Source organism: Amborella trichopoda, chromosome 8 (genome assembly GCF_054954075.1).
Source record: "Amborella trichopoda isolate Santa Cruz 75 chromosome 8, AtrichopodaSantaCruz75HAP2 v2.0, whole genome shotgun sequence".
NCBI lineage: Eukaryota > Viridiplantae > Streptophyta > Magnoliopsida > Amborellales > Amborellaceae > Amborella > Amborella trichopoda.
The window spans coordinates 28,551,404-28,623,492 of record NC_142343.1 but is presented as its reverse complement, the minus strand read 5'-3'; the positions used below and the strand labels follow the sequence as shown (position 1 = coordinate 28,623,492).

Below are 72,089 nucleotides of genomic sequence, written 5' to 3'. Positions count from 1 at the left end.
CAATTTTAAAGAGGGAACTATCTTAAATTTTTAGAGAGAGTAACTATCTCAAAGTTTTCAGACAGAAAAGTTCTCTCAAATTTTCAAATTTTTAGAGAGACATATACTATCTTAAAATTTTAAGTTTCAGAGAGAGAAAGTACTTTAATTTTTGTAAAGGAGAAACTATCGAATTTTGAGTTCTAGAGAGAGTAACTATATTTAAATTTTGAGAGAGAGAGAGAGACTATTTCAAATTTAAATTCATATACGCGGGGTATTTTTTATCCTAACTACTTCCTCATAGTGGAGTGGATGCCAAAATAAATATTATTGGGGTTCCTGTAGTTTAAAAACGGAAAAAGTTTATATATAGCCAAGGCTCTAAACAATCAAATTAGAGCCCACCTCAAAATTTTCACTAGAAGAGGTTGTTTGGATGCCAAATATCCTCAAATTGATCATCTCAACATCAAGATGCATGGACAGGTGAAAAAAATAGATTTCAAGTTTTGGAAATGGTCCATCTTGTGACGCATTTTCGAACCGTTAATTTTCAATATTTTTATAGATCTGCTCGATATACACTACTTTTTAAACTTCAAATTTTATAATTAGTGATGAAAATATATTTTAAGGCTATCACAAAAAAATTTAGTATTAAAATTACATTTCTCTACACTATTTGAAGGTGTGCTTTACTTTGATTGTTTAGAGCCTCAACTCCATACAAACTGCACCCCTTAAAAAAGGGAAAAGTTTATATAGAGCGGAGGCTCTAACCAATCAAATTTGAGCCTATCTCAAAAATTTCATTAGAAGAGGTTGTTTTGATGTCCAAATATCTTCAAATTGATCATCTTGATATAAAGGTGCATGGACATGAGAAAAAAATGGATTGCAAGTTTTGAAAATAGTGTATTTTGTAATGCATTTTTGGACCGTCAATTTTCAATATTTTCAAGATAACATAAATATGCCGAACTACACTAGTTTAAAAGCTTTTAACTTCATAAATAGATATAAAAATATATTTTAAAGCTATCACAAAGATTTTCAATATAGAAACCATACTTCTTGATGCTATTTGGAGGTAGGGTCTAATTTGATTGTTTAGAGCCTAAGCTCTATACAAACCGCACCCTTAAAAACTATTTGAGAGGAGCATGCCTAGAAAGAATATTCTAGAGAGGTATGTGTAACTTTTACTTCTCGTAATTCTTTTCCTTTAGATTATTTGCATTTGTAAATATGCTTCCTACGAATATTTTCCTGTCGAACTATTTCATGTTAAACAAGTGATCCTTAAGAGTGTATATCTGGTTTACACAATATTTGAGTCCTATGGTGCAATTTCTTTTTTTATTAATTTTTTTTATTAATGATAATCTATAAGGAGTGGAATATCTCTTGGGAGAATCTCTCTTCTTTTTTTTGATAAATTATTAAAGAATAGAGCCCCTACCCGTTTTTAGAAATAGTTAATAGTTTTTATTGCGGAAATAGAACCTAGACTGGTAGCGGAAGTTTAAATGGTGCTACCACCACGACCTCAACCCCATTCCTGAGTCCTATGGTTCCTTGCTATTCTTTTTCTTCCATATTACAAATTCATTTACGACAACTGGTCAAGAAAATAGTCCCATCAACTATATTTTGGTAGGTTCTTGCCTCTTAAGCACCTCTTAAGTCAAAGCTTCCAAGTTTTGTCAATGAGAACCTCTAGTGTTATAGCACTCGTAATCAATTGCAGTATTTCTTCACTCCCTTTGGAAAAATCACCCAACTTCAAATTGAAACTTAATAAACTCCATGATGAATCGCCTAGCTCAATAGCCCGTCCAGGAGACCAAACTGTTGTGTTGATGTTGGATTTTGGCGGACATATGAGAGGAGAGGTTTAGAGAAGGAAAAAGTTTAAATAAGGCTGCAACATTAAAATGTAGAATTAAGGTGCGCCTTAAAAATCCACTATAAGAGGTGGTGTTTTTTGGGTAGATCAGTGGAGAATACAGGCCTCTACCCGTTTCTAAAAATAATTAGCGGTTTTTGAATGCGTAAGTGGGAATGGAAACGTAGACCGGTAGCTGAGGCTCAAGTGATACTACCTTTGCGACCTCAACTCCAATCCCATAAGAAGTTGTTTTAATGTTGGAAAAATCCTAATTGATCATCTCGACATCAAGATGTATGAAAAAAAATGATTTTGGATTCTAAAATAGTGTGTCTTGCAACACATTATTTGGACTGTCCATTTTCAGGATTTTCATGTGTTTATAGATCTACTTGATTTGAATGTTTTTGGAGTTTAAAATTTTATAATTAGAAATGGAAATAGATTTCGAGCCATCCTAAGAATTTTTTACAGCAAAAGTATATTTATAATAAAATTTAGACATGCGCCTTAATTTGATTGTTTAAGGTTCCAACCTCATGCAAACCACACCCTTTAGAAAAATACCAGAAACTATTGATACACGCATGAACAGATTAGATCCATTTAACCTGAACCCATCTTGGATCAAGTCTTGATCTGAGTCTATCTCATAGCATATAGGGTCTAGTCCCAAGTATAAATGCGTAACTATGTATATATTATATATTAGAAAATAGCATCATTATCATCATTAGAACATTTTTTCAATTATTTGGGGTCGACTAAATGGATCATAGTCTACCATTCTACTCTATCAAGGGCCATAACTTTATTGAAGCTATAAGTCTCAATATATTTTTCTCACTACTTCCAACCATGTTCTTTTGAGCCTACCATTTAACAGTTTCTAGCCTTCCACTTACCAGTTTTTAGTCTTCCACTTGCACTAACTTGTACCTCCTAATATAATATATTATAAAAAGGTGGGGTTTGTGTAGAGCTTAGGATCTACTAAACAATCAATATAGAGCCTACCTTCAAATAGTGTTGAGAAATGTGGTTTCAATATTGGAAATCTTTGTGATAGCCTTAAAACATATTTTCATCTTTATTTATAAAGTTTAAACCTTCAAAAATAGTTTAGATCGATAGATCTATGAAAACTTAAAAACCTTGAAAATTGACAGTTTACAAAATACACTATTTTCAAAACTTGAAATCTATGTTTTTTATCATGTCCATGCATATTGATGTCGAGATAATCAATTTGAAGATATTTGGGCATCAAAACAATATCTTCTAGTGAAATTTTTAAGGTAAGCTCTATTTGATTGTTTAGAGTCTTGGCCCTATATAAACTATATATATTATAAAATATATGTAATAAAATTTTATAATTTTTATCAAAACCCAAACCCGATTAACCTTTTTCTTGATCGGCTTGGATTTGGTTGAGCCGAACCCCCATACCACGTTGGCCCCTATTTATCTCTCTCTCTCTCTCTCTCTCTCTCTCTAAATCATTTCATCTTGCTTTCACATGGCATGCCTTTCATCTCCCTCAAATCTCCCCCTAATAATAATTTAGGACGGGCAATGGGTCAAGCAGCCCGGCCCGGTCGGCCCATCCCTGAAAGAGTAGGGCCTGGGCTACAAATTGTGGCATGAGGGTGAGACTCAGGCCAGTGCCAACCTGGTTCAGCTCGGCTCAGCCTGATCCCATTTTTTTTTTTTTTTTTTCTCTTTTGGTTTATCTTTATTTGCTTTTAGCCAGATCAAGCCCAACTTGGGATCGAGCATGTGCCAACCTATGGGGTCAAGGGCTGGCCCGGCCCAAACCTGGCCTATTGCTACCCTTACCCCCTGTCACCTATCCCCGTTCTCATGTGTCACCCCTTTCACCTCCCTCACGTCTAAGCCCTTTCACCTACAAAGAAGCCCAATGTTTTCACTAAACTTTATCTTAATGTCTCAAAAGACGCCTAAATATTATCTAATCTTATTTCACAATCTTGGAGATACACTCTAAAAATTAATTAAAAAAAGAGAGATCTTAATATTCTTGGTGCATGTCGTTACGTCAACTAAGGCATGGTTCATCTTTAGTTGAAAGAAAACACGAACATGAGGCAAGACAGGTCCCACTCTGTCTCTTATTGGGTTAAGTGCCAAATTATTACTTGGGCAACCTGTAAAGGGTCACATAACTTCCTTTAACTTGTATTAAATGTAATGGTTGATATTTCCCATTGAGACCACCCGATCAGGAAACAAAAGGATCAAGATCGTTGGATTGGTCCCACAGTGCGCCTTTTTGTCTTGGTTTTTTAAGTGTTAATTTGGTTTGGTCCCACAGTACCCCTCCCAGCTCACAAGTGTAAGGAGTGCCGGAGATGGAGAAAATTAGTAGAAAGCTCAACTCATGAGTCATTTGGATGAGAGAAAAATAAGAAAGGAAAATAACAAAGGGACCATTTATCTTTCAGTATACGGAGATCACAATTATTTATTTTTGTCCGTTATGAGCATGTTCTTGATTACATTCATACTTTAAAAAAAAATTAAATTTAAATTTCATGACACATCTCAAGTCATCCAATTTGATATGTGAAGGCTAGGAATGATTGTGAACTCCTTGTAACAACGATAATTAATCTCACAATATTCAATGACAAATAAACACTAATAGGAATAACACAGGTAAAAAGGGGAATAACATAGGTAAGGCTTCACTTCAATCTCCTTTTTTTTGTGTGATGAAATTAATAACTCTCTTTGCTCGTTCAACGAGGCGTTTATTATGTTCTTGCACTTACTCCCTGAAGCAAAGAGCTACTTGAGAAGAGTTTTTAGATCTGAATTATTGGGATCCACTTAAAAACCGCATGACATGATTATTTTTATAAAAGACAGATTTGAAATTTTAAACACTTAGATCTGACCGTCCAAAAACTAAATAGTCTCTTTTCAATCTTATGGCGTATCCTTCTCAAGCGCATGTAGAATAGGTTTTTCTTTTTCTTCGGTTTCTAGGTTTGAATCCCAAAAGTTTGGGGCTTAAAAAGTGTCCATGTATTGGATTTACAAACCTCTCTGAAAGCCATAAAAGAAAGAGAGAGCAAGGGAACATAAGCTCAAGTATGCATGTGAAATGTGAGGTGAGGTGGAGAAAGTTAAAGAAGCACATAAAAATGCCACATTTTTTAAAATAAATAGTCTCATGAGTAATTTATGTACGGAGTTTATTTTTTTTTAAAATATGAAATACTCCGTTTGGATATCACAAAGGAGGTCGATTTGTGTTTTTTTATTTTGTTTAAAATTATCCTTCGGTCAGAAGATCTTTGGATCGAATTTTAATTTTTTTCTAAGTTCTTTTATTGGTTTTACTTTTAATTTTAATTTTAGTTTTTCTATTAACAAAAAAACTAAAAAAATAAAATTTGGTTTGACGATGGAATTCTTGAACGGAAAGATAATTTTGAAAAAAATAAAAAAATATAGATTAACCCATCTCTTTTGTAATTTTTACCAATAAACGAAACATTTAATATTTTAAGACAAAATTTAAAATCCGTACGTAAATAACTTCATTGTATACATTTCCTTTTGAAAAATTAGATTGTGAGGGAGCACGTTGGGATTTCCTTGGTCTCCTAAACGCGTGTGAGACAGAGACGGACGCACACATGTCAAGCACATGGTAGAGAAAAAAGGAAGGTCAATACTGATACATGTGCCCTTATTTCATCTTTGCAAAAAAGGAGTTTGAGGTGAGTTGTGATCTCAGAAAGAGAGTCGATGAGAGAGAAAGCATTTCCTAGAGAGGGAAAGAGGAGGGCAATAGAGGGGTAAGAAGAGAGAAATATAGCAACTTTTTTTCAAAAAAAAAATAACATATTTAGAGAGGGGATAAGGTTATATCGAGCCGAAGCTCTAAACAATCAAATTAGAGCTTACCTCAAGAATTTAATTAGAAGAGGTCGTTTTCATGGTCAAATATCTTTAAATTGATCATCGACATCAAGATGCATGGACATGAAAAAAAAAAATGGATTTCAAGTTTTGGAAATATGCCATTTTGTAACATATTTTTGGACCGTTAATTTTCAAGATTTTCAAGTTTTCGTATATATGTCGATCTACACTGTTTTTTAAAGCTTTGAACTTTATAAATAAAGATAAAAATATATTTTAAGGTTATGACAAAGATTTTCAGTATTAAAACTAAATACTATTTGTAGAGAGAGAAAGAGGGGCAGAGGTGGCGCACGCATAGCAAGAGAGAGAGAGAGAGCAGTACGTGCATGATGGCTTGTGGCGCCCAACTCACGAGACCACTTACAAACCTGAAAAAGAATAGTTAAATGGGGGTGCCAACTAAGGAGCATCATATCTGCTGCCGGTCAAAGGTTAAAACACAGGTTCAGAACCTCCAGTTGGCCACGATACCCTCCACTTCATCTCCCTAAATTACACTTGTTCACCATCTCTCTCTCTCTAAAATAGTTTTTATAACCCGGGCTAATTGGGTGCTTCTCCTTCAACTAAAATGCAAGATAACCATAAAAGATCGAACCATAATCTCTCACACAATCAAAGTCACAGCCCGCACATTTTTGGGAGCACACTGTACATTTACTCCCTCACGTAGAATTTACGAAAACTTTATCCAACGAGTCTCTTCTAAGAACTCGAAATGGGCAGCACGCCGACAACAACTCAACCTCAAGATGCTTTTTTTTATTTTGGGTAATAAAACATAAAGATTTTGATATAGAATGAGACCATTTACCTTTGATACAATATGGTCATATTAATCTTGAACATTGGCTGTAAAATTGGGTGGCTGCAATTATTCCATTGACTAAACTCAAACTTCAAAAGAATTTTTCTCAAACTTTGTGATGGTTATAAAAAAATGTGATCATCTTGTATCAAAGATAAATAGTCTCATTATATATATATATATATATATATATATATATATATATTTGAAATATTTTTTTCAAATTTTGTCTGTTAGGTTCTAGACCCAAACTCGATGACCTGAACAAGGTGGGTAGCATTGGACCATAGTTTTGTTCAGATTGGGTATGAGTTCAGATCGACCCAAACCCTACCCGACTCATTGCCTCCCCTAATTTTCTCTTAACTTTTTAAAGGAAAATTACAAATAAATGTTTTCTTATTTTTTATATTTTAAAATAATCTACTATATTTCATATTTTAAAATCAAATCCCAGGAACATAAAGTATATTTCAATTTTATATCTTTTTTTACATGCAAGATTAATTTGGTCGGCCCATATTTTTAAGTAGTACATATTTATAAAAATATTTTAAAAATAATTTGCAATAATTAAAATTATATAACTGTGTCTATACTATTTAAGTTGAGTTTGGTAATTTCATGTGTTTTAAATTAGGGTGTGGTTTGTATAGTGCCTAGGCTCTAAACAATCAAATTAGAGCCTAGCTTCTAATAGTGTTGAGAAATATGGTTTTAATAGTGAAAACCTTTTTTATGGTATTAAAATATATTTTCATTTTTATTTATAAAGTTTAAAGCTTCAAAAATAGTGTAGATCGATAGATCTATGAAATTTTAAAAATCTTGAAAATTGGCAGTCCAAAAATACGTTACAAAAATACATTATTTTCAAAACTTGAAATCCATTTTTTTCTGATGTCCATGTATCTTGATGTCGAGATGATCAATTTGAAAATATTTAGGTATCAAAACAAACTCCTCTAATGAAATTTTTGAGGTAGGCTCTAATTTGATTGTTAAAAGCCTCAGCTTTATATAAGCTTTTCCCTTTAAATTATCTTTTAAGTATTATTTTGATGTATATGATAGTGAGAAGTATAAACGTATAAAATTTGAACTTAATCTAATATATATAAAAGAGATAAATCAATAATATATTTTATCTACTAAAATATGAGATTTGATTATAAAATATATAAAATTATTTTTACACATAAATTCACTTTTTGGAGGTTAGAATCAAACAACACCAAGATTAGTGGTCCATGAAGATTCGATGGCCTGATGGTCGGTCCGGTAACTCCACAAACCTTAAAAGACTAGGGGAGGAGAATATGGCTCCCCTTGACTTCTATAAAAACTCTTAACATGCCATGTGCTACGACCGTACCATCTTGCGACCTATCCGTAAATAAAATAACGGCTTTGATCTAATGGCTGGGATTACGGTGTAAGTAAAAGATTGGTTAGGATTCTCTTAAATATTAGCTTAGGCTACTTGGACTTATTGATTATGCATAAAGAGCTAACCCAAAAAAGGGTTCGAACTCTAGGTTGATTGAACGCACCAACCTTTGAAACGATTAATATTAGGGATGGCAATGGCTTGAGCCTGGGTGGGGCCACGCTTGGCCCTAGCCTGATCCCTAGGGTTGGCCCTAGCCTGGCCTTCGATACTATATAATATACAATAGATAGGATATGTATGGTATGTCTTTCCAACGATTTTGTCCTTTGATTAAGGTGATTATATTATTAAGGGAAAAGTTTTTATATAGAGGGTCTAGGCTCTAAACAATCAAATTAGAGCCTACTTCAAAAATTTTATTAGAAGAGGTTGTTTTGATGCTCTAATATCATCAAATTGATCATCTCAACCTCAAGATGCATGGACACGAAAAAAAATGGATTTTCAAGTTATGGAAATAGTGCATTTTGTAGCTAATTTTTTGCCAGTAAATTTTCAAGATTTTTAAGTTTTCATAGATCTTATCGATCTGCATTATTTTTAAAGCTTTAAATTTTATAATGAAAGATGAAAATATAATTCAAGCCTATCACAAAACTTTCTAGTATTGAAACCATATTTCTCGACACTATTTTAAGGTGGGCTGTAATTTGATTGTTTAGAGCCTTGGCTCTATACAAACCGCACCCTTTTCTTAATCCACCCTTTTCTTTAGGCTCCAAAGGTAAGGCAGTGTTCACAAATCAGACTAAACACTAGAAAACATATTATTAGTAGTTATTATGAAACTTGAAATGGCCACTAAACTGGTGAGAGATCTGGTCAAGTCAAAATCGATCCAACTACGTGTCAAACTAGTTTGATCAGATTTTAGAAAAATAAAAAAATAGATAAATAATTTATAAATATAAAATATATTTATAAAATTTTCAAATTTCATTTAGGCAATCAAGATGGTCAAGATCAATTAGTATGACCAGCTAAAATCCATTAAAAATAATTTTGACAAGCTTTTTACCAAACTTTATTTTACGTTTAGAACAAACTAACCAAGGCATATGTCAACAATCCAACCAGTTCATCCACTCTTGATAACTGCAATCGTTAGTACTGATTCGCTTAAGGCAACACTAAACACCTCTCTCTCTCTCTCTCTCAACTAACTTATGAAAATAGGGTGTACGTCTTTCGCCATCATCTCACGGCATGAAGAAATGGCCTAGGTAGGTAGTCAAAATTGTGGGTGCTACCATGTGATATCAAGGATTTCAGTTTTACCAAAGCCGGAATTAACATTCACACACACACACAAAAAGACTACACACCTGCCCTTCCAGGCTCCCCACTGAAGTAAAACTGAACAGCTCGTGCACTCGCATACAAAAGAGAGTGGTCATAAGGGTTCACAATCTTTAGGGAATTCTCAGTAGGATTATAATCCCAATACTCGAATAGATCTATGATTTCTTGCATTTATTTTTTGGTTTTCTCCTCATTCTGTTTTTTCCCTTGTGGGGAGAACTATATTTTCCATCCGAGGACATGCATTTCTCCATTTTCCAATATTTGTTTCCAATAGTTAGTGGCCCAGTTACACCCAATTTTTTTAAGGGTGTAGTTTGCATAAGGTTGCAACTTTAAACAATGAAATTAAGGTGCACTTCCAAACTTTGTCCCGGGATGCAATTCCGCTGTCGTAAATTCTTAGGATGGTGTGAAAATTTATTTTTTTAATTATAAACTTTTAAACTTCAAAAATAGTTCAAATCAAGCGGATCTATAAATACATAAGACTTTTGAAAATGGACGGTCCAAATAATGAGTGGCAAGATGTAATATTTTTAAGACTTGAAATCTCTTTTCTTCTCTATATCTATGCATCTCAATGTCGAGATCATCAATTAGTCATCTTTTAACATCAAGTGATCTTTTTTGAAAGATTTTAGAAGTACACCTTATTACTACATTTTAAGGTGTTAACCTTATATAAACTTTTTCCTTTTTATTAATGCATATGTTGAAACTTATAAACATGGATAGGATTTGGTGCATCAACATACACAAGTATCAAAATGTGGTCTCCAAAGAATCTACCATCACAGATGTGTATTTTGGACCTAAAATTTTACAGGTCCATAGGTTCAACCTCCGTGATTTTGAACCTTTGAAATATCTTGTTTTAAACTTTTCTTTTGGAATCGCCATCACCGGTTATTTTAGTTCTTTGTAGATCATCAAATGTGCACTAATTATTGAGCAAAAAAGTCAGTCACATATCTACTTAACCAAACAAAAAAAAAAAAAAGTCACATAGGGATTCAATCCTAAATCCATCTCTATATAAGCCCAATAACCCAAATTGAATCTAGACCAATTTGACGGTCACGATCTCATTTTGTAATATAATTTTAATATTATTTATATAAATCCAAATCACATGAGATTTTAGGAATCAATTCTTCTTATCAAATCACACCTAATAAAATGATTTAAACTAATTGAAAAAATTAAATTGACCAAAATACCTTTGAAAAGTTTCAGGGGTATTTTGATCAATGTTGTTTTTGCGAATTATTTTTGTTGTATTTTTATTAGATTCTCCTATTTTTAGATAATAAACACTTCAAATTTAAGTGATTGGGATGTGTAGAAATATATATATAGTTCAAATATGAAGTGTAATCGTGACCGTCAGATCCACCCATATTCAATATGCCCCGTTGGATTACCCTTATATATATATATATATATAGAGAGAGAGAGAGAGGGAGAAAGTCTTAAAAATGCCTATGGGCGAATTTGAATAGTATTTGCTCCGCAACAAACATAGCATGTCCGCTGCGATATGAAATGAAAAACCACAACGGCTCTACGACAAACATGGCGGAATCATGTTTTTTATGCAAAAAAAAACCCCGCAACGAATTCTGCCATGGCACTACGACAGTCATGGCAAAACCCGTTGCAGGGTTTTTTCACACACAAAATATGGGTTTCAGCCACGGTTATCGTAGAGCTGTTGCGGTTTTTCAATATAAACCACAATGAAAATGCTATGTCAATTGCAGGGAGAAACACTGTTCAAATTAACCCATAGGCACTTGTGATACTTTTTTTATATATATAGGAAAACGTTTACATGAGGATGCAACCTTATAATGTAGAACTACAAATACACCTCAAAAATCCATCGAAAAGGGTAGTTTTAATGTTGAAAAACCCTTTGATTGATCATCTCGACATCGAGATGTAAGGCCATGAAAAATAAAAAGATTTTATGTCTCATAAATAATGTATTTTACAACATATTATCTACATCGTTCATTTTCAAGACCTTCATATGTTTATAGATCTACTTGATTTTAACCATTTTTAAAATTTAAAATTTTATAATTAGATATAAAATAGATTTTTAGATAATCCTAAGAACATTTTACATCAAAATTATATACCATGATAAAATTTCAAGGTGCACCTTACCTTTATAACTAGGGTGCATCACTATATATATATATCCAAAGTTAGAGATACTACAACTTTTCACATAGTAGATATACTCAAGGAATATCAAAATGTTTGGCAGATTATGGGAGTCTTTTAAGCTCAATTTGATGTTAAATTAATCAAGGGTTTGGGGTTCCTCCTCTAATGAGTTTGGACATGAGAAGCCTATCCTTAGAAAGCATGTAAATTAATAGAAAGCTGAGGCCCAGGCACGTTGATGTGCTAAAAGCTCCTTCCAAGCTTTACTGGCATGCCCACCCAGCCAGTCTGGCCTCAGCAGCCTGGAAGATTTCCCTTTGTTTTTATATATTCCCCCCACTTCCTCTCACCATTAAACCCAGCTGCCATTCCCCCCCCCCCCCCCCCTTTCTCTCTCTCTCTCTCTAAAGAATAGTGAACCAGGTCCATTTGTAGTTAAGACAGTAGAGATTTTGAGAACATAGGTTGATGGAATAAGGAAGAGAGAGGAGGAAGAAAGATTGTTTTTGCACTGATGTGTTCGGAGAACAACGAGAAAATGACTGGCTGCGAATTGAATGATAAGAAGTGCGGGCAATTTGGAGACACCACCCTCACTAAGGTGTTTGTAGGTGGATTGGCGTGGGAGACGCAGAGAGAAGCCATGAAGCTGCATTTTGAGCAGTTTGGGGAGATCCTCGAGGCCGTTATCATTTCTGATAAGAGCACAGGCAGATCCAAAGGCTATGGATTTGTAAGCATTTCTTCGTTTTCAAAAGCGAGAGAGTTTTCACGAGAGAGAGAGCATTGTTTGATTGTGAGTGAGAGACAGAGAGCTTTCATAGATCATATGTTTATTTGTGGATTGTGATATAGAGAGGGAGATAGGTAAATTCAGTGATTCAATGAGTTGAAAATGGTGGATGTGGGATTTCAGGTGACATTCAAGGATCCAGAATCAGCCAGGAAGGCTTGTGAAGACGCCACCCCCATGATTAATGGCCGCAGAGCAAACTGCAATCTTGCTTCTCTTGGGGCTCGACGCCCTCGAACCAGCACCCCTCAACCAGGCATCTCTCCCTCTCTCTCTCTCTCTTCATTATATTTTCTAATCCAATGCTAAGAACATCATGTGAAGCATGACTCATCGAAGTTTAAATTTATTGTTTCTTTGATGCACGCACATCTAGGGAAAACCAAATTATCAATGACCATGTCTTAGTTTTGAATAGAAGATGGGGAGCTTTCTCTCTCTAAATTGAAGTGGCTATGATTGTTCAGGGCAAGCAGCAAGACCAGCACCTGCTGTTCCCACAGCTGGATCTATTCAGTGGTATTACCACCCCACTCCTATTCCTTATCACCAGCAACCTCTTCCATTCCATGCTTATGGGTACTTAAAACACTTTTCCAATTATCTTTCCTCTATTTATCATTTCATTTGGATGGAAACCCCATAACTTCTTGCTTTCTTTATCTAACATTCTTTCAGAAAATTTCCTAGTCTTTTTTATCTAATGATTATATCTCTCTCTACTCATCAAATAAATTTAATGGTGATTTCAATTATCCTTACAGGTACTATCCAACGTACTACACAGATATGACTTATAACCCAGTGAGTGCCTCTGGATCTCTAAAAATCTTAACCTAAAACTCCTCACATTTTATGGTTGGTTCTCTAAGTGTTCTTTTTTTTGGGTGATTTTGCAGAAGATGAACTATTGTGGGGGTTACATGAGTGGACAGATATATAGTGGGGGGCAAGGGGTTGTTCACCCAACAACAACTGCCACTAATGCAGCCACAATGATGCCTGTGTATCCGCTCTTTCATTTCCCTCCTCAATCTCAGACTTTAGGGCTTCCTGCTCCTGCTCCTCATCACCTATTTCATGCTCCTGCCCCTGCTGCTACCCAGGTTGCAACCCTTCCTGCTTATATCTCAAAGGCTGCAGCCACTCCATTGGCTCCCACAGCAGGTACCAATTCAACCATCTCTCTTTTATGGAGACACATATGGTTGGACCATAAGTTGCCGTATAGTTTTCCACTACTTTCATTCATGTCATTTGGAGGTTTCCTCTTATCTGTACTACTTCGTTTTCCACTACTTTCATTCATGCCTTTTGGAGGTTTCCTCTTATCTGTACTACTTCTATTCATGTTTTTTGGGGGTTTCCTCTTATCCTTTTAGAGCGTGGAAAAGCAAATTATCCATCCTGATCAATGTTGTTCTTAGTTGATGCTTGCTACACATGACCGGATCTCCTAAGCCTACTTTTTCTCATTTTATTTCTTATTAGGGCTACTTCTAAGTTTTCTCAAATATGTTCATACCCAATTTTATCATTTCTTGTTTTGATACGTATCCATCTCAATATTTTCAACACAACTACACTCATTTCATTAATAAATTGTTTCTTGATCACCAAATTGTTTATAAATATATGTAAACACACACATATATATATATATATATATATATATATATATATTCTTATACAAAAATAAATAATTTTTTTATATATATTTTCATATACACGACCACCAAATTTTTAGTAGTGCCTCAATTTTTTTGGGTCAATCAGCTGAAACATGGCTGGACTACTAAAAATTGGAGTCGCAGCTCTGTTTCTTTTCCTAAAATAAAATAAATAAATAAATGTTTTCGCTAATTTCCGAGGTGGGCTGAGGCTTTTATTGTCCACATAGTGCCTGGATGCCATGTGGTCCGCACAAAAGTCGAGTGTGTTGTTTGACATCCAATTGGCAACATCCGATGCTTCACATGGCACCATGTATTTTAGAGAGAGAAAGAGAGACGGAAATACAGATTTTTTAATCACTTTGCCTGCTCCAAGTAACTTTTTCTGTTAGCCAAGTTGGAAGAGAGAGAAAGAAATACTCAGAGCTCATAATTTTCTGCTTTTATATCTCAAAAAAAAAAAAAATTCCTCTGGTATATACTTTCTCTTATTTAATTTAATTTTTTTAAAGTTTAGTGAGGATGTCGAGTTCTTACTCATTTTTTAAATGATCAATTTTTTAATCATTAGTAAGAGAGGAGGTCAAGACTTTTGACTAGGACTCACAACCTTAGCCCCATTCTTGAAGTTTAGCTCCTTTTGATATGGCAATGCTGACACACAAATACCGACGGGCTACGGTTTGTGCGACGTATCAACCTTAAATAATCAACATAAGGCGTACTTCCAAACTTTATCGAAAGAGTGAATTTTGGTTCCTTATGATAGCTAGAAAATCTATTTTTACCTCTATGTATAAATTTTAAAATTTTAAAAATAGTGCAAACCAAACAAATCTATCAAATACTTTAAAATATCTTAATTATTTTGAGTTGAAAAACATATAGTCAACTAACACACGAACAGTTTGCTTGGCAATGGAGCAGGTTCAGGGTTGCAATTGAAAGTTTCGGTGCAAGAGTTTCATGGGGTTCCCATTATCAAACTTTGTAGCAAGAACGTGTGAAACCATCTTTTTCTCTCTATTCTTTTTCTTTTTCTTCTATATTTTTTTCTCTTCCCATTGTTTACTTGTAGCATGATTAGATTCATTCATTCTCTCTAACATGCATCTTCCGCGGATGCAAACTTGTAACAGAGAAGCCATGTATGTTTACTTGGTTATTTTATGGTAAACTTTGTATGGCTTTGTTTTAAATAAGTCTAAGAATTAGCCATTAAAGTCATAATTTGCAAATGGAACCTCTTAGCGATAATCGCCTGGTTAGCCTTCGAGTAACAGCGGGGCTGCAGTTGAGAGTTTTATTCGTGCGCAAGGAGAATTACCCTATTATAGGGCTGTAAAATAGTGTGATGTAATATTTTTTCTATAAATTAAACAAGAGGCCTTCTCCCTCACTGATTTACTCAAAATAATAATAATAATAATAATAATAAATAAAAAAAAACCACCATTATCCAGTGGAGTACATCGCACTATGCTCCAAAGAGGTACCTACCTGATTCCTTTGACCCTCAGTGAAGAAACTATACGTTTTGGGACCACCAGAACAGTAATGGAGACGATGTTTCTCTTAAACATTTCGAATGGACGACGATGGTTGCAAAGCTTACTCCTCAGAATGTTGAGGAACTCGGCTGGGTTAGGCAAGTTCCCAATAGATAGGGCCGGCCCTGGTTCTAGACAGCTAACGGGCCAGTACTTGTATATGGGTTTAGCCGATTTGCATATTTGCTATGTGCTTAGCCCATTTGCATATGGGCTTGGTAAGTTCCCAATAGATAGGGCCGGCCCTGGTTCTGGACAGCTAATGGGCCAGTTTTTGGGCCGAAAACGGGCCTCAGGCAGGCCCGGGCAGGGCCTTCATAAATATGGTGTACTTTCGTTCCTGGCGGGGCCATGGAACGCACGAAAATATCCAACGGGCCATGATGGTAAAAGGAGCCCAGAATGCCTTGCCTAGGCCCAATAAGCTATGACCAAAAAAAGGCCTGGCCCATTGAGCACTTTTTTTGTTCTTTTGTTTTTCACTCTTTAAAATTTTAGTATTTGTAGGAAGGCAAAAATTAAATAAAATATTTTGCCCAAATAGGAAACCCATTTATTTTAGTTATCTCCTTCCAATATTTTGCAACCTAGAGAGAGAAAGAAACGTAACCTTTTTTTATGGTGTGCATTGAGATTTTGCCCAAAAAGAAAACCCATTTATTTTTGGGTGCGGTTTGTATAGAGCCCAGGCTCGAAACAATCAAATTAGAGCCTACTTTCAAATGGTGTCAAAAAATATGGTTTTGATATTGGAAAGTTTTGTGATAGCCTTAAATTATATTTTTATCTTCAGTTATAAAATTTAAAGCTTAAAAAATGGTGTAAATTCAGCAGATCTATGAAAACTTGAAAATCTTGTAAATTGACGGTCCAAATATTCATTATAAGATGCATTATTTCCAAAACTTGAAATTCATTTTTTTTCTCATGTGCATGGATCTTGATGTCAAGATGATCAATTTGATGATATTTTGGCATCAAAACAACCTCGTCTAGTGAAAGTTTTAAGATATGCTATAATTTGATTGTTTAGAGCCGAGGCTCTATATAGACTTTTCCCTAAAGTATGGGCCGTTCTTTATTGGTGCATATTAAGATTTGAGCAAGCTTTCTAGGTTTGTCTACAACATAAAACTTATATACTTCCACTTATCCAATCATCCATTCTGAATGGAGGGCTAGGATTCCAACCACCATGTCACGTCTCTATACTATTTTTACTTTTATTTTTTTTATATAGACTGTTTTGACACCAAATTTTTTACGTCCAACCCTCTATTAAACTCGCATTCGCAAAAAATAAAAAAATAAAAAATATTTCTAATAAAATAAAATGACCAAAATACCCTTTAAAATTTTAAAGGGTATTTTGGTCATTATATTTTATCGAAAATTTATTTTTAATACTTTTTATAGGTGCGTCCCAATGAAAATATGACACGTACCAATTTCATATTCATACAATTTGTATAAAAAAAACTAAAAAAAAAATACTTTAAGATGTCAGATCTAAGATCAAACGGTGAATGGCTCTCTTAATCAAAATTGGACGGCTGAATGATAGAGAAAGCATAGATCTTCTATGTTGTAGGGGAAGTATAGAAACATTTCCCTTGACATTTTGCCCAAAAAGAAAAAAAATGTAGCTTTAGAAAAATGTGAGCCATTCTTTATGAGCCCATATTGAGATTTTACCTAAAAAAACTCATTTATTTTGGTTATCTTCTTCCTCTATGTTTCAAATGGGGAGGAAGAGACCATTTCACTTGTGAAGAGACAGAGGCCCATTTCAAATGGAGAGAGAGATAGAGACCCGTTTCAAATGGAAAGAGATACCATTTAACTAGATGTCATCATCCAAGCATTGCACGTCATTTGGGTTACCATCGATCTCTCTATGAAAACTCTCTCATTCTTTAGAAATCTAATCTCTCTTTTTCTCTCTAAAAATTATCACTAGAAACCCAATCTCTCTCTAAAAACTCTCTCATTTTTTAGAAACCCAATTTTTTTCTCTCTCTAACAACTCTCTCTCTAAATCCCAATCTCTTTTTTTCCATGTAGAGACTCATTCTCTTTCTAAAAATTCATTTTCTCTTTTTCTTTCTAAAATCCCAATCTCTCTCTCTAAAATCTCAATCTTTATTATTTCTAAAAAAAATTTATGAATATTTTTTTCTTTACAAGTCAAGGGAGATTTTTTTAAAAAAATTTTTGTGGGATTGAGTATGTTGGGCCAGATCCAATAGGCTTAATGGGCCTTCCTTGGCCTCCTTATAAAGATTCCGGGCCTAATAGTCGGGCACGGGCTATTATGGGCAGGTCCATATCGGGCCAGTCTAGGCAATCTCGAGCTCCGGGACGGGCCGGCCCAGGTCATGCCCATGGCAGCCCTAAAAACCTGATTGAGAAATGAAAAGGTGAGCATTACACAGGCAAGTTCTTCGGAGATATGATCAGAGAGGCCTCATTGTGAGAGTGGAGAGACAAGGGATGAGCATTTTAAAAGAAAGGAGAGAGGAGGATAGAGATAGAGAGAACAACTTAGAAGAGAGGTATTGCAACGGAGAGAGACATTTACTCCCAAGATCATCGTCTTAAGACCATCAATGCTAAAATTTGTCTTTTGTGGACACCATACACATGAGTACCGAGAAAGTGGTTTCTTGCTCAAATGTGATCTCTCTCTATACAGAGAGAGAGAGTGTTGGATGTGTGGCCAGTAAAAGTCTTATGAGTGCTTGTAATTGAACTTTTTATATAATGGAACATGAACTCAGTAAGCGTGTGGTTATGTGTGGACCATACTAAGCAAACGATGTTTTGCTGATACCGGATTGAGCTTTACAAGCTAAGTCAGTCTGGTTGAAAAAATCACATGTTAACTCGGCATAACGATTATAATGGGCCACGATGGAGGTCTTCAGAGACAGGGTTAAGGCCTCATCCGCTTAGCATCACACAACATGCACATATGATAGCTGTTTTGAACCACCTAGAGAGCGAACAATCTTTTAGAGTGAAGCTTGTACATGTGCGAGAGATGACCCATATGCACCATAGAGCAATGGATTTTATCAAGTCTAGGTGACAGCTTGTGTATGTGCAAGAGATAACCCATATGCAACATAGAGCAATGGATTGCATCAGGTTTCAGTGACATTAGTTTTATCTCTAGGGGAGAACATGAAATTCATAGTCTGAGACTGTGAACCCGTGCCCATTGGCTAGACTTTGATGACCTACTATTGAATCATTGCATAGACTATGGGTCGCAATACTAGATCGATTTGATAAAGCAAGTGTGGACCGTGGTCCAAATTAGAACGTGAAATGCCCTAATGTATATTTATTTGTTCCTAAACTATAAGGATATTTTTTCCATCAAAATATTTAATTATAATTGTTTTGATATTATATGATTTTTAGAATTGTTATTTAAATTTTTCTAAACTTCTAGATATTTTATTTATCGAATTTAGATTTGTAAAAACGTATATATTGATTTTACATGATTTAATTATTCAAAGATGATTTTATGAATTTCTAAAAATCATAAACTATTTTTTTAAAAGAAATATTTTACATTACATGGGAGGGCCAATAAGATGGGCCCACCATGTGAATTGGGTGGGGCCCATAGAGTGCCACCTATGGTGGCACGCCTCACCTTGAGGAGCCTTCTATTATTTTTTTTAGCTTATGTTCATAGCTTGAGCGAAAAGATAGCTTGTGTTTTGGAAAGCTTGTGCTTTGAGGAAGCTTTAAATCTAATTTGGTATGTGTGAGAAAACTTGTGCAAAAAATGATAAAACATAATATTATTATATATTATTTTTTTATTTAAATTATTTGATGGGAAAATAGTTTAGAAAATGGGAGATAATAGTTTTAGCCCCTTCTATATGATATTAATGGCCCATTTATGGAATGGAATGCTCCTTTTCTCACCTCACAAGTCACCCAAGATCAATGGTGCATATTCAATGTCACAAAAAGAAGTAACCCATGAAAAACCCTAAAACCCCTAGAAACACTATAAAAAGGGAGAGACCCTATCCAATAATCTCTACACCGGATCTCTTATCTCTCTCTTGTGAAAAGTTTTATCTCTCATAAGCCCACATAGGAGGCACACCCCAAATAATAACTCTCTCTCTCTCTCATGGTAAAAAAAGGGGGGGATACGCCCCAACTCTATAAATCTCTTTGAACAAAGGCGCACACCGCAACTCTATAAAATATCTATGAAGAAAGGGGCATGCCCCAACTCTATAAAATATCTCTGAAGAAAGGGGCATGCCCCACTTATTGTAGTTGGATCTCTCTCTCCCATCTTATTGTAATATGGCCTAAACGGTTAAGGGTGTAGAAAGAAGATGTTATATCTCTCAACTAGGTTATTAAGGGGTTCTACCTAAGCTTGAGATTTGATTGAAAAACGAGTTTTTGTTCTATTTGAGGGTTTTGACCTAAATTGCTCTCACATGATTGAGATTGAAGGTTGACCATTGATCCCGTACTATCGGAAGGTGATGACTCGGTGTGGGGTGTAAAAAGACCAATTGAGGTAATCTCTAACACTTTTTTGTATCACTTGTCATATTTACTTATTGTGTCTTTTATTATTATTATTTCCAAGCATAGAATGTATCTTTTCTTTGTTATTTAAAAAAAGGATTTTGAATGGTTTCAAGTTCTTCAAATTCTAGTTGTGTTTTTTTTTTTTTGAAGTTGATTTATTGTAAAAAGATTACTTGTGAGTGATCTAAGTAGTGAAGAAAAAAAATTGAAAAAAAAAAAGAAAAAAAAAAAAATATATGCACCAACTAAATCACACGAATCCTTCTTTTCAAAGAGATGCCTCTAATATCATCGTGGCTAATTGATAGAAAAAATGACGGGAACACAAGTGTGTAGTTTTTATTTGATTCCAAATTTACTAAAATTTATCCTCGAGACATTAAACTAAAAATGGTTTTATCATATATCTTTGAGTCTCCTAGGATACCGAGTACATGGAGTGAAAAGGAGACCATCTATCCGCTCACAATATGGGCAACAAGGACATAAATCCATTTGAATTAGCAGTGATAACGAGAAAACTCTATTTAAAACTTGATCAACTTACCCACACTAGCAGTAAAAAAGACAACTATTTGAAGGTCAAGATAAAAGAATACAATTATTTCATATTTTCTATACTAAAATACAATTATGTACTCTAGGAAATCATTATTAAACTCAAATTGTTCATAGAAAGGGCTTTGCCATTAGCATAATGCACTCCGAAAGATCTCTCTACACACGTGTTGTTCAATGTCACCTCATATAGACCCGATGAACAACTATAGCGGGAGCAACTGCACCAATCACTGTAAGGGTTGCAAATGTGTTATCTCTAACCCACCAATTCCTTGACAAAAATTCGTCCACCCCCTGGCTTTGAGATAGGGCTTTATTGTTTTCTTTCTCATACTTTTCGGTGTAAATAATAATAATAATAATACTAATTAGAGAGGTAAAAAAAAAAAAAGAATTATTTAAATTGCGGAGAAGTGAATGTTCAAATAACCAATTATCTGTCCACTTCGAACTTCAGAATTTCAGGTCACAAACACTAAAAAAAGAAAAAGAAAGAAAGAAAAGGAAACACAAGAATATCTTCACAAGATGGACCATAACAATTTAATATATGATTACGATTCAAATTCATTGAAATCAACATTGAAATAAGCATTTTCATTATTGGCTTCTCAATGTTCATTTCAGTTATGCTTAAACATACTACTAAATATTAGAAAAGGATAAACCGCATACCATTTTTCAAGGAATTGTGAATATCGATCTATACAATCTCTTTTAAATTCACTAATAATCCAACTTTTCCCTGGAGGTTACTCTAAGTCAATTAAACACTCTCTATAACATCTAAACCAAATTGTCTTCATCATTAATTGGCGATTCTCTACAACTACAAGTAAAAAAGAAAAGAAAACTAAAGACAAAACTTCATATTTATTAGGGACATAAATCATGGATATTATTAGTGCTTATTAATAGATACACAACTTGGGGGGGCTTAGTTGAGTTTAATCCTAATCCAAACTTTTTCAAACTTCAAACATGCCATAGATATAATTGCAGTGTACCTATATTCATTAGGTGAAGCAATTATTGGACTAATCCAATATTATACATTCATGGGGGCAGTTGGCATACGGATGCATCCGTAGCTGTAGAGGTAAGGTGCACCTTCAACTTTTTTATCATGGTATATAATTTTGATGTAAAATGTTATTAGGATTATCTCAAAATCTATTTTTATATCTAATTATAAAATTTTAAAGTTAAAAAATAGTTAAAATCAAATAGATCTATAAACATATGAAAATCTTGAAAATAGACGGTGTAGATAATATGGTGTAAAATGCACTATTTCTGAGACTTAAAATTTTTTTATTTTTCATGGTCATACATCTCGATGTTGAGATGATCAATCAAAAGGTTTTTTAACATTAAAACTACCTTTTGCGATGGATTTTTGAAGGGCATCTGTAAATCTACATTATAAAGTTGCGTCCTTATATAAACTTTTTCCTGCATTCACACTAGTAAAATAGGAGGATCCTCAAAATAGGGTTCCAATAAATTTTCAGATTACCAATAAAATGTATCGAAAAGGCATTTACTTATCAGTCCTTCTGTGCATCTACTACCTTGAATATTTTTCATAATCAACAAGTAGATGGTGCTATGAAGGACAAATGATCTAAGCTTTTTAAATTTGGAAAGCTAACAGAAAGTTCACAATATAGTGAAAATACAAAATAAGGGAAAATTTAAGTAGGAAAAATAAGCGACGTTTACCACATATACTTCTATCTCAATTATGTATAAAAACCAAAAATAATATTAAAAAATATAAAAGGTCTTCCTTTCTCTCCTCTACAAAAGTGCATTTTAATTGAAATCATCACAAAATACATCAGATCTGATAAAAGAATAGTGTTGGGAGTTTATATATTACCCAAAAGAAATGCATGGTTTTATGAACTGCAGCTATACTTTGGGGGCTCAACATCGATTTCCCTCTTTTTAATTAGCCATAAATTTTCTTTTTAATAAATTAATTGCAATTATTGGGAACTACAGCTTGTCACCTATCGTTCCAAAGCCATTTCCTGAGAAACGTTAGGTATGTTGTCCCACTCCTTCCCAATTGAACCTTTTTCATATTACAAAATTTGATCCTATTAGAAAAGAAAAGATGTTTATATAATGTAAAATCAGTGTTTTAAAATGCGGGTTGCAGTCAAAAGCGTTGGGGGGGGATGCGGCTCGATGCAGTCTGGATACGGGTGCATCGTGACGATACGGTCAATAAATATAAAAAATTTCTAAAAATTCTAAAAAAATAGGTTAATGCATTAAAAATATTTGGAGGTGATCTATGTGATCATAGGTATTTTAGTTTAATGATGAACTCCAAATATATTAGCTATCGACGATTCTGTATCCACTATCCCCTCATAGAAACTTGAAACTTGAAACTAGCTTCATAAAACATTCAACAATCAACAACCATAAGTATAAATTTGTAATCGCAAACTTTAAAGTTATAAAATAGTAATACTACAAACCAAAAGTCCATGTCTCCATGAAGATTAAGCTCAAGAAGAGTTAATAGTTACGACAAGCATCCCATACAATTTTGAAATCAATTTTTCAAATATTAATCAGAGAAGTCATCTTGAGAATTGTCATGTGCATCATCAATATCATCATCGATGGCCCCCACGTATTCTTCTTCCTCGATCTCCTCTGAGTTAGCCTCCTCCTCCTCCTCAACTTCTGGAGCTGATGTACAAGTGCGAGTCAACCCAGCTCCTCTATCATGTTGTGCTCTAGTGTTAGGTTGATCTTCTTCATTAGCCCCCTTGCTAGCTCGACATCGAGCCATGTAAAATCCCCATCCTCAAACACACGATTTAGTCTTAGATCCATAGTCCACTCACTCTTGGAATTAGCATCAGCTTCATACAATTGAATAAGATTGAGCTTCATGCGATTTTGATACCTCTCCCTAAGCTGCTAATTAGCACATAAACCGAATCATTCAACTTTTTCTGCTCCAACCTATTTCTTTTTTTTTTTTGTGGAGCTGTGGTAGAAAATTGAAATTAGATAAATTAGATTTTATATTAAAAAATTGAATTTGAAATTCAAGAAATAAGGATTAAAGAATAAGGAGTTAAGGACTAACATGCTCAAATGCACTCCAATTGCGTTCACAACCAGATGTGCTACATGTGATATTCAACACTCAAATAGCGAGACGTAAATTTTGTGTCTCTCTTCTATATAATAGCCACCATGCAGCTGTATAATATTTTATAATTAGAATTATAATATAGATAAAAATTAAGGGTAAATAAATAAACAAATGGAACTATACATAAAGTCAATAAGTCATAAACAAGTAAGGGTACTTTTGGCCTTTACTTGGATCTATAGTATCCTTATTTCGAGTAGCAATATCTCTCACGAAGTTTCCCAATGCTAACTTGAACTTAATCAATTCATGGTTCTGGATCTCATCCTGGATATCTTTGTCAGGCACCATCCTCTCAAGCACTTCTAAGAACCGACCATTTTATTACACGATCTGACTCAATGGATGGGTGCTTGTAGTGAAGAGATGGGTTTAGAAAGTAACCGACTGAATGGAGGTGTCTGTGAAGCTGGGTATCCCATCTCCTATCAATAATTCCAAGTATAGCCTTGCGCATGTTTTCATCATCCTTTAAAACAATTTTTATCTTTGTTTTTACCTTAGTCATTGCCTCATGTATGTAGACCATGACGAGCTTCACATCACCATCAACCAATCGAAACACTCTTACTAAAGGGTGAGCCACCTCTAATGCAAGAATTATTGGACTCCAAAAATATGTATTAAGAATAATTTTTTTAGTCTTTCTCTTATCCTTATGCTTTGATTATTTACTTTAACTCCATTGCTCTGAAGCAAACATGGTCCTCAAGGCACTTTTTTTCTTAGCTAGGCTTCGAAGAGTGAGAAATGACGTGGCAAATCTAGTGATACCCGGTCTCATTAATCCTCTCTTCTTTGTAAAAAATCTCATCATGCTTAGGACTATGGTGTGATAAGAAATAAATCCAACAACAAACATAGCTCTTGAAATCACCCCATTAAATAAAGATGTTGTACCGGCTTCCTTGAGCATAAGATTAACACAATAAGCTGTGCAAGAAGTCCAAAACATATGCGTCATTTTTAAAGTCAAGAAATACCCAACTGCAGCATAATTGACACCAACAATTTGTAGCACATTTTTCTCTCCAACAACTTTACAATCTCATCCATCAAGCCATGTAAGTATGTAGCATCGTGTGACTTATCTGATGCATCTACATACTTAACAAAACAGTACATGTTGGACAGTTAACCAAAAAATTAATGAATGCCCTCGACGTCCCATCGGACCAGCCATCACACATAATAGTGGTCCCATATTTCTCCCTCCCTTATATTTGAGAAATCAAAATTTTGTTGACATTAAATACAACATCCTTCAACAATGGGTCCCTAACCTCATGTAGTGAAGGAGGAACAAGTCCTGGGCCATATTGCCCAATTGCTTGGACCATACATGTAAAATTATCAAGAGTTATAGTATCAAAAGGAATGTCGGCCATGTAAATCCACTTTGCAATCCACTTACGTACCGACTTCCTCTGTTCTTTCTTGTATCTATTTTAAATTGTAGTTTGTTTTGTTTTTTGTTTTTCTTTTCTGAACTACAATTTTGGGGCTAGGGGTGAAAAAAAAATCCATTTAGAGAGATGTATTCTTTTTTCAACACTACCACCGATATTTATAGCCATCTCTCTTGATATTGGAGTTCGAGTACCTCTTTGTCTCATTGCAACTTCAAATATATCATCATCATCATCACATAATTGCATATCATCAAGTAATTCTTTTCTTTTTTATTTTTTATTCTCTTTATCCTTTTTTAATCTATCCATGTATTATCTAATGTCCTTTTTTTTTTCATCGGTAGCTTGTGGGCATGCTCTTACATTCCCAAAAATTCCGGCTAAGTGTTCTTTTTGTCGAAAAATACCACCCATAGAAGTATTTCCACAGAGCGTGCAAATCACACAATTTTTATCTTTCAGATTTTTTAGTTTGGCATATTTCCAAACCGGATTTAGAAGATTGAAAAGAAGACATTGCCTAAAAATAAGTATTACTGTACAAGGAATAATAAGTTACCGGTTCTTGAAGCAGTGCTCAATTTCTTCACGACCTTTGAAACCCCCGATTTCTTGTCACAAATTCATCTAAACTTTCACAAATCAATAAGCAAAAGGATCAAATCAAGATCCAAGTATCAAACAATCCCCAAATCAAAATTCTCAATGAAAAAGAATTTCTGCTTTTTTTTTTTTTTTTTTTGCTCGATTTGATCCCCAAAAAGCCACAAAAGTGGTTGTTTTTTGCTCGATTTGATCCCAAAGAAGCCACGAAAGTGGCTATAAATGCTCATTTAGGGGTTTAATACCCCCAGACCATTTCCCAATTTTGATGGTCAAAAAGACCATTTTACCCATCCCCGAGGGGCTCAATTGAAAAAAAAAAAGTCATAAAATTATGTGGCCATATGCGGGTGATGCGCTATGATGCGGCGATTATGCGCCTACATACCACCAAATCGCATATGCGGCATTTTTTGATACGGTGCCTACCGCATACCACCTGATGCGGCCGCACTTTAAAACACTATGTAAAATGTAGTTTTTGGTTAGAAAAAAAACCCTCAAATAGGGAATTGGGTTGGGATAGTTGCAAAAGGGTGAAGTGTTAAATTATTGAAAAGTTAGGTATATTTCGATAATCAATTTTTTGACATTGATAATTGTGGTTTTGAAAATTTCAAAACTAAAAAAAAAATGCATTTTATAAATAATTCGATTTCGAATATTTACAATGTCCTCCACAAGCCCTCACTTGCGGAACTAGAAATCCCAAATATCGGGATTCCACTCAAGATTGTGTACATAGGTAGTTAAATGCGAAATAAATGAATACAACCATAAAGCAAGTGCAATAAATAAAGTAAAAACAATATTACATCACAAAGATACGATTTATGTGGTCTGCCCCTATAGGGCTACATTTATGGTCTCAATAAATAGAAATTCATTATCGTAATAAAGATTATAGTTTTGGATTACAAGAGATATGCCTCTCTCCAAATATTAACAAAAACCTCATCGATATTCTATTCTAAACTCGCTCTTGTGACCGAGCAATACGTCGATCAATCTCATATGTCCCACGATTACAACACTATCAGAAAGAGAACCTCGAGAGCAATATTGATACTTTCTTTCTATAAAAGTAAAAGTTGAACCAACCCAAAACCCCATAAGAACACCAGCTCTGTAGTAGGCCATGTCTCTCTTGGAGACCCATCTCCTCCTTGAAAATCCTTTCGTGTGTCCCCCAAAGAGGTGATCCTAAAAAGAATGAGTATTATGCCTTCTTTGAGAGATCACAATGGCTTTTTTCTTGCTCTCCAAGAAAACCCATTTTTCTTTACAGCATAATAGCCTCAATTTTTTGAAGAAACATATAAACTATCATCAAACCTAACAATCCCAGTATTGATAACAAAATCACCATAATTGCTTTGCCAACTTTGTTAAAGGGAAAAGTTTATATAAGATTGCAACCGTAAAATGTAGAATCACGTATGCACCTCAAAAATCTGTCGGAAAGGCTGTTTTAATGTTGAAAAACCCTCTAATTGATCATCTCAACATCAAGATGTATGAATATTAAAAAAAAAAAAATTGAGTCTAAAAAATAGTACATCTTGCAACACATTATCTAGACTGTCCATTTTCAAGATTTTCATGTGTTTATAGATGTACTTGATTTTAACCATTTTTGGAGTTTAAACTTTTCTAATTAGATATAACAATAGTTTTTACGATAATACGAAAAAAAATTTACAACAAAATTACATATTATGATAAAATATGGAGGTGCGCCTTAATTGGATTGTTTAAGGTTGCAACCTTATAGAAACCGCACCTTTTACTAAATACATTTCTTGATTTATTCTCTCTTGCCCCCATATTGTGGATTTTTCAGAAGCATTTTGCCTCCACATTTCTTCTTCACAAGCCATATATCTATAGAAGTTAGCCATTCATCCTTTTCTTCATTGAAGATTCAAACTTTAGCCCCATACACACCTTGTGCTCCGATGCCAACTGTAGAATCTTTGGGATCCTTACTTGTGGAGCTATGAATCCCAAATACTCGGATCCCTCTGAAGATTCGTGTACATAGTTGGCTAAGCATAAAATGGGTGGATACTATCATAAAGCGAGTACAAGAAATATAACATACACAAAAGGCACACCATAAAATACGATTTCACAGCCTTGACAAGTAGAAATCCGCTACCACAGTGAATATTACCGTTTTAAATTACAAGAGATATACCTCTCTTTAAACATCAGCAAAAACCTCATCAATCTTCTCTTCTAAACCCACTCTTTTGATTGAGTAATACTGTTGATCAACCTCATCTTTCCCACCATTATACTACCATAAAAAAGATAACCTTGAGAGCAGTAGAGTGATTTTCTCTCTAGAAAAAAAAGTTGAGCCAACCAAAATCCCTTAGGACAACCACGTTTCTGTAGGAGGCCATGTCCCTCTCTCATATAGCTATTTCTTTATTAAAAATGTCTTCCCATGACTCCCAAAAGGATGCAAAAGGAAGTGTATTATGTCCGCATTAATTGAAAGAAAGACTTTATATGATCTAGTGGGAGTATATATTCTTTTATTATTATTATTATTTTACCTTTTCTTCATGGTTTTGATCACTCACAAGTATTCATTTTACAATAAATCAACTTCAAAAGAAATAAATATAGGATCTTAAAACTTGATGTCACTCGAAACATTTCTTTTAATAATTAAAGAAAGGCACAAACTATGCTTGAGAATAATAAAAAACACAATAAGTAAAAATGACAAGAAATAATAGAGAGAGTGTCGGAGATTACCTCAACTAAGCTTCTTACACCCTACAGAGAGCCAACATCTTCCAATGGCGTGGGATCGATGGTCAACCTTCAATCTCAATCTCGGAAAAGCAAGTTTAGGCCAAGCCACTCTAATGAAACATGAACTCTTTTCAATCACAAATCGCAAATATAGGTGAACCTCATTGATAACCTAATTGAGAGAGATAACATCTCTCTACTACACCCTAAACCCTTAACAAGATGAGAGAGAGAGAGATCCAAGAAGCCATGAGTGGGGCGTGCCCCACCCAATTGACATGATGGGTCCATTTATCTTATTGGGCCTCCCATGCAATATAAAAATATTAAAAATAATATTATGGTTTTTATAAATTCATAAAATCATATTTGAATAATTAAATCAATATGAAATCAATATCTCTATTTTTATAAATCCAAATTTGATAAATAAAATATTCAGATATTTTAAAAAAATTCAAATAACAATTCTAGAACTCATCTAACATTAAAACAAACATAATTAAATACTTCAATGGAAAAATGATATATATATTCTAGGAACAAATAAATAAACACTGGGGCACTCCACCTTCTATTGTGGACTACGGTCCACGCTTGCTTTCTCAAACCGACCTAGTATCGCCTATGACCCATAGTCTATGCAGGGGCCCATTAGTAGGTTACTAAAGTCTAGCCAATAGGCAAGGAGTCGAAGTCCCAGTCTATGGATTTCAAGTTCTCATCTAGAGATGAATCAATGCCACCTAGACCTAATGCAATCTATTGTTATATGGTATATAGGGGTTATCTCTCGCACATGCATAAGCTTCATTCTGAAAGATGATTCACTTTCACGAAAACGGCTATCATATGTGCATGTCGTGTGATGATACACGGATGAGGCTTGGACCCGTCTTTAAAGGCCTCCATCACACACAATGGCCACATAGTCCCTCGACTCACTCTTTCGTCATACTTCGACCTCATCAAGGGATGACCCATCATAACCCTTATCGATTTATTTTCTATACAATATGAGTTTTTCCCAACCAGACTGACCTAACTCGTAAAGCTCAGTCCGGTATCAGCAAACATCGTTTTCTTAGTATGGTCCACATAAGGCCACACTCTCACTGAGTTCATGTTTCATTATATCAAAAGTTCAATTACAAACACTCGTAAAGCATTTAATGGCCACAAACTCAACATTCTTTATTTTTATAAAGATCAATAGGGCTTCTCTATTGCTTTCCAAAAAAACCTTTTTATTTATTTTTACACTATAATACTCAAAATCTTTTGAAGAAACATGTTAGTGGTGATTTTGATTATCACGGAACCTAACATGCAATTCACTTGCACATGAGCTTCATACTTTGTAATTAAACATACAAATAGATTTTTAGACCACGTTCCAGCAAATAAGCAACATTCTTTTTCTAACATAGAGCTAGGCTTGTACTTGGTGGTTTTGTGGTTCTTATTTTTCTTGATATTTGATAAATGGTAGTACCATGGGACTAAATCATGCATTTGTTCCATTGGGCCCAACACCTCGTTATTTTTATAAACTTCAAGTCTCGCAAAAACTTCTTTGATTCACCATAATAGATACCAAGAGACCCAAAAAAAGAAAAAAAGAAAAAAAAAAGGAAGATTCAAACTTTGCAAACTATGCATGTTAATCAATTATATGATTCATCCACAACTTTAACCGCGAAATTAATTAAAACATTTTTTTTTGAGCTCTAAGCATCTTACTTTTTAAATTATCATGGGATATAAATGAAGGTGATTTGAGACTCTTGCGGTGAAAATAGTGCCTTAACTTGGTGTTTTAGCTTAGGACTAAATGCACATTGGGTTCCTTGAGGCCAATGATTCATTTCCAATTAAAAAAATAAATTAATTTGTCGTTTATTTTACTTTGGGTGAATGCATGGCAATTTTTGTAATATTTTGAAGATATAGGGGCATTTCATTAATTTTCTCTACCGCTTTAAATTTTGAAATGCGAGGCTCTGAGATCTGAAAAATCGAGATCCATCACACGCCTTCTCCATCAGTTTCTTTCTTCAACTTTCAGAGAGAGAAGAGGGAATCATCGTTCTTACGTTTCCTTCTCTTTCTCTCTGTACAATTCCACTGGCTTTTACGGTTTGGTCAAAATGGAACCCCCATTGGCGGAAGACGCTCTCTCTCTCATAGACATTGTCCAAGAAGACGACACTCTACTTCAAATCAATGGTGCCTCTGCTCTTCACACGAAACCAGGCTTTGTCTTCTCTCCCATTAACAATGTATCTGCAACCAAGCAATGTCCCATATCTATTGAATCAAAAGGAGGTGTGTTCTTCTGATTCTACACATTCCGTCTTGGCTTTTGCCCTACCCTGCAAATGTATGGATTTTCCAGTTAGCCCTAGTTCATAAAATGCTCACAAATTTACTTCAATTTCTTATATTTCTTTGGAATGATGTCAAATTCCCTGTATTTTTTATGATGTGCTTGTTTCTTGGTGCCGTTAGTTTGCAACTGCATGAATTATTAATGTCTTGTTTCTGCTGTGTGCTGGGTTCTTTTGTCAGTTGATAAGTTTGAATGACTTAGTTATTGGGAGGTGTTTTGTGTCTATGTCTGTCTTTCGTTTGAACATTTCTTATGGAATGGTTAGGATTTGTTGTCATTCGTCCTTTTGAGTTTCATATTTGGTTGGTTGATTATTCTTGTTGATGGGTGGGTATTGGTTAATAATTAGGGAAATTCGCAGAAAAAAATCCTATTTAATTATTAAAATTAAAAAATAGTCCTCTATTATGTATTTATTAAGCTCAAGTCCCACTTTTTGAGAATGCAAATTGTATTTTAAGTTTATTTAATTTTCTATACATCAGATCAAACTCAAATTTGGGGATTTGATGCTTCTCACCATCTCAAATTTGTGAAAATTCTGAATAAACATTTTAAGATAATAAAATGACCAAAATACCCTTAAAACTTTGAAATTTGTGGGGGTAATTTGTCAGTTCATTCAATTAAATACGCTTTTAACTTTTTTTTAAATGCATTATGATGAGAAGCATGGGATGACCAAAATTTGTGCTTAATCGGATATATGGAAAATAGAATGAATTTAAATCCAATATTTACTATAGAAAAGAGATTTTTTTTTTTTTTGGGGTAATTCAGTGGGGAAGGCCCTACATGTTTTTTCAATAGATTACGGAGTTACATTTTGAAGGCGTTAAGTGGGGCTCTCATTTTGAAGGTGTTAAGTGGGGCTCTCAGAGGTAGGAATGGATACCATGATGTGGTAACTGGGTGTGGGGATGCTACCACCACGACCCCAGCCCCTTTCCTATAAAAAAGAGGACTTAAAGTGTTAAATATAAAATACATGTGTCTATTTTTAAATTCGGAAAAAAAAAGGTATTTTTTTTGTTAATTTGATTACAGGTAAATGGATCTTATTCATTTCCTTGAATGGGAGTGGTTGATCAGTGACCACTCTATATAATTTGTCACTTAGTAGCAAAATAACAAGAACAGCCTATTTATGCGCATATATGGGACTTTTGAACTGCATAGTGCAATTTTCCTGGCCATATTACTGGTAGATATTTGTAAACTCATTTTGTTGATTCCAAACATTTGTTAGAGATTCTTAATTTTTCCAGGATAGAAGCCCAGAACAGAAAACATGCTGTTAATCCTAGCAGTAGACTAGTCACAATTGTTGAAAAATTTCTTGGTGTCTATGGGAACGGGTATCAGCTTCATTCTTCTGTTGTTTGGGCTACATTCAAACCATTCTGAAGTGAGCCTGGAGTCAGATGAAATGTCTAGGTCCTTTATTATTAATATTTTTTCGTTGAGATAAGTTGACCATATTTAGGCCCTTTTCAGATCCAATATATTGCTAACATTTGACCGTCCAGTGATCCTAAATCCCCATCTGAACACAACATACATGTGCCTGATGGACTAAGTGTCAAACATTCAAAATAGAAGAGAGCTTAGTATTCTTACTTTGAGAGTGTACAAGAGAGCTTAGTTGCACAGCAATGTATATTTCTCTTTTAATTTATTATTGCTGTTTCACTAATTGACAAAACAATAAGAGGAGACTTATGCCATTTTGGTCAGTTTTCTCTTTGGTCCAAAGTAACTTTGCTGGCTTTCTTATTTCATTATCCAACTTGTCCCTTAGATCCTTGATGGAAACAGTTATCAACTCGACATCTAAGATTCTCTGCAGGCTTTAATCCTTGGTAAGGCATTCTTAAAATCTCCCACAGAAATTTCAACCTAGAACTGACATTTTCTCCCACTACTACTACTATCTTCATGTTTATTCTAATTCCATTAGCAATTTCTTGTTCTCCTTCCATGTCATAGAAGCATTTACCATTTCTTTCCACCTCCTATCCCAGGCATTATATCCATAATGAACCCTGCTTCAGGGAATTCAGCCTCCACTTCTACATGTATGAAAGAACACTGTTCATCTGATTCATACTATGATAACCTGGTTTTTTTAGGTTTTTGAGTTGCATACTCCCTACCATTCCACAAAAAAAATCCCCTTCCATTTTCTCAAATTGTTCACCTATTACCTTTGGTGTCTTATGGAGGAAGACACAGTAAATCGCAATGACCACCACCTTTGACTTCTTCAGTAGTACTCACCTCCAGAGAGTATTTCTTTTCTGCTTGTTGAGTTTTCTATCTATCCTCATCACCAACTTCTCACACAACTTCATTTTAGGTGCCGTAGATGCTAGGCAATATTTGAATTTTTCCTCGGGACTTTTACCCATAACTTTTCTTTCAAACAAATTTAATTTTTATTTTAAAATGGCCTCAACATAAATCTCGAGGAGGAACTTTGTTCCACATGTTTGCCGCAGAGTGTCATCCACAAATTGAAAACGAAAATCTTGACATACCTTTCCCAAGTGGAAATCACCCTTTTGTAAGTATCATACTAATAAATTTCACCATAGTTGTGAATTAGAACAAGGATCACAATTCACTTGCTTAAATCCCCTACAACATCCACAATGATTGAGAGACACACTGTGTGGGTTTTACAAACTCGGACCCGTTGAGTCCAATGTTCTCTAAGGTACCGTTTGATTTCCTAGTGAAACTACAATTTGGACCTATGTGAAAATTTTAACTGATAATATAACCGCAAGAGACGTTTGATTGTATATTTGAATTGATTCCCAATTGGGCTTCCAAATTGAATTTTTTCGTAAAACTAGTCCAAGCTGTTTTGTAAAAAATACAATCTCTTTCTCTCCCACCACTACTCTCTTTCTTTGGCTCTCTCTCTCTCTTCTACCACCACCATCACTGTTGCCACCACCACTACCACTCACCGCTACTGCCTCGCCACCACCACCACACCACCACCTCACGATCACCAACACTCTACCACCACCAATACCTCCCTGCCACCACCACTTCCACTGCACCACCACTCTCTATCATCATTGCCTCTCCACTATGTTGTTGACACAACCAGCACCAGCACTACCATGCCACCGCCATCATCTCTGCAACACACCAACACCACTAGCACTCTCTACCATCACCACTCCACCACCACCTTCTCCCTGCCATCGTCACCACCACTACTCTCTACCACTATTGCACCTCTGCCAACTTGCCATCACCTCCACCACCACTTTAACTGCCACCCGGCCACCACCACCACCACCACCACTGCCACTCTACCTGCTCCACCACAACCACCACCATTGCATCATCACGTTGCCGCACTGCCACTATCACATTATGCCACCAGCATCACACCATCACTACCACAACTACCACTACTACCATATCACACCACAATAACAATTTATACTTCAAATTGTAGCAATCAAACATCCACATAGAGCAAATGAAATTGACCAAATTCACGTCTGGTCAATTGCAATTGAAATTTGAAAAGCGTTTTTTCGTTCAAACAGTCCCTAATCATTCATTGTCAACATGATCCAAAAATTTTCTATCAGTATGCTTATCGCATTCTCCAAGCGAGTATTGTATATGCCTGTATGATTGGATTACATGTTCCTGAGTGCATTTGCACCCAAGAACGTTTAATAATGGACCTCCTTCAAGCAAAGACTTTGTGAGTAGGATATGTAACAATGGCATAATTTTACCTTTTGGGAGAGCGTTATAATTTTATTCACGCCTCTGATTAAGTTGACAATATTGGAATTCGTGCTGCTATCTACTTCTTCCTGTTTGGAAATCTGGTTTAAATTATGCATTATGCACCATAATTATTTTGTTTTAATAGTGAAAATTTCTTCAAATCTCTTGAAAGAAATGAATCAAGAAACTATATGATCTTGGCACTTTATCCTTAGATATGCCAAGCACACCCCTCTTAATTTCTTCTTCGAATAATTCTCACTACCTAGGTCCATTTGCTTGATACTGTGGTTACAAAAAATTGGTCTCATCCATTTCTGCCATGTATAACTTCTTGAGCATACTCTCATTTTTTTTTTTTTGAAGATTATGTCATCACCAATTTGCATGACTAGCCTTTTCGTGGAACATATGTCTCAACCATAGTATAGTATTTATGATTTATAAATTACATAAGATAAAAAAAAAAGGAAAAAGAAAAAAAAAAAAAACAAAGAACCATAATTGTTGTGATTTTTTTAGCCTATCTCCTTTGGCTTTATCATGTTGGTAGCAAACTTTCAAATCAAGGTACCACCTACCTTCTCATGCATAGTTACTGGAATCTCTTTGCCGACACCCCATGATTCCGGTTTGGAAACCCGATTCGGCGATTCCATTAAGGAATCTTCACCGTAATTGTTTCTCGGAACCACAAAATCTTGATTGCTTAATTTAGGAATCTTGTTTTAATACATCTTTAGAATTTTGAACCCATTATTTGTGGAAAGTCGTTCCCAAATACATCGAATCGTGATTCCAGCAAAGATTGAATCTTGAGTCCACGTCGAATAATACATGATTCCACACGTAATGATTCTCGTTTCGTTAGGGTTTTGAATCTAGAATCTACAACGTATAGTACATCCGTTCATAGGAGTAGGGAAGTGTGATTCAATCAATATGGAATCTTTCTTCCATCTTTTAGAAATAAATAATCCTATATTGTCTATATAATAACGAAGTCAAAATCACAATTTAGAAATATAGCTTTTGTATATAATTTTCCTAGTAAATTATTTGACCCTAAGTTCAATAGTCAACACAATCACTTTAAAATTTTATGTATGAGTCTAATAAGAGACATCCGATATAGGCTCTAAAGTTGATAAGGCTCAAGATGTGTATGGGGCTTCCTACTCTATGTAATTGAGATCTCGATTCCTAGTAGGGGTCAAATGCATTCATTCCATACTAATGTAACTCTTGATTTTAAATTGGCATGGATCCAGATCCATATACATCAGAAACTCGATTCCAAAGATGTTGGAATCAAGATTCAAAATTGCAACATATCTCTGTTCCACACAATGTTAAAAAAAGTGGACCGCCCAGCGCCTAGGCGGTCCAAAAGGCCTGGGCGCATCGCTTAGGCCTAGGCGACCAAACTAGGTGGCAGTCCCTGAGTGGCCGTTCAGGGCTTGCGCCCCGCCTAGGGGTGGAATATTTTTTATTTATTTTTCTTTGTATTGATTTTTTTGAAACATAAAGGGTTTGAAGGATGAGTTTTAGGTTCATTTCAAATCTAAACCCACAAGAACCCATTTTAGAGAGAAATGAACCTCAAGAGAACTAAATTTTGTGGCTTTTATTGGATCGTAGTGTTTCTCAAAGTTACGAAAAATGGATCCAAACATCACCCAGGTAGATTTGATTTAGTTTTAAAGTTTATAATCGATTTAACTTTAGAGTTTTATAATCCTACTAAAGGGTGCTTTTTATTATTTTAGAACCAAAAAACATCTCAGAGGTGGGAGTTTGGAGTTTGAGCAATCAAAATAAGTACAAAAATTTAGTTTTTAGATTGCTTGTTTTATTTTGAGATGTCTTGTTCGGGACCTAGTTGAAGTGGAGATCCGGGTTGGAAATATGGATATAACCCGAATCCAAATTACAAAAATTGCATTAGATGCAATTTTTTGTGAAAAAGATACAAAAGGGGGCATAAACCGGTTAAAAAAACATCTTGGCGGTATTAAGGGGGATGTTGTCTGTTGTTAAAATTTTCTTGAAGCTATTAGAGAGGAGATTAGGCAATATATGAGTTACGTAAGACAAAAACTGAAACAAAGTCCTTGTCATTTGAAACTTCTGGAACAAATGATCCGGGTTGGAAGTATGGTTATAGCTCAAAACCAAACGAGAAAATTGTATAAGCTGGAATTTTTGTGAAAAAGATACCAATGGGGGTATTAACCGATTCAAAAAATATCTCGCCGGTATTACAGAGAATGTTGCTTCTTGTAAAAAGGTTTTTGAAGCTATTTGGGATGAGATTAGACAACTTCTGAATTTAAAAGAACCAGAAAATAATGAAAATGAGCCTTGTTATGTGGAAATATCTTCTCTAGGTTCTTCTAGAAGTGGTGATCCGGGTTGGAAGTATGGTTATAACTCGAATCCGAATGACAAAAATCGTATTAAATGTAATTATTGTGGAAATGATATTAATGGGGGACATTTATCGATTTAAAAAATACCGTGCCGGTATGAAGGGGGATGTTGCCCCCTTGCAAAAATGTTTTTGAGATTACCAGGAAGGAAATTATACAATATTTGAGTTCAAGGAAGCACAAAAAGATAGAAAAGTGCAGAGCAACCAAGACTCCTAGGGCATCATCTGCACATACTAGTAAGAGGAAGGTAGTAGAAGAGGCGGAGGAAGAAGCAGATTTAGAAGAAATAGAGGACGAGTATTATATTGAAGAGGGAGATGACTCTGATGATCATGGCTTCGATTATGATGCATATGATGAAGCTTACCCTATTATTTCTGATGATGATGATGACTGAAGAGTGAAAATTCTTGTTGTTGAGTGTTGAGTGTTGACTATTGTGTCCTAGACTGTATATTTTCTGAATTTTTGTATATTTTTTTTCTTATTTTTAGTTTATAGTTCTACTAACTAACTTTTGTGTGTACAGTCTACAGCGTCTTAGACTATCAGTGTATGCTTGTATAGTTTTACTGTTTTAGCATTGTATGAAAATATGGATTTTGGTCTTATGGATTATCAAAATTCTCTTCTCGATATTGTTCGCAAAGTTGCCTGATGTAACCGCTAACCGCCCGGTTAGATCGGAACCTGCCACCGACCGGTTCCGGTTTTGGGCGGTTAGGTGATCAACTAGTATTTAAAAAAATAAAATAAAATAAAATTTATATAAATTCTCAAAAATAAGGAATTTGATTTGTAATGCATTTTTAAATATTCTTTACATTATGGTAAAGATTAAAAATTGTTTCATTCATTAATACTCACGCTTATATTTTCCCATCGTTTTTAAAAAACTTTAAAAATAGCACTTGAAAAATATAAAATGGGTTGAAATCCATTTTTTTCATTAATTTTTAACTTTATTTGAATGTTTTTTGTGTTAATCATTCTTTATATGCTTTTTATATTTTAGTGGATTTTTTTTGTATCTTTTTTTATGTTTTTTCAACATTTTTTTGACCGCTGAGGACTTTGCCTAGTTAGAGCGGTTGAATCGGCCAATTTACCGGTTAGGCCGGTTAAACCGCTTCCTGGCCCATGTCCGGTTAACCGTTCTGGTTCGATTTTGCGAACACTGCTTCTCGACTTCTTTCATTTTTTAAATTGGGATTATGGTCTTATGGATTATCAAAATTCTTATGGATTAATCAACATCAGTCATCACTCATCAGTTTGTTTTTTTTTTTTCAACTGGGCCGCTCAGGTTCTGGGCCCCCACCTAAGCGCTGGGCGGCCTGGACCCCCATGGCCGCCTGGGTGTTGCCTAGCGCTTTTTGAAGCACTGGTTCTACATATGTGAAAAACTTGATTCCATGGATGTCGGAATCTCGATTCCACATATCAATGAATCATGACTTCTTGAATGTCGATTCCAAGGGGTGGGAATGTCGATTCCAAGGGGGCTGGAATCTCGAATCCAGATTTGGATTAATTGCGAATCTATTTTGGTTGAGATGCTATTCTAGGAATTTAGGAATCTCGTTCCCCTCGATTCCCATTGTACGGATGACGATTCCTAAAATAGGAATCTTCTAGGAGACCGTGATTCCGCGATTCCGATTCCTAAAATGTTTCGGGTTCCCAGGCGTTTCCAACAACTATGTTCCTGACTGCTCTACTTTGTCCAATTCTCCAATTTCTCAAGATGTTTCTTCCTCCTGTATCCCAGTTTTGGATTTCGTGAGGCCTCTCTCTTGTGAGACTTTAATGGTTTTACCTTTGTGGGACTTTAATGGTTTTACCTGGCTGCCTAAATCAATTGATGCTTCTTATAAAATCTGAATAGATGCTTGCTCCCTTGCTCCATAGATGCCACAAGTCAACCCTAAATGGTTATGTGTAATGTTTCTTGCAGCAGCTAAGCTATCTTAATAATAGTTTTTTGTCATTATCTTTGGTGTGTTGCCTTGATAGTACTTTTTCTATTAATGGTTGTTTTATTCCGAGTGGCTATCCTAGATACGATGCACTTGGAGAGACGATTCGTTTTTTGTGAAATTCTGATGAGCATTATTGATTGTGACATATTTTTTTCTGGTTGAGATGTTAATATGTGGAGTCACTTAATGGAGTTACATCGTAGATACGATGATTTTGTTGAGAGAAGGTTCCTTACTTTGAAGAACAATTGAAATGCTAATCACCTTTTGTAAGCTCCAGCTTGTGTGTGTGTGTGTGTGTGTGTGCATGCGTGCGTGTGTGCATGCGTGTGTGTGTATGTGTGTTCTACTGAATCCCCACCTCAGCAAGCTAGTGGGCTAGTCTGAGATAATCGATAATATTGGAAGCATTTTATGACTTTAAGGATTGATTAGATTAGTGTTTTAGAGCAAGGAACTCGGGTTGGGACTCACTAGGGTCCCAAACTTGTGTCAGGCAACTTGATTTGGTCGGTCTGTCACAGACTCGGTCGTGTCCTAAAGAAGTTTAAAATCATGGGAAATGGCCTGGCTCTGCTGGTTCCAATAGTGTTGGTTTTAGACTCAGCAGCATGCTGAGTCTAAGTAACTTGAGTGAGTCTGAGTCGAGCTTTCGTACATTGGATTAGGTAGTTACATTTATGAGTTGGTTTTCTTGTTGTATGACATGGATCTGACCTGATTTCTGTGTATGGAGCTATGATCTTTTGTTTTTTCTTAATATGTCCACTAGAGCATATTAGCTCTGTATCTTTCAGTGTGCCACATGCTTTTAGGTTTACCTTGTAGCTTTGTATTTCTGTACCTATGTTTCCATGCTGAAAGACTTTATGGGCAGTCACCTTTCTTTGGATTCATTACTTTAGTTTGATGTTTTTTGTGTTCATGTATAACAAACTGTGAGAAGAACCTTGTTGCAGCATCTCTGCTTAAAACATTCAATATCTAATTCTTTCCTTTATTCTAGAATCTCCTTTGTGTGAGGGTTTCTGTTATGAGAGTAAGTTTCTGTTTAATATTTTGCTTATTTTTCAGTGGGGTAAGCTTTGAATCCTCACTTCTTTATCATCGTGTTTTTGCTCTCTTTTTCTAAGGTTGTAATTCATGATTTCTCTGTTTGCCAGATATTTTTAAAAGTCATGAGCCTGAGTCTACTGTTTTGCATTTGAATGTGATTTAAACTTAATGTACTTGATGCAATGCCATTCATGATTAGCATTTAAACTAACATGAAGGAAAGAAGAGAAAAGAAGAAGATGTGCATGGCAGAATTTGGAAACACTGTTACTTAGGTCACATTTGGACATTGCCTCTTTCGTTTTAGGGTGGATCCTTAACCTGTGTTCTTTGGTTTTCACTATTTATTGAGAAGGGGTGAAACCTCTTCTTTTTTAATGGCTCGGGCAAGGTACTTGGCCCCTAGCTGAGCAGAGTGACTTGGGCGAGTTGAGTCGACTCACCCAAGTCCTGCCCGGGACAAAAGACGAGCAAAAAACATGAAAAAAATTACTAAAAATTGTGGATGACAGGCAAAAATAGAAAAAAATAAATAAAAGCCCCTCATAGTAGACCAGAAAATGTATAGGAAACATGGAATAGGAAAAAATAGTCTTATTGACTTGTGAAAAATCTGAAAAAAAGGAAAATATAAAAATACAGTTTTTTTAAAAAATGATAAAATCTAAAAAGTATATATGAAATAAAATAAATAGAGTATATGTCAAATATATGAAATAAAAAAAATATTATTTATAATTTAATTAGTCCAAACTAAATCAATTTTCTTACATTGAAAAAATGAAACATGTCCAAAATTTTGAGGTTGATCCTCATTCTTCGTGCTCTGGGGAACCGATGCCTGAAATACATGTGAAATCTTCCTTGTGCTTCTCAAATCAATATCCCCCAACCAATTTTGGGTTCGAATTTGAGCCTAGGAGATATGAGCTCTTGAAAATTTGGATGAAGAGTAAATTTGAATTTTAAATCCTTCAGAATTTCAGAATTTTTATGTTCTATTGGAAGAAAAAGCCTCGGGTTGGAACCTTTAAATAGTCGAAGCTCTTCAAGGATTGGCCCAACTTTTTAAAGATATTGCAAATTTTTGAAGATGGGCAAGCCCTTGCCTTAAATCTTAGATCTTAAGAATATTCGAAATCATATATGTTCTTTTGAATCCGATGATTTTAACGCGTAGATCAAGAAAATATCTAACAAGGGGTATTTCAGTGAAATGTGGGACTTTAGGGCTCAAAAACTAGGAAGAAATGAACCCTCACTTTTATTATGAAAATTCAGCAGTACACGGGTGATTATTGTAGTGACTCGCTTGAGTATTGCACAAACTAGGGCTAGTCAGCCTGATTTTGTACAACACTTGGGTGGATTTGTACAGTACTCACCTGAGTACTGTATAAGGTACCCATTGGCAATGTTGTTTAGACCATAGTTCACAAAACCGGCTGGTTAGATCGGAACCGTCAGGGTTCCGACTCCGGTTAGGGCCGGTTTTCTGTTACAAGTAACCTAAGGTACACCCCCAAAAATTTTCAGGCCGAAAATCAACTGGTTAGAGGTCGAACCGGCCATTTTTTAGTAGAACCAGCTGGTTTTACACTAACCGGACTGGTTAGATGATATAATAGGCGCTTTTACGAAATAACGGTAATGTACCCGTTATGGCCGTTTTTTTGAAATCGTGGCCGTTATTTGTAGCAGGAATTCTTGAATCCAAATTTTCACTTTTTTTTATTCGTTTTCGTGCCTTTTTTATGTCTTTTTCATGATTTATTGCCGTGAGTCACTATCTAGAATATATAAAACAAGAAATTTGGATTGAAACATCGAAAAAAAAAGATTTTCTTGGATTGAAATGGCGGGATTTTTAGGTTTTTGAAAGTTTCTGCCATTCTTTCAATAATTTATTCAATACCTAATGGTTCTTGAAGAAATTTGGTGGGTTTTATAGATAATCTAAGTATTTATCAGATTCGTGTTTCAATTTGTTAAAAAAACCAAATATTATGGGTTGATTTTTGTCCGAAATGCTGCTGCTCAAAGAACCTGTGTTCGATCCAAAAATACAGATATTTGATCAATTTATTGATCGTTTTTTATCAAATTGAGTTGTGTATTTTGATCATTAAGGCTTGATCTCTCAAATAAAATAGGTTTGTCTATTTATGATTGATTAAATGTTTTTATATGAATTTTTTTGTTGCACCATATCATGAAAATTTCATAGATCTGAGATTTCCGTCATTTTTTCTATTAAATTAAAAATACCAAATATGTTTTATTGAGATTTGGTGCGTTTGAAAGATGATCGAAGCCTTTACAGTGCATGTATGTTTATTTGTTCGATTATCCAAACATTGAGAATCGTTTCTTGCTCGAAATGTTGCTCGATTTTAGCGGTTTTTGAGAAATCGATTTTTCTAAAATTTGTTTAATAAAATTATGTATTTTGATGAATATGGGAAGTGTTTTTCTATTTTTCTTAAAAAAATTATTTTTAATAGAATTATGATTTTATAAAAAAAATATGTTTTTTGATGAATATGGGAAATGTTTTTCTATTTTGCTTAATAAAATTATTCTTTTTGATGAAATTATTTTTTTGATAAAATTGATTTTTCTTTTTGATAAGTGCATGATAATGTCGCTCGATCCTTTGCTTGATTTTTTTTTAATTATGTTTTCTTAAGTGCATGATATAGTTATATTTGTAATGATGGAAATAGGACATTTTGTCTTTTTTAGTGCATGCAAAAATTTTGGTTGCCTTCTGTTCAATGAAACACTACACCATCGTTTGCTTGGTTCTTCTCTTTTTCCTTTTTATTTATTTATTTTTCATTTTCTATCAAGGTTTTTGGAATGTTATGGAAAGAGTCTTTAAAAGATCAGCCGATTTTTTTAAAATTGGCTAACTAACTCAGAATCGATCTTTGGCCGATCCCGATCTGGCCCGATTCCACAGAGAGAGAGAGAGAGAGAGAGAGAGAGAGAGAGAGAGAGAGAGAGAGAGAGAGAGAGTTTCACAAAGGTGATCTTAATTTCAAATCATCCCTCACATTTTGAGAAATTGATTTTTCTAAAAAAAAAGTCATTTTGCTTAATAAAATTATGTTTTTTGATCAATATGGGAAGGCATTTTCTATATGGCTTACTAAATTCTCTTTCTAATAAAATAATGTCTTTTAATAAAACATTATGTTTTTTGATGAATATGGGAAGTGTTTTTCTATTTTGCTTAACAAAATTATTTTTTTGATAAAATTATGGTTTTTTAATAAAATTATGTTTTATGATAAATATGGGAAGTGTTTTTCTATTTTGCGAAATAAACTTATTTCTTGATAAAATTATTTGTTCTACTGTTCTTTATTAGTTGGCGTTTTTATTTGATTTAATAGCATCAAGCTACTTTTGTTATTTGTAAAAAAGTGCATAAATTTTCATTTCTAATGTTTGCGATTTTTGTACAAAAGAAACTAGAAAGTTTTTCATGTAAAGTTTGGGATGAACATGTTAATTCTTGGAAGAAGTTGTTACTTGACAAAAATATCTTCAAAGAATATCCTAATCTAGGAAACAAAAATATTTATGTGACCTGTTTGAGATCATGTACATGACCATATTATTCAAATATTAATTTATAAAAAGTTGTTTCCATTTTTTTTTTGTAAGATAAATGTATGTAATAAGATATTATATACTTAATCTAAGTTTTTTCAATTTTTTTTTTTTTTTTTTATCTTTTTGGGGGTTTTTGACCCTTTTTTTTTTCAAAAAAAAAAAAAAATCTACTTGACCGGTTAGTCCGGTTCCGTTTCAAATCGCTCCCAGCCCCATGTCCTGTTACCCATTCAGATTCGATTTTGCGAACATTGGTTTAGACTGCATCGGTGAGTAGGGGTGGCAATGGGTTGGGTCCGGTCGGACCTATATCTGACTCAAAAATTAAATATCCTATGTATTTAACTATATTTAAATATATTTCATCTATTGGGACCCAAAAAATATTTCCGAACCCTGACCGGACCTAGACCCGGACCTGGACCCAGACCCGAACCCGATCCAGAACCCGAACCCGGAGTAGTACCCAGACCCAAACCCCGGATCCGGACCCAGACCCAAATTGTGTTCGGGTCCAAGATTTGGACCCAGACCCAACCTGTCGGGTCTAATTTTTTGACACATACCTAGATCCCGGATCGGGTCTAACCCTTGGGTCTCGGGTTAGATCTGGTTGGATTGGCTTGTCCAAACTGGTTGGTCCACCTATCAGTGAGAGCACCGGTCTGGTTGGATTGGCTTGTCCAAATTGGTTCACCACTTGGACCAGTCAAATTAATAAAAATTTAAAAAATGGAAAAAAGAAAAAAACAACAAAAAAAAAAGAGAAAAAAGGAAAAATACGGAAACTTATGTAAAAAATAGAAAAATTAGGAAAGCAGAAAAATTATTAGAAAAAAAAATAACCCATCGAGAGAGAGAGAGAGAGAGAGAGAGAGAGAGAGAGAGAGAGAGAGAGAGAGAGTTGCCAACAACCATTCTCTATGTGTGTGTGTGAGTGAGAGAGAGAGAGAGAGAGAGAGAGAGAGAGAGAGAGAGAAAATTGCCAACAACCATTCTCTATGTAAATTACATGTTTTAGGATCTAAGATATACAAAAATGGCTAAAATGCCCCCTTAACTAACTTAAAAGGACAAGAAACTATTTACCCACAAAAGACCAAAAACTACTAAAATATCTAAAAAATTCAGGAAAACAAAAAGGGGCTTATTTTCATAATTTTGTGCCTCCCATCTTGATTCGCTAGTTTAGTGCTAGACAAGTAGACTGGCCAGTTCAAACATTGGACTGGCTGGTCCACTTGTTCACTCTTGTTTTGATGGACTTGCAAGTCCAAGGGGACTGGACCTGATAGTGTTTGGTCCATAATTGTTGAAAACGCCTAGGAACCCGGATCGGTTCAGGAATCGGAATCGCTTAATCATGACCACCTAGAAGATTCCTGTTTAGGAATCAATGTTCGTACAACAAGAAACGTGGGGAACGAGATTCCTAATTTCTTGGAATCGCTTCTCGACCAAAATAGATTCGAGATTTATCCACATTTGGAATTGAGATTTTGACCTCCTTGGAATCAAGATTCTCATCCCCTAGAATCGACATTCAAGGAATCAAGATTCATTGATATGTGGAATCGAGATTCCGACTTCTATGGAATCAAAATTTTGACATGTGGAACAGATATGTTGCAGTTTAGAATTGTGATTCCAACATCTTTGGAATCAAGTTTTTGATGTATATGTATCTGAGATCCATGCCTGTTTGAAATCGAGAATTACATTAGTGTAGAATGAATGCTTTGACCCTTACTAGGAATCGAGATTTCAATTTTATGGAATAGGAAGCACCATACACATCTTGAGCCTCATCAACTTTAGAACCTATATCAAATGTCTCTTATTCGATTTGTAGAGCAAATTTTAAAGTGATTGTGTTGACTATTGATCTTAGGGTCAAATAATATTCTAGGAAAATTATATACAAAAGATATGTATTTCTAAATTGTAATTTTAACTTCATTATTAAATTGACAAAATAGGATTATGTATTTCTAAAAAATATGGAAGCAAGATTCCATATTGAATCGCACTTCCCTACTCTTATGGACCGTTGTACTATACGTTATAGATTCTAGAGTCAAAATCCTAATGAAACGAGAATATTACATGTGGAATCATATATCATTCAACTTGGACTCAAGATTCAATCATTGCTGGAGTCGCAATGCGATGTATTTGGGAAAGACTTTCCACAAATAATGGGTTCAAGATTCTAAAGATGTATTGAAATGAGATTCCTAAATTAAGGAATCGAGATTCCATGGTTCCGAGAAATGGTTTCGATGAAGATTCGTTAATGGAATCGCCGAATCGGGTTTTTCGAACTGGAATCATAGGGTCGACAAAGAGATCCCGGTAACTATGGTCTGGACTGGTTCTGGTTCGACCCGGCTGGTCCGATATGCACTAAAGATCATTGCAGCCTTAAGTAACCTGGCCTGCCAAGACTGAGCTACTCGCACCTAGTCCGAGTTGACTTTGACTAGTCATTTACTAATGCATGAAACTGGTTCCTGGGTGGCAGGATTCCATATTTCTGTTTTCCAGTATTTTCAATTATCAAATCCTTCTTAAGAATTTGAACTTTATATATGTTTGGTCTAAATAGCATGGCTTCAAACTGATGAATGCTATCTATGACTTAGGATCTTTAAAGGCAGCAATGGACATGGCCAAGGCATTGAGATCCAGAGCTTTACTTCTGAAAGTATTTCAAAAGAATGTGTTTGGCCATTATTTATGCATGATACTTAATGAGTTGCTTGACCCGACTTTGTTCACGTGGCTGAATTAATTTTTTTTACTGCCTTGGTACTCAGCCTATGAATTGTTCATTTCTGTCCCTGTGCACCATTCCGTATTTATTGTATTTCTCAATTTTATTGCATCTCCATATTCCTGTTCTAGCATATATATTGTTATAATCAGACAGGAATATTTTTAGCACCAAATTCTTAAAATTCTTCCTTGCAAGATAAGTTAATCACCTCAGCATTGTTGAAATTATAGAAACTATTGAAACCATTGTGGGTGTTGAAAGCAAGGAGAATCTTGAAACTAATTCACAGAACAATGTAGATCCACCAATTACTTCTGAAGAGCCACTGCAAACAAGAAAAAGAAAGAAGGGTGGAGGATACAATCTGAGGAAAAGCTTAGCATGGCATAGGGCTTTTCTCACTGATGAAGGTACTACATGACTCTTATATTTTGGGGAAAAAAAATATTAATAGTGGTTGGACGTGATCTCATTGATTTAATTTTTATCTAAGGGAGTTTGCATTGATCCAACATTTTCACCCTTGCCTAGGTGTTCTTGATCCATTAGAATTATCCATTGTAAATGGGTCTTTCAGAAAGTCATGCAAGACCTTGTTGTCTGGGGTGATGAAAGAGGACCCACAAGCAACTGGTGCCAGTTTAATTAGTGATGGACCTGATCTACACTCTATTGAAGAGAAATTATTCAGAGGACCTCGATCTTCTACAACTCACAAAGGAGATAAAGGACAAGGTGATTCATCTACAAAGTCAGAATGTTCAACTCTGGATTCCGCAAGTTCTTTGGTTAGTTTTAGTTTACAGAATACTTTTCATTTCAGTTGCCTTTACAATGATTTTTTTTGTCATGATGTTTGCCATATTTTTCTTATTTTAATTCATGAAGAACTCTGTCAAGGACTTCAATCTTGGAGGTCTTTTTTCTTATTTGTGAGTTGTCATATTCTCCATTCAGCTCAAAACATTGTCGGCCAGAAGCAATAAGAGTGGGAGTCAAGGTGGAATTTGCCCAAAACCACCGCCTTCAACTTCATATCCTTTTTATGTGGTGTTGTTAGTTTAAGTCTTAAATTTGATGTTATTGTTTAGGCAACAAATCTTAACCCAAGTGTACACCAAAAAAGCTTGGTGAAGCCAAGACTGCATATTCAAAGTCAAATATTTCAAAAGCCACAGCTGCCAGGGGAGATTCATCATTTCCACCAACAACGTCTATAAATACTTCTCGGACTACAAAGCGCCTGAAATCCGCCCCTCAGAATGCCTCATCAGGTATCTATGCTATTGTTCATGATTCTTTTTTGGGAATCCATAGGAGTACTGGGGGACTCCCTGTTTCTCTATCTACTACTAATTCTTAAATTTTAGTAGTTAAAAATGGGAAGAAGATAGGTCGAATGATCTCCAAAGAAAATTCGAAGATTCGACTCAATGGTTCTACCATGCCAGTTTCGGTGGCAAATGTTTCTCCACTAGTTCCTACTGAAAGCTCCATCTGCAACAAAACAAAAGTCTCAACAGAAAGAAAGAAGCATCCTATTCCAAACATTCCAGGGGCGGGTTTATCTAAGAGATCATCTGGACAGAATACAGTACCAGAACAAGTAGGTGGAGTGAGTGATATGTTTTCTGCGGTCATTAGCCTCAGATTCTAATGTTATTACTTCTCCTTTTGAAGTAATTGCAATTCTACTGATGATGGACAGGTTGCTTTTCCAATTGGCTCTCATTTGGCAACAAATTCACAGAAACCAGAACTTGCCAATAGCACCATTCATTCTGAGGTGATTTTAAGGAGCGCAAATCAGATATCTACACACAGTTCAATCAGAGCAGCTGGTTGTCATGGCTCTCCAGCTTCACTCCCAAGTAATTCTATTCAGTCTTCTCAGCAAAATCTAAAACCATCAGGATTGAGGATGCCCTCACCAACTTTAGGATATTTTGATCCGGTATATTTCTGACCATATTTGCTTCGATTTCCTCTCATTTGATTTTTAATTTTGATAGACTTCTTTACCCCATTACTTAATTCACCTTGCAGGCAAAAGTTTCTGGTTTGCAATGTGTTCCATCTAAGAGTAGCAATGTGGTGAATGATGTTGTAGAGGCTCGTATTCCTTCTATCAGACAACCAAGTATTGCAAATATTTTGAGATCGTTACATGTCCCATATGAGAAGAGAGTGAGCACAATCCAGAGTAACTCCACTGCATCTTGTAGGACTGGAACTGCAAGCACTTTGGATTCTTCAGTTCCTTTAACTGAAAACATGAAATCAAGCTTGGAAAAGAATAAGTTACCGAAGGTGCAGATGAGGACGTCTTCTAATTCAGAGAATTTGTCATGCAGCCAATCAGATCATTGGAGAGAGTTGCTTGACAATTGCACAAACTCCATTATTGGCGATCTTGCAGATCAAGCGGGAGAGGAAGAACAGTCTGGAGCTCTTGATAAGCAATCCGCAATGTTATGTGATCAGGGGAACAGCATAAGAAACCCAAAAACTCTTGTTGAAGATGGGGCACAGGATAGTGGTTCTCTTAGTATTGATGTTATTGATTCGACAACTGGAAGTTCCATGGAAATGGGAATTTTACATTCTGCATATCAACCATTGAGTACTCCAAATAAATTACGTGGAATTGATGTTAAAACAGATAGCCTGGTTAACAATCGATGTGAGGAAGTTGCTGCACTTCTTGATCGGGATTCTCTTACGATTCCTGAAAGTGAGCATGCAGTTGAAAGTACTGATTCGAATTGCAATTCACATGCTAAAAAGGATATTGAGGAGAGCTGCCAAGCTACTACTGCTGGAGAGAAGTTAATTTTGAACCAGAGTTCCGAGCAAATTGGTCATCCTCCGATTGCTAACAGCTCAGAATCACTTCATCTTCATCATGAAGAGCTGGGATCATCAGTTCAGAGGATGGTGAATGGAGAAATAATTGCTACTATAGATAAGGGATCTGCACTTAACATTTATACAGAAACAGAAGTCATGCTAGCCATTATGGGAGATACACAAGAGATTCCGTGCAATGTGTCAGATAACTGTGAGCTTTCAGATGGTCATGTGCAGGCTAAGATAAAGAATGAAAAGAATCCTGCAAGAAATAAAGGGGCTTTGCCAGCTTTGTAAGTTCCAGAAGTAACTGTTTTTTCTTCTAAATTAGTTTCTTATCATTGGTTTGGTTTCTCATTTTCTTGAGAATTTTAAAGCTGCACAGATAAGCATTGATCAGACCTTTCTATTTGTTGGTAGCAAGAAGAAGCTTGCAGGTAGTCTTGCGTCAAACAGGGATGCCGCTATAAATAGCCAATCTGTTCCTGTACCATTTTCGGATGAATGGGTATCTGCGCTTGAGGCTGCGGGCGAGGTTAGATGATTTCGTTATGACTTGCATTGTGCTCCAAATTGGAGTTCTGTTTAATCAATTAATAGTCTTTTACTATGTGCTTACTCAATGTGGTTTTTCTCAGGATATTCTCAAGGTCAAGACAGGTCCAGTTCAAAACTCACCTACAGACAAAGCTCCTCCAAAGCCTGGTCCCTGGTCTCCAGTATGGCTCTTTTCTTTTCTGTCAATTTATAGTCTTTTTCTTTTGTCTTATTGAGGTGCTAGTTTTCTGCATTTTTTGAGACAATATGTAACCCGTACTTTGAAGCTTAGTCTTGCATGTTAGGCTGTGGGTTTGATCTTACACTTCACCAAAAGAAGCACGCATAATAGTAAATGATTTGTTAATCTCTACAAATTCCAAGCATTTCATGAGTATAGGGTAAGGAAATTAAGATATTGAACTAATGTTTTAAAGGGTGAAGTTTGCAATCTTAAAAAATTAAAGTAAAGCGCATCTCCAAACTTTGTGATAAGATGCAAATTTGGTGTTGAAAATTTTTAGGATGGCCCGAGAATTTATTTTCATCTCCAACTATAAAATTTTAAACTACAAAAATGGTTGGAACCAAGCAGACCTATGAACATATAAAAATATTGAAAATGGATGTTTCAGATAATATATTGCAAGATGTACTATTATTGGGACTTGAAATCTTTTTTTTTCCATATCTATACATCTCAATGTCGAGATGATCAATTAGATGGTTTTCCAACATCAAGATAACCTTTTCCCAATGGATTTTTGAGGTGAATCTTAATTCTACGAGTTTCAACCTTATCTAAACTTTTTCGTTAAATTAATATCAATGGAAGTAACAAAGTAAGTGAATTCTTCAGATTTTTAGACTCTTTGAGCAGTTCTTTACTACGTTGACATGTCTTTAATCAAACCAATCTTGGCTGTTTTCTGTAGGCATTTGATTGGCTGAATCCATTACCTTTCTTGTGGTTTGAAAATATTTACAGTTTGCTTTGCTTATTCCCGAAACTGATGTATGGATATGCCATTTATAGATTGAGAAATGCAATTGATTCTAATAAGCAATGTTGTAAAATTGTTGGGTGGTGCCCAGACGGCATGCCTAGGAACCTAGGGGGCTGGCCAGGTCTCGAGATGCCCTAGGTACACTTATATGCATATGCGTGAGCTCCGAAAGCACACATGCCCATACACGCATATCATTTTTGAATATTTATGCATTTATATGTATTCTAACCAAGTATATATGCAAATATATGCACCTGAATGCTGAAATAAATGGAAAGCATTGAATATAATTTGAATCACATTTGACATTTTACAATTGTGATAAATCAATATTCACTTAATAACGCATCTATTAAGGAAGTTAACTAACAACCACAAAGTGTAGTTATGTAAAAGATTAACAGATATAACATATCTGTAGTACAGATCCATATTTTAGGGACTCCACATCCACACTCAATATAAAATCCAACCACAATTTAGTGAAAGTCATAAAACTAAAATGATAGAAAAGAAATTTAAGAAGAATGAGTTTTAGTCCAATCTTTCTCTTCTTTGTAATCATTGGCTTTGTTTGTCGCACTTATATCTGAGTCCACGCCACGATTATCGGTATCATGACCCTCTTCAACATAATGACCCTCCTCAGTTTCTTCCAAAGCGGCTTCCTTCTCCACCTGCTCAATCTCCATTCTTTGTGAGCCAATAGTAGTGGTCGTCATCAATCTAGTGCTCCTTCTAGGATTGGAAGCTTGTTTGAACCCTCGTCAACCACATTATGTAGTCAAACATTCAGATTGGAAGACATCTTCACTCCCATATTCTTCAACCAATCACTCACTAGCATCATCTCTGTCTTTGGATACAATAGAATCCATCAACACCCATTCATTGAAACAATTTTTTAGCCTCTTATTATACTTGACGAGGGCTAAATCATCGTCTCTTTTGCTCAAGCCTGTTTTTTCTTTGTATGCATCTATGGGAAAATCCATGAGCTAGAAGTTGTACTAGATTATAAGTCAATATAAGCCTATAAATAAAACATGTGCTAGATGAATGTATGATGTTATATTATATACTTGTTTAACTTGTACATATTGATAGAATCAACTGTCATAAGTTCACAAGTCATAACTCATAACTATAAATCGGTAATTAATAATATATTAACTTATTAATGCTAGACTAATCTGCAAGTTGTTAGGGCACTATCTCAAATGGTCTCTACCTGCGCTTACAACTAGATGAGCTACATATTGTGCACAATATCCAGATGACTATCCTTTGTAAGCGTGGAACACTATTCCCATGTTGGTTCTACTATTGACCTGCAATTTGTATACAATCACTAGGAGTCAATGTCTCTAACATCATATGAAATTATGTGTTGTGGAAGCTGAAACTTTAAAGGAAAATTACAAATTGGATACACTATCGAGATTGATTTTGTCTTTTGTGTCACCATCATGTCCTTTCTAAATGATTTTAATGCACATTTATATAAGAATCAACCTTTCAGAAGATAGCTTATCTTGGATATCCTTACTAGAAAAAAGCCCCAGAAGATACTCATTAAAACACACCTTAGTTGTATCCTTTCTCTCAAAATGCAAGTCAACATTAAAAAAAAAAAAAATATCGGTTCACATAGTACCTAGCTGTATGTAATGGCTATCCCATGTTTATATCTCCTATATTGGGGAATAGTTGCTTTTATCATTGCCCAATGCCTTAAACCATCTCTCTCTTAACTCCATCTAATGCTTCATATATAAATGCCTAATGGGCTTCACGTTACTATTCATCAAGCGCAAAACTTTGATCAATAATGGAAATATTGTAAGTACTTTACCCCAAAAATTCGTAGACAAAACTATATCATGTGCCTTCTTCCCTTTGACATGCTTGGCCCACTTTGTAGACTTAGGAAAGAGGTGGCAAATCTCGTGATCCTATGGCTCACTAGATTCCTCTTCTCAGTGAACTTCTGCAGCAGACTAATCACTAATGATAAGGGTGCGGTTGTAGATGAACATTGTCACGGCCTTAGCTTTATTGAGTGTCGCCCTTATCCTTTGCATTTCGCAATTAGTCTCATGGATGAGGTCTATGTAGTGTGTGTTGGGGTTTTCTGGCCTTTAAAGCCTAGAGAGTTTGTAAATAAAATTATTTATAGTGATTTGTGTACTTCATGGGGAATGTATTGTGGTTAACAGACATAGGGTTGGACGGTCTATGGCCCAGGTCATGTCCAAAACCCTTATCATGTAGCACTTCTTGCTTTCGATTCGGTAGATGTGCTTCCCATGTAGCATCACCATTCACAACATCCTCCCCACGATACTCTTATAGGTCGGAGATATTGAAAAATAGAAGAAATTTCATATCGTTTGGGAAGGTCGATCTTGTAGGTATTCTGTTCCATCTTTTGAAATACTTGACAAGGGCCAATCGTCTTCTATTTAAGTTTATGGTTAAGTGCCTCCCAGGTAGTGCTTATGGTTGAGGTACACCATTACCAAGTTTCCTACTTCAAAGGGCTTTTCCATTTGCTGCAAGTCGGCATCGGCTTTGTATTTGTCGTAGCACTTTTGTAATCTTTCCCAAATTTGACGATGAAGTTCTTGAATGTGGTCAGCCAAAGTTTCCTCAAAGTCACTAGCTCAACACTCCCTCAGGCAAAAGGACAAGGTCAAGCACCTTGCTTTGTGCCAATCCATATACCACCTCAAATGGAGCGTTATTGGTGGAACAATTAAGAGAACTGCTATAGGCAAATTCTACTTGAGGTAAAACTCGATCCCATTAAGAAGACTTGTGCCCGACAAGGTTCCACAACAAGTCTCCAAGGCTTCGATTGATGACTTTGGTCTCGTCATCAGTTTGGGGTGGTAGGCACCATAGATTGTAGTTTAGTACCCAACTCCCAACTTTTTCTACAAGGTTCGCCAAAAATGACTCGCAAATCTTGTGTCTCAATCACAGGTGATGGCTTTTGGGATACAATGAAGTTGGACCACCTCCTTAGATAAAAGATCAGCCACTAGAGTCACGTCTAAAGTGTTTCGATAAGGAAAGAAGTGGGTCATTTTCGAGAACCAATCTGCCACGACAAAGATAGATTGGCACCCTCTTGAGTTGGGGGGAAGCCCCAACATGAAGTCCATAAATCTGTCCATGGTCAATTGGGAATGGGTAGGTGAGTGTAAAGGCCAATGTCTTGAGCCCTCCTTTCGCCAACTGGTGCGCTCGATTGCACTTCGTGAACTGGCTGCATCTCTTTTTAGTTTGGGGCAAAAGTACTTCTCTTCCACAAGGGCTGTGGGCTTAGCTCTTCCAATGTGACCACTAAGATTGTCACCATGCATCTCACCTGTGATTTGGATGCGAAGTGACCCCTCGGGAATGCGAAGCCGGCTTTCTTTGAAGGGAAAACTATCTTGTAAAACAAGAACAACGCATGTTTCGCCTTCCCCTTGCACAAGTTGCTCAAGTATTTTAGAGAAGTACAGGTCAGTAGCATAAGTTAGAGGTCGGTAGTTAAACCCACCACCGAGATGGCAAATCTACCAAGGAGGTGACACCTATGGCTGAGGGCATCAACCACCTTGTTTTGGCGGCCGAGATTACAAAGGTTAACTCGTATAAGTAAGAAACCACTTGGCATGCCTTCGATTGAATTTCTATTGAGCACTTAGATAGTTCAAAGCTTCATTGTTTGAGAGCAAGATAAATTCCAATTGAAAGCGGGAGTGCCTCGAATGTCTCAAGGTTTGCACTACTGCATAGAACTTCATATCTTAAGTAGAGTAATTAATCTTTGCCCCATTCAATTTCTCACTAAAGAAGGAACGGATCTGCCCTTTTGACCTGAGACACCTCCAAATCCCACGTTTGAGGCGTCGCACTCCACTTGGAAGACCTTTTCAAAGTTTGAAGTGAGAGGAAAAGAACACTCATCGTTCTTTCTTTCACCAATTTAAAGCTGTTTTAGCAACCAAAGCCCATTCAAACACCCATATTTTCATACAATCAGTTATGGTTGCTATTATGCTGCTGAAATTTTGGATAAACCTTCTGTAAACTGTTGCTAAACCATGAAATCTTCTCACCTCAATTACTGTTTTGGGTGACGGCCAGTCCACAATGGTTTGAACCTTGGTAGGATCCACCTTGACCCTTTTGCAAGACATCACAAAAACCCAAAAATACTAGGTCACTAGTAAAAAATGAACTTTTTTTTAGGTTTACAAATAACTTATCTTTTTGAAAGACTTTCAACACCTGCTGTAATGATCTTAAGTGTCTGGACCGTAAATGAGGATTTCATCAAAATGCACTACAACAAACTTACTAATGAACAGGCAGATCAGTTTGTTTATAACTCTCAAGAATGCGCTCATAGAGCTCTAGAGAGCCCAAAGGGCGTGACCAGCCTCTCCTATAAGCCCTCTTGCATTTTAAACGCAGTCTTCCACTCATCTCTGGGCCATACAAGAATCTGGTGATACACACTTTTTAAATCAATTTTGGAAAGGCCTTGATCGGATATGCAAATGGTATTTGATTGTGATTTTATTAAGTTTGCTAGTGTCCACACCCATTCTTTATGAGCCATCTTTCTTTGGGGTTAACAAGGGGGTTCTTAAGAATAGCCTGGGCTTTGGCTGTTGTACTGTCGAGCCCTATGATGAGGTCTTTGACTCCATTCTCACCAAAAGGATAGGGGCTCAAATCCCCATTGACTTACCCTTTTTCAATTGCAGATAACTGCCGTATCAGACTTTCTATGCAGCAATGGTCCATTGCACATATTTTTCGAGAGGCAAATATGGTTGCTTATGTGCTCTCTAAGAGAGCATCTGTTGGCCCTGGTGCTACTATGTGGTGCCGTAAACCACCAGATTTTCTTTCTCCTCTTTTACTACATGATCTGGTGCAAATGCCCTATTATAGGGTTGTACGTTAATTATTCATCGTTTTACATCTATTAATGAAAAATCGGGTAGGGGCCTTCTCCCCCACTGACTTACCCCCCAAAAAAATCAATTCTTTCTCCAATACTCTATTACTTGCCTATGTAACTCCTTGTGTTTCTTGGCGCGCATTTGATAATGTGGAAAGTTAGGGAGCATGGCAACTAGAACCAAATCGATGTAATGTTGAATAGTTCTTATAGGTGGCAACTCATTGGGTAATTCATCAGGCATCACATCCTTAAACTTTTCAACTAGGGGCTTAGGGGCTTAGCTATTGTGGGGATTTCATCAAGACATGACCCTTCTTTGGCTACCAAAGCATAAACTACGTTCTTTGCTTTCTTCAAAACGAATAGGTTTAAAATTAGGACAACTTCTCCCCCACTCTTGGTTTCAGGTTGGTTCTCCTCCATTAGCAGTTTCAAAACAAATTTCACCCCATCTTTCCAAAAAGAGTGTATTATGGCACCCATGGTATATGACTACACGATCATATTGCCAAGGATGACCCAAAAGAATATGGCATGCATTCACGGGTAGGACGTCATTTAAACTAAATTCTTAGAATTTTTACTGATAGAAAAAAGTAATTAAGCAACGAGCAGTTACCAAAGTCTCATTAACTTTCCAAAAGTATTCTATTTTGTAGGGTTGGGGATGCTTCTTGCATGTCAACTCCAACTTGCCTACAACCTCTTGAGACACCATATTACCGCAGCTGCCACTGTTAATGAAAATGGTGTTCCCCTTCCCAAGGATTGTAGGAGTCTGGAAGATGTTGGCTTGGAGCCATGGATTTTTCAACATCTTTGGGATAGTGAGTCTAATGATGAGGACTTCCCCTCATCAGCCTCAAGTTCAGCAACATCTTGCTTATTATCCTTTACCGGCTTCTCATTAAGTACTTGCCCGGTGCCAACATCTCCTTCATTCGCATCATCCCCATCTAGGAGATGTATGCTATGCCAACTTGCAGTTTCTAGCAATCTTGCTACCGGTGGCCAATCTTGCCACATTTTTAACATTTCACAGCCTGTTCTTGGTTTTGGAGGGGCATATTGGTAACTAGAACTTTGCCCTTAGATGCCTCATTTGTGTATGAGCTGGATGCAATTTCTTGCGGCTTTTGCCTTGCCACGTGCCCCCTTTGAACTGGGGTTGATTTCCAGCTAGGGGTGGCAATGGGTCGGGTCTGGGTTCAACTGGACCTGTATCTGGACCTGAAAATATTTATGGGATCCAGAGCCGACTGGACCCAAAGTTATCGGACTTGAATCCAGACCCGACTGGACCTTGACCTAATTGGACCCAACCCTAAAAAAATATATATATACTTAAATATAATTAAGTATTGTATTAAATATATACATGTATTATTTAAATATTATAATGCATGTATTATTTAAATATTATTACTAAAAATATGTATTATATTTATTTAAATATTATTTAAAGAAAAAGTGTTTTGTGTGTAAATGGACTCACTAGCCCGTGCAATCACAAACGTCCATCTTTAAGATGAACATCCACAACTAAAGATTCCTATCCAATGGAAAGGAAAATATTCTAATAAAAATGTTTAAAAACTTCTATTTTATTGTATTTTATTTTTTATATTCATGATCATCATAGTGTAGATCATGGATCCCTCCAAATTTGGATCCAAGATCGATACAAATAATGGTCAAGGGAGCCCGCATGAAAATAGTATGAGTCGGGGTCGAGGGATTCATAATATCAGGATCCTTATTTAAATATTATATGTTGAATATTATCTAAATTAACACTATTCGGGTTGGGTCTACATGGACCCAGACCCGGACCTGAATATTGTTCGGGTCTAAATCTTGAACAAAGCCTGACCCGACTTCTTGGGTCCAATTTTTGACCCATACCCAGACCTGGGATGGGTCCGGTCATTTGGTACCTGGTCGGTCCGGGTCCATTGCCACCCCTATTTCCAGCCAGTAGAGCAACTTTTTTTCAATTTGGTTTCAGCTTTAAGGCCATTTGATAAGCCTCGAGACTAAAAATCTGGTGTAGAAGTAATTTATCTGAGGTTTCAATCCACTGCGATGAGTTGGTCATCGCTTTCATTGATTTCGTTCTAGCTCATAAGGTGGAAACTTTTATTCGTAAATACCTGCATGCTCTCCTTTTGCCGCAAATGATGGAATTGCTGGTACAATTCTCTCATAACTAGTGGATACAAATTTCTCCTTAAGACGTGGCTTCATTTTCCTCCAAGTCGAACTCTCTTCTTTCCCTTTTGTACTTGACCAGCCTGTACCTGCTGCCACCATATTTGAGCGTGCCCCTTGAGTCGAATTTGACTTTCCTTTTTTCCAAGAAGTCCTTCCAAGTTGAAGAAGGACACGCTTTCTATGAATCCATGTAGAAATGAATTCAGCTCTTAAAAATCTTTTTTTGAGATGGATTTTCGGACCCAATTTTTAAGGACATGTAATCTCTAACATGGAGATCATGAATATAAAAAAATAAATAAATTTTAAGAAATTAAAATAATGACTTTATGAAGAAAAAATTTGGACTATTAGTTTCAATTGTTTTTAAATGGACTACCTATTTACATCCATCTTTAAGATGGATGCTTTATACCTTGGGACCGCATATGGTAGAAATGCGGTCCAGCCCACATGGAACAATGTTCCCTTGAAGAAAGGCTCCATATTGTCTAGGTAGCCAAGAAATCACCGGGCTGAGATTTTCCCAACAATTTAGGGATGTCAATCTCTCACACCTTCATCTGACCTGGCTAGGGTGCAAACGAACCTATCTTGCAATGAGGGGTTCTCCCTCGTTTAGTTGTGAAAAGAATATGTACTTTCTTCACTCTATTCCTCACTTCTGTAACCAATTCTCATCCAAAGTGGGCGAGGCGATCAACCAATTGTTCCATTTCACTGAACCTCGTCAACAACTCCGTATTCTGCCCTTGGCACAGTACCTCCTCCATGGCCTCCATCTCCTTCTCTGTTAGCCATAACACTACACCCAAAAGAGGATTCATGCTTTGATACTACTTGATATAAAACAACGAGAAAATAGAGAGAGACAGTTCATAATCGGGTAGAAACTAAGGTGATTCCAAGACAATGAGGGATGAAGCTAACAACCTTAGGTTCATTGGCTTGTATGAGGGTCCAAGGGCCACACAAAAATGGGAACCATGTTCCTAATTTCTAAAGTTTAGGGCAAAAACGTTCCATCCCAGCAAGGTAAAAGTCTTTCTCTTCTAATAGAGTTGACTCGGCTTCTAAGCCAAAGTTCTTTTAACTTTCCTAGGAGCATTAATGGACAATATCCCTTCTCAAGCCATGCACACATCCTCTTCCTAAACTAATTATTTCCCCTTCCCAAGCCATGGACAATAACTCTTCCCAAGCAAATTTTAAATTTTAACTCTTAACATTTCCCTCCTAATTTTCTGCATGCCCAAATATAAATGGAATCCCAAAATATCCAAAATACCCTTGTTTTAATCCCCCCCCTCCGTCCCCTAAGAAAAAAAAAAAGAAACAAGAAAAAAAAGGGAAACCTTAATCCACAAAATTTTAACTAAAGTTTCTTTGTTTTCTGCATCATATATCAAGCTCTAGATCACCCAAAAGTTTGTCTTAGAACCTATCGTAACAGTTCACAATCTGTCAAATAAAAAAATTGAGGTTTGGGATGATTTCTTGAACTTGTTAAAATTTTCAATCTGACAAGAATTTCACATATCCAATTTGGGAGGTTTGTTTTGCACAAACTTTTTTTCTTTTGTTTCTCTTCTCATTTTTCCTTTTTTTTTTTTTTACGCATTTGGTGGTTGGGGGGGGTGGTGTGGTTGGGCTGGGGCAGCACAGGGGAGGCATGGGGAGCTGTGTTTAAGAGGGGAAAAAGGAGAATTTTGCTCCCTTGCCCAATGACAATTTCCGCACTCAGGCAAGTGGTGTACAAGGTGTGGCACTAGGCGCTAGGCTAGGGGCTGCTAAGATCGACTCTGTGGCAGCTCAAGGGGTGCAATCTAGGTCTAGGCAGGGCACTATTGCTCCGTAAGTGGGGCGGCAGGGCTTTCTAGGCACTAGCCAGCAATAGTGCAAATAGGTTACTATATTTGACTATAATCAAGTGGAACTGTTTGCTGGTTGCTATATGATAAATTTTAGGTTGAATTCTAAAGCCTGATATAAAATCTTCATCTGTGCTTGCCCTCAGTTGTCTGTTCTTATCATGCAATGGATGTGCTTGTGACACATTGTTGAGTGGATCATGCAGACTGCCTGCAGAATTTCACTGATCTCAGATGGCACTTGTTAAAGCAAGTTTAACATAATTGAATTCCTGAGAACTCAAGAAGATTTGGTCTAAACCAGTGTGGATAGAGGGTAGTGTATTTAAGTCAAGTGTGGAAACAATAGATAGAGGGTAGTGGATTTAAGTCACAGTGCGGAAACGAGAGAGAGAGTAGGATTCTATTTATCAAATGGAAAAATCAACTTGTTACATACAGTCCCTGTACAGGGACGTTGTTTTTGTGTGTGTGTGTGTGTGTGAGAGAGAGAGAGAGAGAGAGAGAGAGAGAGAGTCTGTAAGGTGACTCTTTTATGGCCATAATGAAGATAACTCTTTCTCTGCTTTCTATACGACCAACTAAGGTACCTTGAACAGTTGCAGAGTGACACGAGATTACTGAGGTATTTAAGACACAAGAACCATATGCAACATTGTGATACACTTCAAGAAAACTATTGTGGGATAGTTATGCCCTTGTTAAAAAATGATTCAAAGGTCCTATATATAAAATGTTTAGGGATTATATACCATGAGACCATTTACTTTTAGCAAGGTCACAATCATTTGTAGCCATGGGATACGAAATTTAATATACTGAAGATTATCACAACATTCACGAAATTTAATATACTGAAGAGTATCACAACATTCACGAAATTTTATTTTGGACTTTGTGCCAAATCAATAAAACAACTGCTATCTAATTTCACATCTAATGGATAATAATGATTGTGACATCCTTGTATCAAATGTTAATGGCCATTTATGTATATTACCAAATGTAAATTTGACTCTTGAAATTCCTGATACGAATTGACATTGCTCAACCAAACTTGGAAATCTCATTATCTGTGTGACAAATGGGAAACAATTCTGCCATTATGCCCACAAATTACACATCCTCGCTACAATCTTTAAAATATTAAAAAAACCTACAAAATATTCTCCATGGAAGGTTCTGCTAGCTGCTGTAACTCATTCTTCACATCTCTCTTTATCATTTATAAATTTAGTATGTACTTTTGTACTTATGGTTTGTGCTTGGGCTGTATGTGCTCTAATTTTTGTATATATAGGTATTGAATAATTAGTATCCTCATAGTTCCTTAGAAGTCTGTATCTCATCTCTGAAATTTTCAGGTGCGGCGAAACAATCAAGATATTGGACCCTTTGATTGTACGAAGTACACAAACAATCCCACGACTAATTCTCAGTAGTGTCTGTGGATGTTCAACTACTTTCTCAGCACTGCTCAGTACATAACCTTGTCCGAGTTTGCAAGAAAGCATTCCAATTGCCACTCAGTGGGATATAAATTTTGAAATGCATTGGTTTGATGCCATTTGTTTGATGCCAAGTCCAATGAATCCCATGTTGCGCTCCTTGCATTTTTGTATAAGATGCATGTTTACAATAGGTCCTTTCAATTGCATGTTGAAGCACTTGTCAGAAGTTCATGCTATTCAGCCATTTATGGCATCTCAGACATTCTTCACTGAGGTGTGGCTCTCTGAATGTCAAGGCTAGCAGATTCTTGTCCATTTTGTCTTTCCCCAAATGCTTAGCTTCCGGATTCCAGTCTCGAAATAAGGATGATTAAATGGAAGGAGGCTCCCGCTGGTGTACATTTTCAGGCCCATCTCAAGTTAAATTTATGTAAATGTTCTTGTGATCGGTCCAACTGCTATAAAAAGCCTTAGCCACCCTTAGTACTCTTGAGATACATTAAAGTAGTTTTGCTTAGATTTATTTTGTTTTGGTACTCCTGGTTTTTGAAGCAATGATTGGAAGAAGCTATGTAGAAAGCTGGATTAAATGGTTATGGAACGAAATGACCATAGTAACAAGAGCATAAAATCCTTTCGGAAATAGTTATCAAAACTTTCCCTTGCCTAAAACGGGTATTTAGCCAAGAACCTGGTATCGTATCCAAGGCTGAAATCCAAATAAAGCTACTGAAAAAGATTGACCATAGAGGTGATGCTCGACGACCATTGTGGTGGGAGCATATCGTGATCTTAAACAAACCATGGAAGTTAGAAATGTTTTAAGGGCCTCTTTGGTTCCCTGTGGAAAAGTTTATGTTGGAATTGGTATTTACTAGAGTTGGCATATCCTAAAATATGGTGTATGCTGTTTGGATTGCATCTGGTAGAAACCAGGAAAATGCAAATTCACTGTTTCGATTGCCTGCAATATCTTTTTTCTTGAAAATGCAAATCCTATCTCTCTCTCTTGTTTCCCATGCAATATCAAGAAATGGGTGTTCCCCCTCGCAATAACCAAGCTTGGTGCATGTTTCTCTCTTTAGAATAACACCAAAAAAGTAACTAGTGAAGCTCTCTCTCTCCAGCACATCTACAGATATTTGTAAATGACCATCAACCCTTGAAACGCTTCTCTTCTAAGGCAAATCTCAACTCAAATAAACAGAGAAACAAATACCCATCTAAATAAAGAAAGAGAAACAGATACCCATCTATCCAGCACATCTACAGATATTTGTAAATGACCATCAACCCTTGAAACGCTTCTCTTCTAAGGCAAATCTCAACTCAAATAAACAGAGAAACAAATACCCATCTAAATAAAGAAAGAGAAACAGATACCCATCTAAATAAAGAAAGAGAAACAAGTGATGCAAGACAACTTTCTTTTTAGTAAAGAGATAAAAGTTTTAGAGAGAGAAACTAGTGTAGGAATCAAAAACTCAATTTCAATTCGTTACAATATAATTCCTTTTAACAAAGAGAGAGAAAACTGTTATGACCAGTTTGGATAGGAGGAAATTAGCAATTTTGGATTATTTTTAAATCCAAGAAAATCTATGGATTCTTGTTATGGATTCCTCAACTCTCTTATTTGGATATATATTACAAAATTCATTGGTTCTTTATAATCATTTTCATGTCCATTGTTTAGTAACAAAATTTGATATACTTTCTCTCTCCAAAATTCAAAATTTGAGATAGTATCTCTCTCTAAAAATTTTCAAAAAGTTTCTCTAAAATTTGTTTTTTTTCTAAAATTTTAATACATTTTCTCTTTCAAAAATTTAAAATTTGAAATAGTTTCTCTAAAAATTTTGGGGTAAGCTTTCTATGCTTCTCCTAGAGCATAAAACTTATATATTTCCCCTTATCCAACTATCCATTCTGAATGGAGGGCTAATATTGCCCCAATCACAATGTCATGTCTTTATACTATTTTATTTTTAGTTTTTTCTCTATAAACTATTTTGACACCAAATTTTGGATGTCCCATCCTCTATTAAACTCGCACTAGAGAAAAATATTTTCAATAAAATAAAATAATCAAAATACCCCTGAAAAATTTAAGGGATATTTTGGTTATTATATTTTATCGAAAAATTATTTTAATACTTTTTATAGGTGCACCCCAATGAGAAGATGGCACGTACCAAATTTCATATTCATATAATTTTTTTTAAAAAAATTAAAATAAAATACTTTGAGACGTCAAATCTAAGATCAAACGGTGAGTGGCTCTCTTGATCAAAATTGGACGGCTGGATGGTAGGAGAAGCATAGATCTTCTATGTTGTAAGGGAAGTATAAAAACCTTTCCCAAATTTTGGAAATAGTTTCTCTTTCAAAATTTAGATAGCTTCTAAATTTTGATATAGTTTCTCTCTCTAAAATTTTGAGATACTTTCTTTTTCTAAAACTTAAAATTTGAGATAGTTTCTCTTTATAAATTTTTTGAGATAGTTTCTCTCTCTAAACAATTTCAGGTAGTTTCTCTATCTAAAATTTTAAGGTACTTTCTCTATCTAAAACTTAAAATTTTAGATATTTTTTCTCTAAAAAAATTTGAGATAGTTTCTCTCTCTAAGAAATTTTGGGTACTTTCTCACTCTAAAATTTGATATAGCTACTCTCTAAAATTTTAAGACACTTTTTCTCTCTAAAACTTAAATCTTGAGTTAGTTTCTCTCTCTAAAATTTTCAAGTAGTTTCGTTCTCTAATTTTAATATACTTTCTCTCTCTAAAACTTAAAATTTGAGATAGTTTCTCTATCTAAAAAATTTGAAATGGTTTCTCTCTCTAAAAAATTTCAAGTACTTTCGCTATCTAAAATTTGACATAGTTTATATCTCTAAAGTTTTAAAATATTTTTTTAAAATTTGAGATAGTTTCTGTTTCTAAAAATTTTCAGGTAGTTTTTCTATCTAAATTTTGATATAGTTTCTAATTTCTAAAATTTTTATGTACTCTCCCTCTCTTTAAAACTTAAAATTTGAGATAGTTTCTCTCTCTAAAAATTTTGAGATGTTTTTCTCTTGAATTTTTTTAGTTCCTCTCTAAAATTTAATGTAGGTTCTCTATCTCTCTCTAATTTAAGATACTTTATCTCTCTAAAACTTAAGATTGAGATAGTTTCTTTCTCTAAAATTTTATAAGCTCTTTCTAAAAATTTAAATTTGAAATAGTTCTCTCTCTAAAAAAATTCATGTATTTTCTCTCTACAAAATTTCATGTACTTACTTTATCTAAAATCTGCTATATTTCCCCTCTCTAAAGTTTAATATGTTTTTTTTATCTAAAATTTGATATAGTTTCTCTCTCTTAAATTTTAATATATATTCGTTTTTTAGCAGCAAAATGGGTCATTTCCGCCTATTTTGGTGAATTGACATTTAAAAAATTTAAGCGCATTCAAGAATCTCATGAAAATCTCAATTCTAAGTGAAATTCTACTAGAAAAATTTTAAATTACTTTTATATGAGAAAGTGGGATAAAATAAAAAGAAGATGGCATTTTAAGAAAGATGAAGAAAATATAAATCTCGATGACGAAATAGAAAACATAAAAGAACCAAAACAAAAGTTAGCCATTATTAGCCATAATCATTCTTAAAGAAACGAAGAAGATAAATCTCTGCAAAATAACTGTTCCCGATGTTAAAAAAAGATGGTCAAAGGGTACTATCAGACCTTTACTACGATCGTGCCAACCAACGGCAGTAAGCCTGATAGATGAAGAATGCCACAGACCTTTACTACTACCGTGCCAACCAACGGCAGTACGCCTAATAGATGGAGAATGCCACATCTGTACATCAATTTACCACATATCGACCCACATAATGTCAATCATAAAGGAAGAAAGCCATATACAGAATGAGGATGTCAGACCCCCTACCCTAGAGTATGGAAGCTGCCTAATAACACCTGTTCCAAGTATGCCACTAAAAATCTTCTCTCTCTCTTCTTGTAGTCTCTCTTTTATTCTCTCTTGCTCTCTTAAGAAGTTGGATCTCAACTTCTCTCCCTCCTCTTTTACTCTCATATTGAAATTGGATCTCAAATTTTCTCTCTCTAGCTCTGGTTTTTCCTTTCTGCCCACTTGTACATTTTGACTTCCATCACGTAATAATTATGTATGAGTCTTGTAAAATTTATGCACCAAGTCAGATATGTAGTCATGCCAAGAGCCCGATGTGTATATAACTTTATGAGTTTCTAATTCCAATAAATTCAGCTTTGTGAATTTATATAAGAAAGAAGTTTATATAAGGTTGCAATTATAAAATGTAGAGTTACAGATGTACCTCAAAAATCTATTAAAAAATATTATTTTAATGTTAAAAAACTCTCTCATTGTTTTTCTTTTATATAATTCTTATTTTTTAGAGCAATGATTTCATGCAACCATTATATAGTAATATGATGCAACAACTTTAAAAAACTATCTTCTAACCAGTTGTTTGATCCAAAATTTGAAATATACTCTTTTTATTCTAATGAACAATTACAATAAAGAAAAATTTGAAAACACAACTTAAAAAATATTTTTTTAGCCCAATAAACATAAGTTGTTCATTTTGGTGAGATGCTTAGATCTAGGCTTTAGAAGGATTTTTTCATTTCCAATTTTTTTGAATGGCTTTATTATCATTACATGAACAATGTTAAAAAAGAAAAAAACGATTTTGAGTTTATAAAGGCTAAGATCTTGAAATTCACAAAATGAGTGGTCTAGATTCGTTTATGTAGGTGACTCATTTTGACTATATCTAGGGTTCAAAGTGAACTATATTTTTTTTTTTGGAACTGATTATTGAGATGAAGGGAGTGTGTACAAAATTTAAGATCATACAAACACCACAATCATGATTATCTAGAAGTGTCATTACATTATACTATGATACAACGGTTGCATTATATCATTCCTATATTTTTTTACTTTTATGATTTGTACTATTTATGCACTCTGCCTTTACACGTAACAAGTACCATTGATGCATATAATGCAATCATTATTCATTTATTATTTGTATGCTTAAGTAACTAATAGTCTATAGTAAAAGTTAGAAGTACTCCCTTAGACCATAGCTAGAGGCTATCACTATTCACGGTAGACATGCAAACACTATTCATATAGTCTAGCATACACTAGTCTAGTATCAGAGCCAAACCCGAGTTAAGTTTAGGGGTCAGAATTCTGAATCTAGAACTAATTACTAACCAGTACTTCCGAATTTTAGTTTTACTTTAGAAATAGTTTATTTTATAGTTAAAATTTAACTAAAGGTGAGGCCAATCGATAGTCAAGGGAGAAAGCCAACATGTAAATAATTATTTAATCAACGAGCGAGGCCGTTGTATACCCATTTGAGTTGATTAAGGGCCTTTAAAGGCCATTTGTACACTTAAGACAGTTATTGCTATACAAGACATTTTAAGCATAAGGCATGTTGGACGTAATAACTAAAGGTTAAATGGAGACTTTAGACCGAACTGGGACTGCATCTCAACTGGAACAAGAAGTTGTAAATAATAATAATTCTAGATTCGCAGTACTAAACGCCAAAGAACAAGAGTTTGAGTCCTTTGATTTTCCTTCTAAATGGAAACTACTTACTACTATAAAACCTACCAGTATTTATAGGATCGGAACTTTCAACCCTACGGCTAAATATACCGTTGGGACAATAGAAAAAACTCTACCATTAAAAGATGAACAAACTCTCATACAATTATTTGATAAAAATTTGTTAAAAGAAAACCAAAAATATAATTATCTACATATAGGAACCCGAGGATTTAGTATGATACCTGGATATCAAAATCTAGCTGTAAGATATAGAATATATTATAGAGTATTTAATACACTTAATCCTAATAATAAACTTATTAAATTTAATCATAATAATAAACATATTAATACAAGATGTTTTATGATTCTATTTGAATGAAATATTCATAATAAAACTATAATTTCAAAAAAAATTAAATAGGAAGATGTTACTCCCTAAAAATTGGAAGCTAATACCTGACACCTTACGTGGAGGTGACAGACAACTCCAAAGGACTAAAATAGATAATATATTGGAATTACCAAAAAGACAGGTGCAACTTATCTTTCAATAGACACCTTTGGGACTTGAAGCATTACTACATAGGAATTCATTAAAACTAAAAGCCAAAATGGATATAGAATATACTTATGATAATAAACCAAATACATCTATAGAAATTAGTTATCATGTGTCTATAAATAAAAACTTTATTAAGTCGATAGTCTTAAAAGAAGAAATAGATTCTTTCGTAATAAATAAAGAATTACTAAGAAAATAATTTTATTCTGAAGAAAATAAGGAACGGAGAAAATTATTTTTAAAATTTTTCCTAAAATAGAAGAGATGAAATTCAAAATTCAAGAAGAATTTTATACGTATTTCAGAAAGAATAAGTGTTATATTTTTCTTTAGTTGGTGTAAAATAATATATTTAAAAGAAATTACTTTAAAGGTACAAACTATCCAAAAAATAACTAAAAAGGATACTAATACTTTAGTATCTCAATAAGGGATTCTAACACAAAAATTGAGGGATTAAATGAAATAGTTGAACAATTAAATTTTATAAATGTTTACTTAGAATCTATAGGTTCTCAGACGGAAAGGATAAAAATGAATATACATAAGATCAAAGAAGAAACTAAAACTATTGAAAGAATCGAGAAATAATATTTACAAAATGAGGAAAATAAATATTTAAAAAATTTGTTGCACAGATAAATAGAAATATTAGTTTAATAAATCCCTATTTCATTACAACTCCTTCTATACCTAATTTAGTAAAATTAGAAAAAACTCCCTTAAAAATCAAAGATAATATGTAATTATTAACTAATCAAGTATATGCCTATCTATAAAATATAAAGGTAATAAATAAATTAATGCCTTAACTGAAAATAATGAAGGGGACTTTCTCTGAGTCTCAGTTAGATTCAAATCTGTCTTATAAAGAAGAATATTTTGAAAATGATTCATGAAAAATATACTAATGCCTATACAAGACCCAACCATGGAACTCAAACATCTAGAACAAAAAATTATTATAGAAGACCAACGCTTTTAGATCTTCAATTTGAAGAAAGGGGTGAATTGTCAAGTATTTCTTATTTAGGAGATGCCATAATTGAATGCAACATTGTTGGTCTGTCGGAATATCAAGTTATGGACGTTTGTCAAAATATGACTATGTTTTCTAATGCTTGTTTAATAGAAAACATAATGACCCTGTTATTGTAAAAATTATTATAGCAGGATTTACATGACAAAAAGATGGTGGGATAACTACTTAACAGATACAAATAGAAACTTAATTACTATTCATGTAGCCTCAAATGATAGGGGTAAGGCTCTATTCAATGAACAAGGTTTTACTACTCAAGATGCAGTCATAACTTTAATCATAGCAATGGACATAATTTTGCTGGTAGATTAGAAGAAATACAAGCTAAAATTAGAGATTTATTACATACTCTCAGATGTAGAACTTTATCTTAACATAGATAGTATAAGGATATATATATATATATTTCCAAAGTTCTACAATTAGTAGGCGGTGCAGCGCTAGCCTAAAAAGAAAATTTTATTTGAGGATTACCAAGATCCTTTTCTTAAAAGGTAAAACTCTACCTTGAAAAAGGAATTCATATTTCCGAACTTAGCTTTGGAGAGATAGCTCAAAAAATGAATAGCGTAGGAATTACGCTTGTAACCAATGAAGTTAGAAACTAGATAAAGAAAGAACAAGCATTCTATAAAAAAAAGAGAGGAGATTTTTGCTATCAATTTGGAATAGATACTAATCTAATGTATGATACAAGACACAAAAAACATAAACAAAAATATAATAAAAAGGATCATAAATATACAGACAAAAAATTCCATAAGAAAAAGAAAGATAAAGATTTTAAATATAAAAAATCTAAACACAAAAAGAAAGACCCAAGAATATGTTGTAATGGCAAAGAAAAATGTCATGAAAATTGTAGAAAACCCATTTAGAATTTGGTTGTTTTCCCCTTTTTTTTTTAAAAAAAATTTAAATCCTTGAAAATGCCTTAGAAATAGCTAGTAGACCCTTAGGTAACATCGTACCCAAATACACAATTGTCTGCCTTTTTTATGGTCCATAGTCCCTTGGACCATGGTCCCAACCTTCTAGAAAATCCTAGAGAATCTCCAAGATAATCCTAAAACTTTAGAAAACTATCTTAAAATATAGAGAGTTATCCTAAACACTAGAAAATAGAAACCCGACTTAGATAGAAGCTTTTGGGATAAGTATAATCAAGAAAATTTGAAATTTGGATCAACATCAAGAAGATAAACGAAATTCTAAAAAATTAGGTGACCTTGTCTTAAATGCCACATTTTGTGGTGTTTAGACCAAAAATATGAAAATGCCATGGTTTACGGCGTCTAGACCTCTTGACCCGATAAGCTCAAATTATCTTTAGAAATCCATTGAGAATTATTCCCAATCAACTTAGAACCGGCTTTTAAAACCTATATAAAAGTTCTATTTGGGATCATTCGATAGAGGACCAACACATATCAAAGGACCTAACCTTTGAAGAAGCCTAGAATTAGGAAGCCTAACCCTTAAGATACCTAAACTTTATTTTTCTAAACCAAATTCCAGCGATTAAAGCCCTAGCCTAGATCCTCGAAACCTTGGCCTAGAGCTTTAGCCTCAAACCTTAGATCCTAGAACCCTACATCTAAGCTACAAACTCCTATGTTCAATTTTAACCTATTTCAACCATCCATCGCCAATATTTCCAGCAGATGTCAGAAGGCTAAATCAATTAGTTTACATAAAACTTCTTTATTTTTGAAAACAAAGATCAAGCCGGCACTGCCGACGATTTAAAGGAGAATTGGCCTACACTGGTTAATTGGCCTTTAAATCCTAATTCGATCGTCAACCACACATTCTCTATGTAATTTTAAATTAACTAGTTTTATAGCGATAGATCAGAGGATTTCAGATTTGAGATTTTTTCGATTTCGTACTGTAAACAAAACAAAATAATGACATGAATGAATTAGATGAAAAAACTTCTTATGATGAAGATGAGCCTGAAACAAGCTCTTCTAAGTCAGAAGAAGAAGAACAACAAAAAATGTAATATATGCTCTTGTAATATGCCTAGTGTAAATGTTCTAACTACTTAACATACTAAGTTAATAAAACAAATAGAAAACTTTGAAGAAAATGAAAAACTAAAATTATTAAAATATTATTTTAAAAATTAAATGAACTTAAAGAAAATATGGAAAACTTTGAAGAAAATGAAAAATTAAAATTATTAAAATATTATTTTAAAAATTAAATGAACTTAAAGAAAAAAAGCAATTTTATAATTGCCATGATATATTACATGAAGCAAGTAAAAAAGAAAAGAAAAGAAGTGAGCTCTCGTTAAATGATTTAAAAGTAGAATTAAATGAAACTAAAAAATAAATTAAAAAATTAAAATAAATAAATAAATAATTAGAAGAAAGGACAAAACCATCTTCTTATTTTTTCAAGAGAATTTAGATCTAGAAGAAGCGTTCTTGAATCAAATTCAAGAATTTAAGGTTAAGAGATGGCATTCCCAAATAACTCTTAAAATCAAAGATTTTACATTCCAAGCTATTGCATTAATAGACTCTGGTGCATATTTAAACTGTATTTAGGAAGAAGTCGTTTCTCCTTGATTCTTTGAAAAAAGTGGTCAAATATTATATACTGCAAATTTTAAGAAAATGAATATTAAGTATAAATTAACTGATATTCATTTATGCAATGATGGTCTAGGTCTTAACACCAACTTTGTATTAGTTAAAGATTTTCAACAAATAATTATTTTAGCAACCTCATTCTTGATAATGATATAACCTTTTTTGGTTGATGAAAGAAGGATAGGAGACTATCCTATAATATTTTATTTCTGTGAAAGACCTAGAATAACAAAAAATTAATGAATTACAAAACTCTATTAATACTAAAACTAAATTTATTAATGAATTATAGACATATGTTGATAGAACTAGAATAAAAGAAAGACTCGAAAATGATGAAAATCTTAAAAGAAAAATTGAGTTTAAAGAACTGCTAGTTTAAAGAACTGCTAGTTAAAGAAGTTTGTTCAGATTTGTCTAGTGCCGTCTGGCATTGAAAGAAACAGCTCGTAGAACTCTCATTATAGATGGATGTACTAAAGATAAAATCCCAACTAAAGCACACCCTTTACAGATGAACTAGATATATTTGGAAATATGCCAAAAAGAACTAGAAGATCTCTTAAAAATTAATTTAATTCGAAAATGCAAAATTTTATGCA

At 34.8% G+C, this 72,089-nt stretch overlaps 2 protein-coding genes across 5 annotated transcripts; both read left to right on the top strand.

The window, feature by feature from the left end:
• The first annotated feature begins 11,628 nt into the window (after positions 1–11,628).
• On the top strand, positions 11,629–15,245 carry LOC18433063 (putative RNA-binding protein ARP1). 3 transcript variants are annotated; one of them, XM_020666530.2, is made up of 6 exons: positions 11,629–12,313; positions 12,497–12,629; positions 12,841–12,952; positions 13,138–13,177; positions 13,273–13,540; positions 14,954–15,245. In XM_020666530.2, exons 1-6 carry the CDS (start codon positions 12,095–12,097, stop codon positions 14,989–14,991), a joined length of 810 nt encoding a protein of 269 aa, XP_020522189.1. In that variant the 5' UTR covers positions 11,629–12,094; the 3' UTR covers positions 14,992–15,245. The 3 variants fall into 3 exon arrangements, with proteins under 3 accessions (XP_020522189.1, XP_006843226.2, XP_020522190.1); XM_006843163.3 differs by having other exon boundaries at positions 11,631–12,313; positions 14,974–15,245; XM_020666531.2 differs by having other exon boundaries at positions 11,707–12,313; positions 12,841–12,892; positions 14,974–15,245.
• A 15,484-nt stretch (positions 15,246–30,729) lies between these two features.
• LOC105420560 (uncharacterized) lies at positions 30,730–62,314 on the top strand. 2 transcript variants are annotated; one of them, XM_088874880.1, is made up of 11 exons: positions 30,730–31,046; positions 47,054–47,164; positions 47,286–47,542; positions 47,712–47,754; positions 47,846–48,028; positions 48,128–48,360; positions 48,463–48,708; positions 48,801–49,897; positions 50,025–50,139; positions 50,243–50,323; positions 61,573–62,314. In XM_088874880.1, exons 6-11 carry the CDS (start codon positions 48,154–48,156, stop codon positions 61,648–61,650), a joined length of 1,824 nt encoding a protein of 607 aa, XP_088731006.1. In that variant the 5' UTR covers positions 30,730–31,046; positions 47,054–47,164; positions 47,286–47,542; positions 47,712–47,754; positions 47,846–48,028; positions 48,128–48,153; the 3' UTR covers positions 61,651–62,314. The 2 variants fall into 2 exon arrangements, with proteins under 2 accessions (XP_088731006.1, XP_011622925.3); XM_011624623.3 differs by lacking the exons at positions 30,730–31,046; positions 47,054–47,164; positions 47,286–47,542; positions 47,712–47,754 and having other exon boundaries at positions 48,125–48,360.
• The last annotated feature ends 9,775 nt before the right edge of the window (positions 62,315–72,089 follow it).

Excerpts from the sequence above, each read along its gene's own strand:
- LOC18433063 (XM_006843163.3), top strand. The coding sequence starts at position 12,095 with ATGTGTTCGGAGAACAACGAGAAAATGACTGGCTGCGAATTGAATGAT. Across the intron at positions 13,178-13,272 it reads CAGATATGACTTATAACCCA|AAGATGAACTATTGTGGGGG; the intron begins GTGAGTGCCTCT and ends GTGATTTTGCAG. Across the intron at positions 13,541-14,973 it reads TCCATTGGCTCCCACAGCAG|GTTCAGGGTTGCAATTGAAA; the intron begins GTACCAATTCAA and ends GCAATGGAGCAG.
- LOC105420560 (XM_088874880.1), top strand. The coding sequence starts at position 48,154 with ATGATCTCCAAAGAAAATTCGAAGATTCGACTCAATGGTTCTACCATG. Across the intron at positions 48,361-48,462 it reads AGAATACAGTACCAGAACAA|GTTGCTTTTCCAATTGGCTC; the intron begins GTAGGTGGAGTG and ends GATGATGGACAG. Across the intron at positions 50,324-61,572 it reads AGCCTGGTCCCTGGTCTCCA|GTGCGGCGAAACAATCAAGA; the intron begins GTATGGCTCTTT and ends TGAAATTTTCAG.